Raw genomic sequence first — 72,089 nt, 5'->3', positions numbered from 1 at the left:
CTAAAGTACAATGTAAGAACAAGAGAAACAGGATGAAATAAATGCTGTCTTGGTCTTAGAAAGGCTCTGATGAAATGTCCGGCCAAGAGGATGGGGATGGGGATAAAGAGGTGAGGAGAAGATCAGGAATAGCTTCATAAAGAAAATGAAAAGGGCATTTCCCTGATTTGTAAGGTAAGCAGACCACTTAATTTACAGAGAAGAGGACAATCTAAATAGAGCCATTTCATTCTCTCATCACTATCATATTCTAGGGATGTGTTCTCTAGCTGTGTGGCGCACCCTCTGAAGGAATAATCTGGAAGGTTCTGCACACAGGCCCTAAACACCTACTTGAAATATTTGGAGTAGAAAATTCCAGGGACCCAATTACTTAGAGAATGGTATAGACCATGGGAAAGGGTCATAATGATTTTGTACCTTATCAAGAAGAATGGCTAAGGATGGCCAGTATGGGCCTTGATTTCCCTAAAGGGGGTATCTCTTTTATGTCTTTTACTGCGTTTTCATTGTTGCTGTTTTATTGGGTTTTTTTGGTTTGTTTGTTTGTGTTTTGGGGTTTTTTTGTTGGTGGTGGTGGTCGTGGGGTCTGAATTCTGAGCCTGGACGCTGTCCCTCAGCTCTTCAGCTCAAGGGTAGTGCTCTACCACTTGAGCCACAGTGCCACTTCCAGCTTTTTCTGCTTATGATAATGTTTTCCTGAGGAATCGAATCCAGGGCCTCATGCATGCAAGCCAAAGCACTCTACCACTGAGCCACCTACCTTCCCAGCCCCTTGTTTGTTTTTTTGAATACTCAAACTGGTAGCCTCATGTTCACTAGACAGGTGCTAAAACATGTTAACCAAGCCCCCAGCCCTTTTCTGCTTTAGTTCTTTTTTGAGTATGACCTTTCCCTGTTGGTCCAGGGCCAGTCTTATACTATGATCCTCCTACCTGCACTATGAGTCTCCTGTATAGGTGGGCTTACAAATGGATTGCATATGGCTTTTTTTCACATTAACTTCTTTCAGGGCCTCCAACCATGATCCTCCTAATCTCTACCTAGAAATACAGATAGGCTTCACAGTACCTGGCCAAGTACCATGGAATTCAACAGCTTTGAGATAGGAAGAAAGTATCAGGGGAAAGGAGAAATTTTTTTTAGGTTTGGGACTGGAACTCAAACTCTGGCAAGTAATCTAGCAACTGAGCCTCAGCTCCAGCCCTAAGGAGGACATCATTGCAGAGGGAGCTAAATAAGCAAAACATTAAGAAAGGAATATGAAAGGGAAAGTCTAAGAGTGACTTGCCTTAGTAGGGTTTCTCCTCCTTCTACCTGCAGTCTTAGTCTCCTAAAAGATCAGCTGGTATAAGCTGAGTTGTTTCCCCTTAAAATTTCTATATTGAAGTTTTAACCCCTACTGTTTATGTAGGAATTCAATTGTGAGATACAGAGAAGTCATATTTTGAGAGTGCAAAGTGGGAGTCTTATTAAAAAGCTGGCAGCTGAGAGTAGACACATGTCCTCAAAAAACATGCAGCCTCAAATGAACTTAATACTGTTAGAAAACTGAGCCATGAGGGTATAAAGAAAGAGCAGAGATGGGCGCTGGTGGCTCATGCCTGTAATCCTAGCTACTCAGGAGGCTGAGATTCTGAGGATCTTGGGGTAAAGCCAGCCTGGGCAGGAAATTCCATGAGACTCTTATCTTCAATTAACCATCAGAAAACCAGAAATGGCTCTGTGGCTCAAGTTGTACAGTGCTAACCTTAATCTGAAGAGCCCAGGCCCAGGCCCTGCATTCAAGCCCCACAACCGACAAAATAAAAAAAGAAAGAGCAGAAAAACAATCTCAACAAAATGGATCAACTCCAAAGGAGAGTTGAAGAGGGGGACCATGGTGACCGAAGGAGAATCAGGAGACAGAAGGCATGGTTCAATGGTGGCTGAGGTGATGGGGCCTAAATAGGGTCACCATCAAGGGACAGGAGCACAGGGATCTCAAGAGCTCAAGAGTCTTGCCAGTTCATGGTATAGGTCTGGCAGGTCGAGTAACCTATTATCCAAGTTCCTAACACTGCCTCTAAGAATTCAGGCATGCCATCACCTGGGGATGGGGTGAGATTTCACCTCTAAGATATTTCATTAAGTCCCTATCATCCACCAAGATGCCAAGATGGTGCCAGTTAGACCCAGTATCCATATTTCACTACTACTACTACATCAGAAAGTGACTGCCTTTGGAAATAGTGTCATTATATAAAATTAGATGGATGAAGATCATTCCAGAGAAAAATGAGCCCCTACTTCGGTATGGTTTTTCCACATAAAACACAGGATTCAGATACAGAGATATGCACCAAGACAGAACACTGTGAAAAAATAAAAGCAGAGAGGAAATGATGTGTCCACAAGCCAAGAAATGTCAAATTTGTCTAGCAGACCACCAGAAGCTGGGAGAGAGTCATGGAACACATTCTCCCTCACAGCCCTCAGAAGCCAACCTCACCAACATTCTGCTGCTCTTAGACTTGTAGTCTTCAGAACTGTTGAGACAATAAATTTCCATTTATAATGCACTCAACTTAAACCCACCCATCTTTTCCATGTTACCTTCTCCAGGAAATCTTTCTCTTACCACCCTTTTAACACCTTTGTTTTCAACTTTGGACTCTCAAAATACAGTATTTTGGTATTTTGTCCCCTTTACTCTTAGGATGGACAAGACATTCATTGTGCCACAGTCTTCTATCCCCTTTCTTCTCTATTTGGTAGACTAGAAGCTCAGATGATGGACGATGACTGAGTCAAGTTATAGTTTAGAAACCTGAGGTAGCACTTAACATATCATGGGCACTCAAAACATATTAGTTGATGTTGAAAGAGGTGACATTGATCAAGATATTTTATATTCATAAACTGCTTGGTTAAATGGCAACTCCTTTGTACGACTGCTTAAAGATGGTAATAAAAAGGGAAAAAATAGAAGTGGCATACAAGAGACCCATTGATAGGGAGAAGTCTTTCAGAATATGATCTCGATCAGTTCTATGTGAATATTATTTTGAAATATAGATACTGGGTCTAACTGGTACCATCTTGGCATCTTAGCACATGATAAGAGACTTCCCAAAAATGACTAGAGGTGAAATCTTTCTCCCTCATGCCCAGTTGATAGGTGTGCCAGAGTTCTTAGAGGCAATGGCAGGGACTTGGATAATAGGTTACTAGACCTGCCAGACCTATCCCATGAACCTGCAAGACTCTTGAATCTTGAACTCTTGAAATTCCTGTGACCCTGCCCCCTGACCATAACCCCGCTTAGGCCCCATCACCTACCATTGTGCCATGCCTCGTGTCTCCTGATTCTCCTCAGGTCATCATGGCGCCCCTCCATTAGCGTTGATCTGTTTTGTTGAGATTGTTTTTCTGCTCTTTCTTTGCTACCCTTATGGCTGTTTTCTAACAATATTAAATGCATTTGAGGCTGCAAGTTTTTAGAAGACATGTGTCTGCACTCAGTTGCTGATTTTCTAATAAAGACTCCCAATTTGCCCTCTCAAAATGTGGCTTTTCTGTATCTCACAATTGAATTCCCATATGGCAATTTCTCTTTGGATGCAGAGATACCTTGAGACTCAATTTTTGGCACTTGATTTTCTCTGGGGCAGGCACTATGATAGCCCTTAAAGATAGATGAATCTACCACAGCCCCTGAATTAGAAGAATCTGCAGCCTATTAAGAGAGATTTTTTGATAAACATCTCTAATACAATATGGTAAGTAGTAAGGTTTGAGCCTTTGTAAGGTTAATTCTATGGGAATCCTAAACAGGAAAAAGCTAACCCAAGAAAGAATTAGGATAAAGGTTGTGAATTAGGATAAAGGGTGTGGTCGGGAATAATGACCGACCTCAGACTGAGGTCAGAAAATCAAGCCTCTCTGTTTTAGAAGTGAACACTAACACTGATCCTAAGTTGTTGGTCTTTTGCTGGCCTGCAGTGTTTATTTGAGCAATTCAGCTTTCCCCCTTCCCGCCCTTTACTGAGCAGTCAGTGGCAGAGTTAGAAAAAATCACTATCTATAGTCAGTCGTTATCCCCGATCAAGGAAGAGATCCACAAAGACAGTTGGGGATGGAGTGGTTGTTATAATGAGTTTGCAAGAAATTGAAATGAAAGTCCATAAAGCACAAGTCTAAGGGGCAGGGGGCTGCCACTGTGAGCCATTTAACATGGTTCTTCAGAAAGAACTCCTGAGGACAAAGTTTTGACAGACGCTGATGCTCAGAGTAAACAACCCTCACACTTGGAAGCTGTTCAACTTTAGTTTGCAAGGAAGCTATGAGGCATGAAACCAAATATTCTTATTTGCTAGAGCTGCTATAACAATTTGTCAGAGACAGTGACTTAAAAAGCAGAAATTTCTTTTTCAACAAGTCTAGAGACCAGAAGCCTGAGATCAAGGTGTAAGAGGCTTGGTTTCTTCTGAGACCAAGAAGATACTGATCACTTTATTAGGAGTTTCTTCCTGTGGGTTTGCATGGTCTTCTCTATGTGTTTATGTCCTGATCTCTTCTTAAAACACACCTAACATTGCATTAGGGCAAAATGGCTTCTGTTGTGTATTAGGTTCTTTTATTAAAAGCCTCATCTCCAAATAAAATTTTATTATGAAATCCTGTAGGATAGGAGTTCAACATATGAGTTTGGAGAGAATATAATTCAACCCCAAACATTGAGAGTCAGTTCTGTGAAATGTAGCATTTTTGTCCCATGTTAGGCTAATCATTTGTATTTCACAACTGCTATAGTTTGAATATTAGTAGTGCTCTCCAGTGGCCCATATGCTAAGCTTTAGGTACCAACGTGGTGCCATATGGAAGTGATGTGGAAGAAGAGATGTGGCAGGTCATTGAGGATATAGTATCAAAGCGGATTTTAGAACCCCATCCATATTCTCTCTCTCAATCTCTTTCTTTCTCTCCTCTCTCTCTCTCTCTCTCTCTCTCTCTCTCTCTCTCTCTCTCTCTCTCTCTCTCTCTCTCTCTCTCTCTCTCTCTCTCTCTCTCTCTCTCTCTCTCTCTCAATGTGAACATTTTTTGCTCTGACACACAATCATCCCATGACACACCACCACCTGTTCCCCTCACCAGAATTGAACCAAGTCAGGCCCAGGTCTTCACACCTCAAAAACTGTAAACTAAAAAGAACTTTCACAGGAAGATCATTCCTAACACTAAGACAGGAAAGAATCAAAATGATAGGTTAAAAAAAAAGAATAGCATGTCTTCAAAATAATATTTTACAAAAGTTGTAATGAAATAAAGAGACATGTTGCAGGTGAAATTGTACCATAACATAAAACCCAGCTATTTCTTTATAGTTCTCTACAAAACATATGCAACAGATTCTTTCCTATTATTGAAAAATTCAACTACAAAATGGGGACAGATATCTTAACTGTCTGTTGATGTTCTAGGACCTAATTATTGCAATGACATCAAGGCAAAAGGGAACTTTTTCGAGGAGGAGAGGAGGTGGTAAAAGGAGGTGATGGGAAAGAAAATGTGATCAGAGTATGTCAAATGCATGGATGAGAACAGAATAATAAAACTCATTTATAATTGTAAAAAGTGGGATAAATTGTAAAAAAAATCAGAGGATAAGAAAAAGTAATAGAGCAGATGAATTTGATCAATGCACATTAAATGCTACATTATCTGCTCTGAATATTCATTACCCCAGTTCCAAGTGGGGGCCAAAACAATTGCATTAAGCAGGAACCAGTCCATCAAGCTAAAACTTGAGCTTTCTCATTCATAGGGACATTTAATTATTCATAATTAAGGATGCCAAAAAGAATGCAGTATATCCAGTCTTAAATTTCAAATAAACGATCTTCTTTTTTCTTCTATTGTGACCCTGTGCTGGAATTCCAATATGCTAAGAAAACTCTTTAATGTCAAGCTCACACAGGCTACTCTCAGCTTACAACATTTTTTTAATTATAAGTTTGTCTTTCACAAGTTTTGAGATGATAATGCAATAGTTGGAAAATTATTATACAAAGAAAGTTTTTCTTATGTGCCTGAAACGCCAACTTAACTAGCCATCCTTTATTTTCATTTGCTCAATCTGGCAACCCTATTCTTGTTGTCCTTTCCAAAAGCCACATTCTCTGCTCTGAATATCCATTACCCCAGTTCCAGCAGGGGCTAGAACAATTGAATTAAGCAGAAACCAGTTCATCAAGCTAAAACTAGAGCTTTCTGATTCAGAGGGAAACACTCCCAGGGAGGCTACTTAAGGAGACTACATGCTTGTAAAACTTACTGTGTTTACCACACTGTAATTGCCTTCCCAACCCTCTCCCTCTCCTCATCCCTGTTGCATAGTTCCAGATTAAATAAGAGCAGCAGGGAATCCAGGCGCCCTCATTTCCAACTAATCCTAAATGTATGGGAGTTCTGTCATTCTCCCACACTCTAAGAACAGCCCTAGATGCACCAGTGAACAAACAGAGTCAAGAGATATTAGGAATACATATTTCCAGAAAAAGGAAACAGGCAGAAATGCCATCTTTGTGAGTATCAATAAGGAGAGAGAATGAGAGACAGATGGCATCCAGAGGGCAGCCCAGGTAGAACATGGCAACTCCATTTTTCTTTGAGTCACTGTAGGACTAAGGGAAGCAGAAAAGCATGACATCATTTCTGTCATATTGGGATCACAATGGGTGCTATCTGAAGAGAAAAAGCAATGGGGGAAAAATAAAATTAAGACTCAGCAAGGCCACTGATAAAAGTTGATTGAAGTACGTCAACTGCAATAGAGAAAGTAAGTTTTGGTAGACTTCTGGGTATATTCTGGAGGTAGTGTTGACATAATTAGTGCAGGGGTTGTTAAGATGTGTAAATGAAATGAGTTGGAGTGATTGACTTGAGAGACTCGGTGACTAGAAGTATCATTTACTGATTTGAAGTGAGAGAAAGTGGAGAGTATGGTTAGAGATGGGTATTAGATACCAAAAATTCTATTTTAAGCTTGTCACATTTAAGATGCTAATCCAAAAATCTATGTATACATATGACAGAGGGTGATTTCTAAATCTGGAACAACAGATAGAGTTTAGGCATGGAGGTATATGGATGGCATCTAACTCTTAACCCATATTCATTCAGGGAGTGAATATACAAAAATAAGAGAACTTCTGGGAAAAAATTGTCATGAAAAGAGGAAAAGGGTCATGGAAAGGAGAGGCAAGAGGAACAGTCAATATTTGGGAAGAAATAAAGAGTAAATATACACAAAGTGAAGTGAAAACAGAAGAGACCTAAGAAAGGCCTGAACCTCTTTATAAAATGTTGCTAAGTAGAACCAGAAGAGGATGAGAATTGATTTATCAGCATGGTTCCCGCAGAGATGATTCCTCACGAAGTCTGACTATAACTTAACCTCACTCATTCAACAAATTTCCTTTGAAATGCGCTACAAGCTCATCATTACCCTAGAAACCAGGGATGTGGATCAGTGAGACAAATCCCATTCCAGCTAGGTTTTATAGTCTACTAGAGAGAGTGACAAGTTAATGGACAGAAGTTTAGTTGGCTCCTGCTGTTCCATCACAGAAAGAGCTTAAGAGCTGATAAATTGTACAAGTTTACCCGGCCACCATGCTGCTTACTTGTGTTCACAGAGTAAAGATAAATGTCATTGTCCAACAACTAAGTCTATGTTATCCCAGCAAACTAAAACATAACCCTCATTCTCTCTGCATTAACATTTTTGCAACAGCATTGGCTCTTAAAACCTTGCATATACAAGTATACATATTTGCATTTTGCTGCAAAACCCATGTTATCCTGGTGTGTTTTAACACGTATTTTAGCCCATCCTTTGCAATAACGCATATTTAGTTGTGTGAGACTTGTGTTAAGCAGCCATGAAAATCTTGTTTTCGGTCCTCTTCACCCAGGCTGGATTCCCAGTTGCATTTCTCTTGCTTATCTGGGCTGATTTTGCCTAAATGGATTGTTATGTGTCCATTCAACCTTCCCATACATAGCAAGACCCAATAAGCACAGAAATGACTTTTAGAAACAAAGATAAGTTCAATTCATATCTCTTCTACTTTTCTTTTACTACCAACTGCCAAAAAAGACGTGTTTTCACAAAGAACAACAAAACCCAACTGGTTTCAATCAAATTATTCAAGATATTGAGTACTTCTATTAACAGACTATCTCTGCTGAAAATCAAGTCTGTTCTGAGAAAGGCTAAAAAGTTCTGGGCTCTCCATTGACAAAGACACATACTAGTTTACACTTTTCTCCATGTAAGTGAAATGGGAAACTAGATAGACAGATAGATAGATGATGGATGGATGGATAGATAGATAGATAGATAGATAAATAGATAGATAGATAGATAGATAGAAATAACTTTGTTTTTATTTTCATATATTTATTTTCTTTTGAGACAGAAGACTCCTATGTAAACAAGGCTGGCCTCAAACTCATGATCCATGATCCACTTGCTTTAGCCTGCCAAATGTGGGATTACAGGTGTACACTACCATGTCTTGACAGAATTTTTTAATTTACCTTAGCCATCATTCTGCCTTGTGGCAAGAGAAGACAGTGCCTAAACTGACACTTATCAAGTTACTCTGACTTCACAGAACTCAGAACTTGATTAATATACTGCATATCTTCATCAAGATAGCAAAACTCCATTGTTGGGAGACTCCACTGCTGTGTTTCCTAAAAGAATCCCCTGTTGTCCTCAGCACTGCTCACAGTGCTAGGGTGGGGAGCAGTGAAGAGTGGGAAAGTCTGGTTGAGCCCAGGACAACCACTTAGTAGGACTGGAGAGGAATTTGGGGCAAGGGCTACTGGGAAACCAGTTTCCTCATTTGCAATGTAGAATGGAAACTAATCTATTCATTTCTATTTTCATTTTCCTGCCTCCTAGGCCTACTGTACAGAATGATTGAATGGGAGTGAAAACATAGTACAAACAATAATGACCCTAATAAAAGCAAGCTTATACCACTGTGAGCTCCAGCTAGGAAAAAGTATGGCTTGGGAAATCTTTCTGAAACCATAAGCAAAGATTATGATTTTTACAGTAATGTTTTTATTGTAATACAAGCAGTTTAACAATATCTATGGCACCAGACATGTGAGTCTGAAAAAAAAGATAGCACATTGGTATTTTCAGTTTGTTTATTTTATACTACTCCTAAGGAATGGCAAAGTTCCTCTCTCCATAAAAGCCTTTTCAAATCAATAATGTGTTTAGCTTCAACTTTAAGAAGGCATTTAAATTAGCACAGGATTCTCCAGTTCCTTTTTCCCAGAGAAGTCCCACAGAGTAACTTTCTAAATATTGCTTTTGTCTGGGCCAAATCAACTTGCCAGGCCAGAAAGACATTACTGCAAAGTTGCATTAGAAGACAGCACCATCATAACAAAATGGTGAAAACCAGAGCCGTTTTTATTAATAACAGCAGACCCTAATTTCGTTGGTTTTAATTTACCATTTTCACATTTTACTGTGACATTATCCAGATATAAATTGTTATGATGAGAAGCCATTCACTAGGGACCAAGGGGGGGGGCGAGTTATAGCTCTACTTTAAAAAAAAAAGACTTTGCATATATCAGTGAAGGACACACTAATAAAGATTGGTCTGGAATATGTCTCTTTATGACGACTGACTTATCAGCAATAGTCCCCACAGCAGAGATGGAAATTACATAATTGCCAGAAACTGTAGATATTTGACTTGGCAAGAGCCCTAGGTTTATCTGATTTATTTTTGTAAGAATTGGGCCCCGTGGATATTTAGAAATGTTTCATGAAAGAACAGTAGAATATAAATGAAACAAGCAAAAATCTCGTTTCAAAGGCCGCCTTTAACTCCATCGGCACTGTTGTGATAACACAAATAAACCCAAGAGAAACCTTTGGTGATGGTGTTGGATGAAACACTATGCTAAATTAAAACATTATGGGCTACTAACATCTGGATATTTTCTCCTTCTTCATAATGATTCTTGTCCATTCTCTGAGTACTATTTATCAGTGGACACTAAAGAGTGTGACACTGAGCCTTCCAACATATGCACAGCAAAAAGGCACACAAAATGTGAAGAGCTGCATTTATAGGCAGTCATGTCTTAACCTCTGAACGGAGACTATCTATTGTCTAGGGAGAGAGCAAGACCAGCGCAGTAATAAGATACACTTTTGTAATTTGTATTCCTATAAGGAAGAAGACCTGTAGTTTTTACATGTCTAAGTCTTGTTCTCCAAAACAGATATTATGTGCCAATCTACATTTCTCAGGAGCCTACAATTTAACTAGAAAAGAACAAAATCTTGTGTATATAGATTTTTAGTAATGGAGCTAAGTTAAAAAATATGTCCAATAATAAGAACATGCTGATATATCCTACAATCACAAGAATTTAATATGTCAGATTCTGTTCAAGGAGCATATGATACTAAAATACAGCCTCTGCCACTCATCAATATAGATTGGAGGCAGATGGTTGTGATATAGATCATTAAGTTGCATTAAGATATAATGCAGAAAGACGTAACAAAGGGATGAGATAACCAGAAGGAGACAATATTTATTCTTCCTGGAAAGCACAGGTAGGATCCACAGGGGTCCTCATAAGCAAGCTGTAAGGGAAGAAGGGATGAGTATGGTGCGAATGAAAAGCTAAGGTTGTGCAGGAAGCTAAATGTGAAGGAAAGAAGAATTATTTGTGTAGGGGGAAGAAAATGCAAAAATACAGGGACATTAAAAGGTGTCTGGATGGTTCAGGAATGGTGGGAATTCTGGTGTCTTTGAAGTACAGGCAAGAGGAAGGAAAAAAGAAAGTAATTGGTATTAATAAGACAAATTGGCATTCACTCACATGATGTGCTAAAAGGAGTATTTTAACAAGGAAGTTGTGGTGTCACGTTTTAAAAATTTGGTCTGCTAGGTATGTAGTGTTGAGAAACTGGGGCTAGGTGCTTTAGAAACAGGGAGATAAGGGAGAAAGTCCTTAGCTTGCTTAGCAAGTCCTGCACAGTTGGACTGAGATTGGAGACACCAGTATAAGCCTATGATTTTACTGCACATACAAGTAAGTAAATACCAATATATGGAAATAAATTGTATGTATGTGTATGTGTGTGTTTATCAGGATTCTAACCAATAAAAGGGCCCGGATACAGTTACATGTTACCTAAAGCAAGAAGCATAAATACCAGCTATTACTGGTTGCTAAATATTACTGTCCACTAGGAACAAATTGATCTTTGGAAAAATAGATAATTTTAGGGATGAAGGAGAAAAAGGGCAAGGTAAGTCTATAGAGTTGTGTTATTCAGGAACTAAGAACAAAGAGAACCATGGGGGAAATCCAAAAACACAGAACTCATTTTAAAAGATTTTGTAAAGGACAAATTTGGGACAAATTTGAGAATCAAAATAAATAATGATGAAATGAATTGTATCTATTTAATAAAGTTGGCATGCTAGTCCATGCTTAAAGAAGATAAACACATACTTTATTAAAGTGCAATGCTATTCTATTCTAGTTAATATAATTAATGAAGCTATAAAATCATCTGTGGTAGCTAAAAGTAGAAGTGAAACAAAAAGAACTGAACATTGATATAGGTTCTCACAATTCCATACTGCTTACATAGGGCAAACCAGTATCTTTGCCAAAAATGAATAACTAAATAAAAATACAGAGCCATTCATCAGACTAACAATATTTCTGTAACATTTACTGCTCCAAACATCTAACCTAAATCCAACTGAAGAAACTAGTAGATAAACTCAAAGTAAAGAACATTCTTCAAAATATTTGGAATCTAATTTTCAAACTGGCAAGGTCAAAAGACAAAGAAAGGCAGAAGAACTATGCCAGAGACAAAAGACTAAAATGACAACTAAATATCATTTATGATCCTAGGTTTGATGAAAAAGTAAAGAAAATAATAGCTATAAAGAACATATTTGGAGATAGTTGCCATATGTGAATATAGAGCTTGTATTAGGTTACAACAATGTTAAATTTCCTGTTTGTGATAGATATGCTGTGGTTTTTATAAGGGAATATCTTAGTTTGGTAAATATGTCCTGACATAGGGCTGAAGAGGCACAATGTCTCCAACCTATTCTCATCTTAATAGAACAATATCTATCTATCTACCTACCTATCTATCTATCTATCTATCTATCTATCTATCTATCTATCTATCTATCTATCTATCTATCATGCCAAATGATGGGATGCAGAATAAGGGATCTAGAGTAAATCCTGGATTGTAGCTGGACTATTTGGAGCATGGTAGTGTCATTCACAGAAACAAGGACACAGAAGAGGCCAGATTTAAAAATAATAATAATTTTATTACAGAGGAAGAAAAGAGAATAACTGAAAAAGAAAGGGAAGGCATTAAACTTCAAACCCAAACTTTCAAAGAACTGACCAGTATCACTAAAGTCAACTTTGACCATTTTCATCAAGAAAAAATACAGGATCCAAGTTAGACCAGACTCTAGCCTCTGCTCCAAGATGTGCTGCACTGGCCGCATTCATCACTGACCTACAGTCTGCAACAGTATCGAGAGACGTGGGAGGGGTCCTCCAGAAACAAGCTGCTTGCTCCTTAAATAGCAAACATATTTTCTCACCACCAGCAGGGCTGTCGCCAGGAAATCACACAGACCCAAAATAAAAAACAGGCCAAAGGAAAATAAAGAGACAAGGCTCTTAGTCTGTTGTCCGTGGGGCAGTAGAGTTCAGGGCAGGGCCCTCCCTAGGTGGTCATCAGGTCCAGAAAAAGATCTACTCACAGCCCTGAAATATGTTTATACAGGTGAGCAGAGGCAGGAGAGTGAGAAAAGGATGGTTACTAAAGTGCCTGTTCTGTGCCAAGCATTGTGCCTGATCCGTCCCTTACTCTGTGCCTGTTCTCCCCACGAAGTCTTGTTAGCATTCCTACTTTACAAATAAACAAGATGGAATGGGAAGTAACTTGTAGGACCTAGGTACCATTAGCCCATAAAGCCCAAAGAATAATGCTGTATCTCTCCTGGGCAATATATTGTCCATTACAAGCTGTTGAGAATGATATTGGGAGTTCCTGGGCCTAAGAAAGAGCCACCTCCATGCTGGAAATAACTTAGGGACAATGTAAGCATGTGCATGTGTCAAGGACTCAAACGCTACCTAGGAGAGAGAGTCTCTTCATAACTACGGTTCCTACTAGCAGCGGATAAAGTCCTGAAAGATTCTGGCCAGGAGGCCTTTCCCTATGTTCTCCTCAATGCTTGGCTCTGGACAACAGAAGCATCAAGGAATCATACAAAACCCTTTGGTTCAAACAGCCTCTCTCTATGAGACATACCTTTCCTCCTAGACACACAGGGTACCTCCAGGTGCAGCTGCTGGGGCAGCCTGGAGGGTGCGCACATAAAACCTACTTAGCACTTGTTCAACTGGCCAGTGCCAGGAGGAAACAGGGCCTCCCCCTAACTTTGAATGAGGTATAGCAAATTGATTAATGATGTGAGGCAGAATGGCCCAAGCAGGGGAACTCTACACGTTTCTCTTAAGAGAGCCAGGGCTGGTTTGGGGAAAGAAAGCTGTGCATTGTACAGAGGAGACGGCAGGCAGTATCTGGCTAATTAGAGCTTGGTGAAGGCTGGCGAGTGCTGAACATTCCTGCTAAGAGCTGTTACTAATGGGAGACATGGGATCATTTGTTAATTTTGCTTATGAGTGTAAGTGTTGAAGGCAGAATGGACGGACCGTGGAACGCAGGCAATTTTGGCTAAGTCAAATGAAAAGGGGAAAACACCCCTCATGAGTTTCTTAAAAAGAACAAGAAAGGAATTTTACACTGGCACCATGACCCTGGACTTTATGAGAAAGTGTTCACCAATTTGTACTTAGCCAGCCAGTTTTCAAACCCTTTGGCCTACTTCCATTTGACCCTTTCTCTCTGTTAATGTGCAGATGTTGTCCGGATGTATATGTTATTTTGGAGGTATATGTTATTAAGCATTTCTGTGTTTTGGGATGGAACTTAGCGATGAGTACTGGCCTAGCATGTGTAAGGCCCTAGGTATGATCCAGCCCTAATCTACACAGCAAGCAAGAGTCAATGTTCATTTTTAGGCATTCTATTTAGTAGAATATCTATATCTGAGGCCTCCTTTCTTGTTCTTCTCAGGTTAGCCTGCACAAGTAGAACATTAGTGCAACCAGAATCTGAGATAAGCCTGATATAGACACACTGGCTTCCAATAAGTATTTTGTACAAGAAATTTCTACTTATCAGCTTTTGGCAAGAATAATCTATGCACTGTGAACAAGTTTCATTTGAAAGGTTCCTCCTTAATTAGATTTTGTGTGTACACAGTCTCACAGGACAGAATTCATAGCTGGAAAACAAGAAAATTTATCATATCCAAATCTTTATGGTCTCCAACCCACTGTGTAAACTGCTGTTAATGTAGATAGAGAAGATGGATATTGATAGAACTCCAGGGCTACTAGAGAAAAGCAAGTAAAATTAAACATACGAACTATTGCCAATATTAAAGATATGCTGAGCCAGGTGTTAGCAACTCATGTCTATAATCCCAGCTACTCAGAAGGCTGAGATTTCAGGATCCCAGTTCAAAGCCAGTCTGGTCAGAAATGTCCCCATGAGACTCTTATCTCCAATTAACCACCAGAAAACCAGAAGTGGGGCTGTGGCTCAAGTGGTAGGGATCTACCCTTTAGCAAAAGAGCACAGAGACAGTGCCCGGGCCCTGCATTCAAGCCCTACCTCCACCAACAAAAACAACAAAAATGTAGAATGAAAGACTAATCCTGATTCTACTAGTTATCACTTGGTAACTATGGACATGTCCTATAGCTAAATACTGCTTGTTAGGTAAAAAGTAGGAAACAAAAGCTTTGACATAAGGTCCATTAGTATACAAACTGTGAGTACATGTGGGATTTTTTTTAATAACTAACTGAACTCTTCAAATTTTCTTGAAATAATTGTAGGCTCCCTGGAAATTCTAAAAAGACAACAGAAAATGGTCCTGTTATTCATTGCTCAACTTTCCTCAATGACAACATTTTGTAAAGCTTTAGTGCAAAATCACAGCCAGAATACTGCAAACTACAATTACTATTTTCCTCTCTGTTCTGTTTATGTGATACTGAAGAATTGAACCCCGGGCTTCATGCATGCTAGGCAAGCACTCTACCACTAAGCCTTCCTAGCCCCCAAATAAGCTTTTTATCCTCCTTCCTTTCCTTTTTCTTTGAGACAGGTATTCTAAAGAGAACAAGAAGATCAAATGACAATGGGCTCATCCACTGATGCTTTTAAGGACTGTAAATGCCAACACCTTGCCTAGGCACAGAGAAAGTGGTCTGTGCCACGGTCCTTGTCTTCAGCAGCAGTGGCAGAAACAGCATCCATTCTTACACTGCACCAAAGATAGCCTCAACCATGCATCTACCTAATGTTAACTAGATATGGAATCAACACAGTGATAAAGTCTGGAGGAGGTAACTTACACCTGAATGTTAGAGCTGCCTCACATTTGTCAGGCTATGGAAACAGAATGGGTTCTATTAAAAATTCGGATTGGCAATCAGGCTAACTGCACCATTAACCTAAACTGTGCAGTTGACCAGAGGCCCATACTTGGTCAAGTTTACAAGTCTTGATGAGGACATTCTTAGTCCATATACCTGGACCAGGAATGAAGGAGAGAGAGTGGTCTGATCAGAGATCAGAGACATCACCAGAAGTACTAATGACTTCATGTAAGCTTGTTTACATGCATTTGCAGAGCCAGAAAGGTTTTCAGTATGGTTCAACATACATTTCTAAAGGACTGCTCTTAAATGTATGAAAGATGTGTCAGCCAGCTGTTAAAATTGTTCAGGTAAGAAGTTGTTAGTGGCATTTGTGATGATGGGTGGCCAGGTTTGGATACATTTGGCACCTAGAACAAGCAGGATCTGCTGCAGGATAGATGTAGGATGTGAGGAATAAAAGACAGTCAAACAGGACTTCAAATTTTATAAGCAAAAAAAAAAAGTCACTTAGGTGTCATTTATTCAAGCAGTAAACAGTGAGTAGAAAACAGGTTAAAAGTAACCTGCTCAGCTGAGATAGGTGCTAGTGGTTCACATCTGTAATCTTAGCTATTTAGGAGGCTGAGATCTCAGGATAATGGTTGGAAGCTAGCCTGGACAGGAAAGTCTGTGAGACTCTTAACTCCAATTAACCAACAAAAAGCCAGAAGTGGAGCTGTAGCTCAAATGGTAGAGAATTAGCTAGCCTTGATGAAAACAAAAACAATACAAAATTCAGAGACATTGCCCAGGCCCTGGGTTCACACAATTTCCAATTCAAGCCCTAGAAACTAATAAAAAAAAAAAAAGAGTGCTGAGTTTAATATACTAATAAAGGCTATCCAACCCTATATCTATGACTGTTTGAATTACTAGTTAGAAGTTGTACTCTTGATAGAGAAATGTAATAGAAAAGAATTATTTATAATAGCAAAGAAATATATCAAAGATTCACTAATTGGAAAATGTTTATGCAAATTATTGTATACCTACTCTACAATGCTAAAGAATCATTGTAACATTATTTAAGGTGGGTAATAACATGAAAAACATGTTTAAAATTCTGAAAGAAAAGAAATTGTACATGCTCTAACAATATTTTATGAAGAAATTTGAACTTTAAAGCTGGGTGCTGGTTGCTCATACCTGTAATTCTAGCTTAGGAAGCTGAGATGGGAGGATCAGGGTTTGAAGCCAGACTGGGCAGGAAAGTCTATGAGACTTATCTTCAATTTAGCACTTGAAAATCAGAAATGGTGCTGTAGCTCAGAGTGGCAGAGAGCTAGCCTTGAATGAAAAAGCTCAAGGACAGCGCCCAGGCCTTGAGTGCAAGCCCTATGACAAAGACAGAGAGAAAGAGACAGAGAGACAGACAGCCAGACAGACAGAATTTGAATTTTAATGAATTTAAAAAAAGGAAAGGCTGAAGTTCTAAAGGTTGGTAGAATAGAGTTCAAAGATGCTTCTTATTTTCCTTCCTCTAAATTTTCCTGTTTATTTTTGAACCTATCTGTCCAAGTATATATAACCCTAAAAAACTACTATTGTTGACATTATAGTTTTTAAATTGTTTATAACTTTGGATTCAATTGGCAGTATAGAATCAAGGAAGAAAAACTGTGAAGGCAATAGAGACACTACCCACAGTATTTATTTCTTCTAAGGATTAGGATATAACAGAGTGGTAGTAGTGGAGAAAAAGGTCCTTTGCGTTCTCCACCAAAGAGTACTGACACTGGTACTTATAATGGTTGCATCTTATATTTGGTAAAGCTCCAAGCTAAAGAGGTGTCTATTAGCATCTCCTTAAGTTCTGAATATCATTATTCCCTACAAAAGTAAGAATTAAGATTAAGATGGCCATGAAAAACTATGTCCGAGAAATAATTCTGAAAGAATTTGCTCAGCACTAACAAGAGAATGGCTGCATCCTCTCAGAAACCATGGAAAAAAAGTAAAAAGTACTTGGTAAAAATAAATGAAGAATTCTTATTTAGACCTCATATATTTGTAATTTTTCTAACCTATCTTCCAAATCCTTTTGTGAAGATCTTTTAATAATCACTCGTTACTAGGACTGACAATAATATTCTTTTCTTAAAAACAGTTCCTGGTGATTTTGCCAGGCCACAGAACAACATCATAATGATGTAGCACACTGAGTAATAATTATCACCATTATGGGTAATAACCAAGGTTGAACTCTTCAAGGAAAGAGGCAAGATGATACAGCATAGATGTGTAGTTTCCCTGCTTACTAACAAAGCTAAAAGATAGAACCTAATAATAAAAAAAAATAAATGAAGACATCTGAAAGGAAAGCATACTTTCAATTTTACACTCAATAAACAATTATGAAGATCTCATATTCTGCACATATCTCATATATTTGCATATATGATAAGGAAAAAGGATCAATAATCAAGGAACCTATTAAACATATGAATGCTGCTAGGTAGGAGGAGTTATAGAAGAGACCAAGTGATTTGAGGGTTAAAGACTAAACAGACATCAGAGGAAAAAAAGACAGCACAGGCAACATTACACAGCAGGAGGAATGAGCTTTGACAGCGATTTCCTCAACAGGCTTTGCCATTGTGAAAAAAAAACAAAACACTAAAGCTAAGATCAGATCTAAACTCTTCATCTAGAACAAAATCTCAGCCACCAAAAAAGTCTTCAAAACTACTGAAAGCATGCCAAAGCCTGGCAGGATGAACAATGGTTGAGGCCACAAATGAGTCTGCCATTCCTTTTGACAGTACAAGGAAATGTACAGCCCTAAGTGGAATCAATATGATGAATGACAGAGTAACTTTAAAAGAGTTTAAAAAGAAGGAAGTAGGTTAATTGGTATCATTACCTATTAAACACTTGAACAACAGGTAGATAAGAAACCCTAAAAATGCAGTAGTTATAGAAATACAATTACTCTGTCTTAAAAAAAAGGCAGAATTACATATACACAGGGTCAGTTTGTTACTATGGAATCACATGTGATGTAATACATTTAACATTCTAAATGCAGAACTAGACAGAGCAAGCAAGCAATGGGAAATGGAGCTGGGTAGAGGAAAACCTGCGTAACAGCAAGAGAATTACAATAATTAAAGACATGAGTCAAACATCGTTGAAACAGAAAAGGAAGGTGAGTGAGGTAAATATCCTACATTCTTACTGGGGAGCTTGGGAAATGTAAATATTAGTCCATTACTTCCCTGTGGGAATGTTCTTCTAAAACCAAATAATTTCAGATAATGGCTACATGCAGAGGAAAATGGAGGGAGGAGATGAAAAGGAAATGGAGTGGGAAAGAATAGATTAAAGCATATGGTATAAGTCAGTCTAATAAATCAGCATTTACTGAGCATGCCCATATGTTAATGGTAAGAAGTAAAAACACAATGTTTGTCTTTGAAGAATGCCAGTGCAGGAGGACCAAGTATACATAAACACAGTACAGTTCAGTGCTCAGTAAAAGGCACAGGAAAAACAGAGGGATGTTTAACTCTGAGAACTGCCCCCAGGTTACAGTGAGCTGAGTTTTGAGAAACTATTAACAGACAGTTACAAGGAAATATTCAGGATGATATAAAGGCAAATAAGGCACAAAAGACAGAGCAGTGGGCCTTCAGGTTGGAGGCAGAGAGAAGTTCATCATGAAGTTCTGTCTAACCAAGTGAATAAAATGAGTAAGATTAATGAGATTTGCACTTCATAATGAGGGGGACGGATTTGAAGTAAGGAGAATGTGAAGCCATGAAACACATTTTGAAGGCTTTATTCCAACCCACAGGTAGAAAGGAAGTAGAAGTGGGAGGATCACTGTCCAAGACCCACCAGGGCAAAATTCAAAGCCCTACCTGAAAAATAACAGAAAAGGTGAAAAAGAGCCGGAGATGTGGCTCAAAGCCGCAGAGTTCTTGGCCTAGCAAGTTAGGGCACCTGAGTTTAAAAAGATCAATACATTCAAACCCAGTACTGGCCCACCCCAAAATCCATTCCCAATGACCTCACGCCCAGCACAAAACAATAAAAAAGGAATTGGGTTTAAAATACGTTGAACTTAGAAATGGCATGATATTATAGTGACTGGAAATGAGGGGAGGATATTGTCAGAAAGATTTTAAAATCCATTCAAGAACCATGAAAATCACATTTCTCATCACATTTTCTTCTAATCTGGATGTCATCCTTCCTAGTGCGAGATCTAGCATGTAAATACATAAATGAATGCATGAATGCTTACATAAAGGCCCAATAATTATCTCTTGAAGTTGAAAACATCAGTGTTTGAATAGGTTTCCATAAAGTTATCCTCTTGTCTTCGTGCAGCTTGCCCTATTAGCAAAAAAACCCTTTCAGCCCTACATGCTGAAAGTAATTCCATGATAAGACCAGAAGACGTGCTTACCAATACCTCTGAATAAGATTGAGATCTATGCTTTTAAAAGCCAGACTAATACTGCTAAGGCTCAGCTACAGGTATTAAGAAATCAAAACAGCTGGGTGTGATGATACAGGCCTATAAAATCAGAACTTGAGAGGTGGAATGACTGAAGCAGGAGGGTTTTGAGCTCATCAGCCTAAGATTTGTAGTTTGATTAAGGTTAGCTTGGAACATTCAATTAAATCCTGTCTCAAAACCCTTCCCAGAGTGATATCTATCTAGTAAAAGGCATTGTACTTATACATGGATTTGTTGAATGGTGACCCATTTGTACCAGTAGTTAAATAAATCCCTTCCTCCAACCACCCTTCAAAAAAGAAAAGAAAGCAAAAATGAATGTTAATTCTACATGGATGAAAAATAAAAGTTATTCTGCCTAAGCAATGTCACATTTAAAGGCAATGTTTACTGACCCTCGGAAAATTCTCCCATAGCATTCCTCACGTTTTCATTTTTAAGAGATAAGGGCTTCATTTCTCCAATGTGTGAACCAACAAATTTATGTGAACAAATGTTCAGATGAATTGTGATTTATGAAATGTGGGATTTATGCTTCTTTGAATGGGGGGAAACAAAGTCACAGACTTATTAGAACTTGGCAAAGTAACCGATTCTAGGCTTTACTTATCCCTTTATTCCTAAACCCAAGGTTTCTAAGCCCCCAGAGATGAAAAATTAATAAGCATTCTTTGTTTCCATGTTAAGAATGAGACCGGAATGCGATACTCAAAAGACAGTCTAGATGCAGATAAAAGAAAGGAATCTGATAAACCGGGACCTGATAAATCAGCTCGACTGAGCACACAGGTGAGCTGAGCTCTGTCTGCAGAATTGGTAAGAAAATGAAACTGCACAAAGCCCAATGGAAAACACCAAGGGGACAGGAGAGTTCTGGGAGAGTGAGCCATTCAAATCTGTACTAGGGGACAGCTAACGTCCTCATGAGAAGGTTAACGACAACTCCAGGAGAAGCTGGCCCCCGCCCTCCCTCTAGTCCACCTTCATCTCATGTTCCTACAAGTATGCGTGTACAGATGCCACAGCCTCCTCCACTCGGCCAGTGAGAGGAGGAGACTGGTCTTTGTTCAGATCCGGGAGGGAGGGGGAGTGTGGCTATCACATTGACCATTTTCCGCACAATCTTTCAGATGAGGCGTGCAGTCAATCCGAATCACATGCTGAGATGTTGCCCCATGCGGTGTCACCAGTCGTGTAGACGCTGCCTTTGTGCAGTTGAGGGAACTAGCCCCTGCCACACTATGCGTATTTATATTCACATGTGCCTGTTGTGGGAGCAGGGCCGGCAGATCACCATGATCAGGGTGAGCAGACTGAAATGCGAGGGGGGAGATTCAGGCAATCTGGGTAGGGGAAGGATGTGGGGAAGAGCACTCTTCCACTTATGTCCTCTGGCATCTTTCTGAAAGGAAAGGCAGTATGCTCTGGTACATAGCTACCTCCGAGCTCCGCTGCAACCTTGGTTAGGCACCAGCTGCCCTTATGTTTGTAGTATGGCAGATGTGACAGATAGGTCATTTTAAAACCTCTTACTAGGCTTTTCCTGAAGTGAGCAAGGTGGGGGAAAGGGAGGGAAGACAGGCAACCTCTACTAAGTTCTCTCTATAGAAGTCACAGGTGAAACACTGTGAGCTATCATATCTGTTTCTTGATTTTTGGATGTTCTTCTGGGTGGATTTCTACTTTTGTTGCTTCACACAGAGTTTAGCATTGAGCCAGAGTCACATAGATTTAGGGTAAAAGAATGAAGGGTCAGAGTCCAGAGTCCTTTCTGAATACTAATTTAGCCTGACGTGGCTATCTTGTAGGTACACTGAAGAAGTGGGTGGTAGGTTACACCCCTGGGTCTCCTCTCCTTAACAGGGCTCCCAAGAATTATCAATGCCAAAGACAGAGTCTGGAGGGTACCACGTGCGCAATCAATGGTCCCGATCACCACGGAGCCCATCCAACGGGGCTCCAGTAGATGATCCCAGAAGCAGGAACAACAATACTAAGGTACAGCTAGATGAAAGGGAGATGTGGATGATAATGAATAATGCTTTGCATCTATTGAGGCATTCTATGTGCCACACATGTCCTCTAGACTTCCATTGTTTTCGTTCTAATTTGCCCTCTGCAAATCAGAACTCCCTGTTGTGGAGAAAAATCAAAGCCCAGAGGTTTAATAAGTGGTAGAATTCAGATTTATAAAAACAAAAAACAAAAAACAAAACCCAGGCTCTCTTAGGGCTGGAGGCTGTACTCTTTCCTTCCTTCCTTCCTTTCTTCGTCTATTCAACAAATAGGTACTGAGGAACCATGGCTCCCCAGAAATTGGCTGGAAGGGTCAACAAAAGGGACAATGTTACATAGTATTCGATAATGTATAGCTAGGGCTGCCCCGCCCTCCACCACAAGAGAAATGATATATAGTTCTAAGATTATTTTCGGATGCAGAGAAAATAAGACAGACCCAGCGAGAGAATATGTATTCAGATCCCATCCATCATCTGTCATGTTTGATTCAATAATCTCGCCAAGGCTCTCCCTTTTGAATTACGGGCGAAACAATCATTAAAAGTGAAATCATAATCTATGGAGGCTTAAGAATATCTTCACACTTGAATGCAGGGCTCCTTTGGTGGAAAGGATTTCTTCCTAAAGCTTAATCTTGTGTTACTGCGCTGGCATGTAAAGCTGATTCCCCCCCCCCCCCTACACACACACACAATCATTGTATTCTTTACCAGGCCAAGGGGTGAAATCAACCCCTCCCCACCCCCACCCCTCCTCCTCCTGAGCTACAAGAATGTCCTGGGCATCGGACAGTCTGTCCACACAGTGAACAAGACACTGGGTACACAAGGAATACTGCTCAAGGGCCCCCCCTTCTTGCCCCCCCCCCGCCCCAACCTGTCTGGAAGCTTCCGACTGGGCAGGTGTGTGCCAGGCAGGCGAGGGTCAGATCCCTGCAGACTCTGTTCCCTCTGCCTAAGAGTAAGGAGAACCTGTGTGCTATTTACTCAAAACCAAAAAGAAGGAGGTGCTGCGAGCGGGGCGGGGTTCACCTGCGGGATGCTGAGCTGAAAAATGGGGGGGGGGAGACAAGGTGGGGAGCGGGGACACACTCAAAGTAGACACAGGTACTCGACACCAATGTCACAGAAAAGATCGCGTTTCTGGCGCCGAGAAACGCCTGCCTCTCGGAAGCTCTGTGGTTGAAAAGGAGCCAGGATGACACCCAGGATCCAGACCCGCGCGCGGGGGTGTGGGGCGAGCTCCCCCCGGTGGGAGATGGGGGGGTCCCCCTTGGATTGAAGAGGCCCCGCTCTCTTGCTCTAGCTCCCCACCAGCTCCGCCGCCTCCTCCCGGACCTCGTCAGCCTCCGCCAGCCAGCATGAATCGCCTCCGCAACACCTGTCCACGCAACCCTCGCCGTCGCACCAGCCACCGCAGCAGCCGCCGCCGCCGCAGCCGCCGGCGCCGCAGCCGCCGCAGCAGCCGCCGTCGTCGCCCACTCCGCTGTCGCGGCCCATCACGCCGCAGGACTCGCGGCCCCCGACGCCGCCCGAGCCCGAGCCAGCCTCGCGGAAGAGCACCAAGATGTACGACAACAACAGCTCCGAGTCCTGGCCCCACAGCACGGGGCGCGGCGAGGCCCGCGATCTGCGCGAGCCGCGAGAGCCGCGCGAGGCCCGCGAGCTGCGCGAGCCGCGCGATCCGCGCGAAGCCCGCGAGGCCCGAGAGGCCCGCGAGGCCCGCGACTATGCGCACAGCTGCGACTCCCGCGACTCGCAGCCTCAGCCGCGCGAGTACCAGCACCAGCACCAGCACCAACACCAGCACCCGCACCAGCACCAGCACCAGCACCCCTCGCCCGTGACCACCGAGTGGAAGTCCTACGCCCAGCGCCGCCTGCTCTACCCCTCCGTGGACATCGACCGCGACTGCCTGTCCGACCTGCAGCAGCAGCAGCGCCGCCAGCAGCAGCGCGAGGAGGAGGAGGAGGACGAGGCCTACTGGGCCTCGGTGAGGAGTCAGTACGAGAAGACTCCCAGCTGCTCACGACCCCGACCGGTGAGCCTCCTCCTCCTTGTCCTCCCTCCCTTAGCCCTGGCCCGGAAGGACCCTGAGCACCTTCCTGCTGCTCCTCCCCGCCCCGCAAGGCAGGGGCCCCTGCGACCTGGGGAAGCCCTGTCTCCTTCTCCCCCTTCCCCCCCCCCCATCCTGGCCTGGATGAGGCTGGGGGTCGGGGGGAGGACTTGTCCCGCTCCGTCTGTTGTGTGACTGTCCCTGTGGGTCTCCTTGCCTGTCTCTGCAGCCCAAACCCAAGCATGCCATCACCATCGCCGTGTCCTCCCGGGCGCTCTTCAACATGGTGGACGACCGGAGAATCTATGAGGAGGAAGGGCTGGAGAAGTACATGGAGCACCAGCTTACTAACGAGAACGTCGTGCTGACCCCGGGGCCCGCGTTTCGCTTCGTCAAGGTATTCGTCGGCCTCCCATCAACACAATGGGTGGGCTTGGAAGAGATTGGGGCCAAAGCTTGGGCAGCTCCTCCCGGTTCCCTAATCACCACCGGACATGCTTAGCCCCTTCCCGGGGACGGGGTCTGCTTGTGCTTTCACAAAAGTTCTTGTAACCAGTGAGGAAGGGGGTTTAGTAGGGAAGCCAGCTTGGGGTCTTGGCTTCCGTGAGTGGCACCCTAGTCCTTTGACCTGTGATGGCCGCTTTTGCTTCTTTCCCTAGAGAACGTTTTAGGAAGCAAACGGCCTTCACAGTTCTGAGGAGCAGAAATGAAACGTTAGCATGAGATGGGATAATTCGTTTTCGCTTATTCCAGAGTATATAAGGAAACTCAGGAGACTCTTGGCACTTAAGGGACATGGTTGTATACTGAAATGTGCAGCAATCATAACTGATTCCCTATGTCACATAGGCAATTATTACATAATAACATAACCATCCCCAAACAAAATGACACCTCTACAACTTGTGCCCTGGCTGTACTTATGGGTCATGGCAGAAGTTTGGGAGGAAACCACAAACATAAAGACCCATGTTTAACGTATGGTCAGAGTTTCCTTCAGAGTTTCCTGCACATATGCCGATCAAAACTGGAACACTGCAGAGATGATCAGTCTGACCTCCGTGCAGGGTGCCCTGTCTACCCCCAATCATTCCATGTTTTTCACAATTAAAACAAAACAGCCATTAGATGATCAATAAGGAAAAATTTTACAAACCAAGAAATAAACGGACAACACAGAAAAGAGCTAACCTGATGCCAGACTGTACCTACCCCAGAGATAATTCTGGTAACCTTGATGATGTCATCATTATCAATATATCTGCAGCGAATAGTAACTGAGGTTCCCCGCCCCCATGGATGGGAGGCAGAAAATACAGAACTTTGTTACGTAACTGTGCCTTGAATGAATCAGGCTGTCTCAGTGAGGACCCTGCTGAGCTTGAATCTGACCCAGATGAAGTGATTTTTCTCTACAGCCCCACCCCTTCCCTCCCCCAAGTTCCCACCTTGCCTGCCCTTCTTCACACATACCTATGTCTCTAACCTGCAGGCATTACAACATGTCAACTCAAGGCTCCGTGATCTGTATCCTAATGAACAGGACTTATTTGATATTGTGCTGATGACTAATAACCATGCCCAAGTGGGAGTGCGGCTTATAAACAGTGTCAATCACTACGGTAAGTCAAATAAATACCATGTGGGAGACTTAGCCCACAGCTCGGGAAGAGAGAGGCCATGTTATTTTGCTAACTGTGGCCTAAGCAGTGCAATGTCTTTGATACCAACACCCCCTTCTGCGTGAGGAATGTTTATTTGCCTATGTCAGAACAAGAAAGGCCATATTCATTTTTAACTTCAGCACAGAGTTGGGCTCAAAGCTCTGGACTTAACTTGTCAAGTGTGAATTTCAAAGTCTTAATCCCAGGTCCTGCAATCTATTTCTCTGTTTTATGTTTTTCACTTCTGAACTTGACTTCAAGGAACCGTCAAACTAAAGGCTTTCTCCATGTGATCAAACCTCTTGTTCACTGTAGATCCATGTAAGGGTTTAATAAAGGTTTTCACTTCACCTTTCCACTCTAAAAATTTGGTTTTCCCAGAAGCTCATGCTCTCTCACTCACACACACACACATATAAAACCATACTTATGTCAGCAAAATCATCTTTATTCCTTTACATGGAAAATCTGATTGGCTCTAGTCTCCACAGCATTTCCATCAATGTGTCACTTTCTCTTAAAGTTTCCATTTTTCCTGCTATAAAACTACCTGACTTCCAGTTTGAGCCACCATTACCCTGTTTTCTAAGGAGCTGACCCAGGCTTCTGTAAGTGTCAAGTAAAACTCAGGCTTAAATCATGCACATTTAAATTCTAGGTTTAAATTGGGCATATTTACAAACAATCGAGACATATTACAAGTTGACTTTACATTATCTCAATTATGAGGTTGGTATCTTACTAAGACTTACTTTAAAAAATTACCTTTTGGAAGTGGTGCTGTGGCTCAAGTGGTAGAGCACTAGCCTTGAGCTGAAGAGCTCAGGGACAGCGCTCAAGCCCAGAGTTCAAGCCCCATGACCAACAACAACAAACAAAAACAAAAACAAAATAATACCTTTTAAAATGCAGCCTTCATAGTGTTGAACACAGTGGTTGAACATAGATGAATGGTATATGATAATAATTGAAAATTATTTTTGTTTGTAATTTTTGAGACATGGTTTTGTTATGTAACCTCAACTGTCCTCAAACTGGAGAACCTCCCACCTCAGCTTCTAGACTGCTGGGATTATAAGTATGAACCATCACACTGCACTCCGACAATTGTTATTTCTAAGTCACACAATCTTATTTGATGTAGTTGGCAATAACATATCATCCTATTGGTCCCTGTCTTGAACTCCATGGGAGCCTAAGAAATTGTGGTTCCTACAAATTCTGGTGATGAACCAATTAAGCATAACAGTCTTATGAAGCCTTATTCATCACTTTTACCTCGATGAACCATGTCTATTCCCTAGGTTCTGAAGACAATCTATATCTCTCTGTTCTGTGGTCCTTATTATATCATAATTAATGTTTACATGCTTGACTCCACAGTACACTGCAATTCCCATCAGAAGACGCATATGTTTTCATCATTCTAGAAGTCCTAGCTTTACCACGCATTTTCTTAATTGTCACATTAATATTGACTAAAGACTCACAGAATCTATTTTTGTGTCACTTAAAGCCACCATTAGCTTAAGGGAAGAAATAAGAGTATTTTATTAACACCAAAGCAGATACTTCCACCTCCACAATTGACAACTTAGCCTGATCCTTTGGTCCGTACAAAGTCAAATATTGAACTGGACTTGATATTTTCTTTTATATCCTGTACAGCTATCAAGTTTATCATATAACTGAAAAAGACATTGGTTGGGTACATAGTATTTTATTGTGTGAGGTGCTCACATTGGTAGACATGTTTTCTTTCCATAAATACCCCAGAGTTAGAACTTTGCTATGTAAAATCTTTAGCAAAATTTCAAATTATATTCTTAAGAAAAATATCTGAATAAAAGAAATCGTAAGCATAAACATATAAAAGCTTGTGATAATAGTGTCAAATTACATGCAGATACAAATTATTCTTTAGATGTGGATGGGTTTTTACAAAGTTCTTATTTTATATTATTAATTACAAAGACATTTGATAGCACTTTAATTGTTGAGTCTGCTAATAATAGTGTTAAAATTTTCAAGGTAGGAAGGAATGACAACTTCAGATGTTTTACTGAAGTTAGAAAATAACATACCTCTTAGCTATACTTGTGAATGCTATTATACTGTTACTGAAGAAATACAGAACTAATACTTAAAGCAGAGCCTCACCTTAGAGAGCCCTAACCACAAATAAGGAGGTTGTAGTTTAAGGAACAAATTACTACAGTCTAGAAAGGAGGTTTGTGTTTATTCCGTGCTAGTCAACAAGTTGGTTACACAAATCTTCCTGACTCTTATTCTTTAATAAAAATAATACCTACCATGAAATTGTGACAGTAAATTGGAATGATCTATATAAATATACTTCATGAAGAAAATGCACCAAGTATACTCCCTAGAATATATCACCCAAGAAGCTTTTCAATAATGGTGAAATAATTTAAAACCTTCAATTATTTTTACAATAACTTCCATAAAATTTACAAATTCACATAGACTTACAAATAAACTCAGTCGTTCCTAAGATAACTTTACTCGGATTTCTGATGCTTTGTCTTTAATCTCTGCCATAACCAAGTCTTTCTTACTTCTTATAGGTTTACTTATTGACCGCTTCTGTTTGACTGGTGGAAAAAGCCCCATTGGCTATTTGAAGGCATATCTTACCAACTTGTATCTTTCTGCAGATTCTGAAAAAGTACAAGAAGCAATCCAAGAAGGTAGTAGTCTGCTTTTTTCCTTCTAGCTAATGAGGTCTAAACTAATGGTCAGTTACTTTGAGATTGCATAGGATTAGGTGTTTATACTCTTGAATCTTCTGCTAAGCTGTTTTTACATGTGTCAGCCGTTTTGTTTGCACTTTACAGTTTTGACCTTCTTGAGTTGCACATGCTCTGTGATTGTCCTATAGCCTATTTTAAACTTCCTGTCCATGTAGGAACAGAGGCAGTATGTAGATTACTGTACTGGGATGTTTGATTGTAAACAGGAGTGGTTGCTATCAAATAACAGATGAAATATGAGTTCTGGGAAGAATTTCTTCTTAATGGGAAAATCTAAAACTCACAGCTCTGAGAAGAGTATTAATCAGTCCAAATGACCTGCCAGGTATTGCCTCTGCAACAATGTTTGATGGAGCCAAAGACGTGGCTTATTGTGATACACAGCTCCGTGTGGCCTTTGACGGGGATGCCGTCCTCTTCTCTGATGAGTCTGAATATATTGCCAAGGAGCATGGGCTGGACAAATTCTTTCAACATGAAACACTATTCGAGAACAAGCCTCTTGCTCAGGTAAGTTCAATGACTTAATTTTCATGTACTTATTTTCCAACATACAAATTTAAATATTTTAAAGTATTTGGTTCATTGTGAAGGCAGGCCTCTCCTCAGTACCTTCATGGTTTTCTTTCTTTGATTTGTGAATTCTTACTTTTGAAGCATCTACTGATCACAACTTTTCATTTAAATACTAACTCTCCATTCTTTAGGGGAATGTTTTTTTTTTTTTTTTTTTTTTTTTTGGTCCAGTCATGGGGCCTGAATGGGCCTGGGCGCTGTCCCTCAGCTCTTCAGCTCAAGGCTAGCGCTCTACCACTTAAGCCACAGCACCACTTCCGGCTGTTTTTCTTTTTGCTTATGTGGTGCTGGGGAATCGAACCCAGGGCCTCATGCATGCAAGGCAAGCGCTCTACCACTGAGCTACCTTCCCAGTCCCTAGGGGAATGATTTTATGATCTTCCCATGATAATGAGTTTCCCTCCTCCAAGATATGAGTAAAAGATGTGATACAGCTTCCCAATAAACCATTTCAAAATAATAGGTTCTCAAAATAGTGGTGATGTTTTCTATTGCTTAGCATTTTATGTTGATCTCTATGCACCTTGACTCCAAACTCAAGACAGCATTGGTTAATTGAGAAATTCTTCAAGATTCATAGCCCAAATCTAGTCATCTAATCAGCCTCAAATAAGAGCAAACTATGAACACTTTATCAATATGAATGCAAATATTTAGGTTTTTGTAATTCATACACGAGCTAAAGTATTAAAATCAAGGTCTGAAATGAGTAAAACTGATGTAACTTTAGTACCAAAGAAAATGTTAACCAAAATGAATTTGAAGTGATGGGCCCTTCAATTTTGTTATATGAAGAACTCATTTCTCAGTTCTTTATGAACCTTAATAAACTTACTTTTGCTTACTTTTATAAAAGTATAAATGGACTTACTGAAATTTAGCAGACTTTGCCATTTTGTCACCTAATAATATGCAAGTGATATTTAAATTTTGGGTTAAATTTATTGGTTTTTTTAATCATGTGATTTATGATTTTAATGTGATAGCTAAGAAATAATTGCCTAACCTAAGGATCCAAGATCATAAAGATTTTATCCCATATGGTTATATAAAATTCTCATAGTTTCAGGTTTTTATTGTTAGTATTATGATCAAGTATTATATTTGAATAAAAATTTAATGTGGTTAAATTTGTCTGCTTATGGAATACTAATTGTTCTAGCAGTATTGTTGAAAGGCTGAGTTTCTGCTTTGTTCTTTTAATATAGGTATCAGTCTTTTTATAACTATAATAATATTATCATTATAGATTTATAGTAGGCTTTAGGTTTAAGTGTTATGATTTTTCTGATTTACTTTCAAACTATTTACAAATTCACATTTCATTTTTATATAGATTTAATCTTCACATTGACTATTTCTAGTGAAAAAATCTTGCAGCAATCTTATTGCAGTTGCATTGAATTTATAGCTAAATATAAGAAAAATAGGTATCATAGTAGCTGTTTTATTCCATGAATGTGGTGTATCTCTCTACTTACTCAAATATTTTAAAAAAATTTTATGAGTGCTTCATATGAAGTAAAAGAATTTTTTACTTTGTTATCATAAGCAGATTTCAAATATTTAAAATCACAAAGCTCCTCAAAGAAGTATTTTAATGACTCTTACTAACATATCTGTATTTTATCAATAAATTACATCCTTTTGCTAATATACAAATAAAACTGGCCCCAAAATCCAAGTAAAAGAGGTTAGTATGGTCTCCTGGTTTAAATATTGTAATAAAAATTAATTCCATATTCCTCATTTCTTCCTTTTGGAAAGTTCACAAATGCCACAAAAACTAAGTCTCTCTATGTTTTAAAGACAAAGAGTGACCAAGTGGCACCTACCAGCATTTGCTGCATGTATTTTGTTGTTGTTAAAAAAAGAAAGAGGTTACAAGTTGCTCATGTATATGTATGCCTCTCCCTTTCAATAGAATAGGCATGCTTTTTTTCCAAGAAAGCAGAATGAAACAAATGTTATCATGTAAGTCATAGTTCTAGAAAAGTTTGTTCTCATGGTAGCAGAGAATAATACAATCTGAAAGTCAGTCTTCCAATACTACCCACAACTCCCCAGAAACTGACAATTATCCCAAGGAAACCAACCTACTTCAATAGAAGTACTAGAAAGGAATCTAGTTCAATATAATAGAAAAAGATTATAAAACATATTTAAAATTGCTAAGAGAAAAAGGCAGGGAAAAAAAAGATATAACGAAATTTGACAATAGATGAAGAACCCTTACCAGAAAAAAATTGCCACAGTACTGAACATATGAATTTTAAAAACTCAATAAAACATGGTCATAAATTGTAACGATAATACTCAGGGAAGAGATGATAAAATCTGAAGTAGTAGATTGTTGAAAATGAATAGAATTGAAAATAATGTCTCAGATAGAAAAATAACTAAAACTAAAATAGATCACAGGCAAAAGAATTACAACATATGTACAAGTGGAATTCCTGAAGAATAGTATTGAAATTTTGTTCAGTGAGGTATGGCTAACTAAAAATGTTTTGTAAAATTATATAAAAAATATATCAAGAAAACATCTTGAATTATTAGAATACGTTAATAAATTAATAAATCCTTAGAGATAAAGATCCACACTGTCTGAATAATTATGTCTGAAACATGCTTCAGTGAAATTACTTGGCTTCAAAGATAAGTAATTTTTATGTCTTCCTGTTCATAAAGACCGGTCATCGTATAGTGTGGATAGGTGAGGAGTTGGGATCAGTCAGGCTGCCCCAAGCTTCTCAATAACTCACTTCATGGTAAACGACTACCTGAAAGACATTACAGGCAGAAAATATAAATGACTGGATCTATATCTAGCAGGAAGTTCATTCAGGTCAAAATTAAACAGCCGTGTGGTTGAAAAAAAACTAAATTCTCAGAGATTATTTCCATAAGATTTGTTTTTGAGAACACAAGCACTCTGGGATTGAGTTTGGCCAGTATGTGGGTAACTGGATTCACTAAAGCACAAATGATCATGTAATACTTTTAACTATGGATTTAGAACTAAGACAGTATGTGATGCTAGATGGGGGGAAAGAGTAAATATTATGAGTCTTAATAATGTAGTCATTATATAGCTAATGATAAAGAGAAAACCCTCTGGGGAAAAAAATTCTACAGAGTTAAAGTAAGTCTGCTGATAACTTCAGTTTCAATGGCCAATCAGAGCATAAAATTAAGTTGGTTAAAAAAAATAGAATATATAACAAGGCAAACAAACGTAGAGGAAGTATAAATAGGTGACTACCATAACATTATGGAGAAAAAGGATATAATGAGAGAAATGTTGCTAAACACCTTCATGTCATTTCTCTTTGTAAACTGGGGCTTGGCAGTACATGGTAGTAATCCCATAACTTTGCATGGCTAAGGCAGGAGAATCTCAAGTCTGATGCCATCCTGGGCTATATAGCAAAAATTTGTGTCAAAGATACCAAAAAAATTGTTAAAGATTATAGTTATTAAGTTCCTTTGTAGTGCAAACTAATATAAAGTTTCTCAAGTCATAAGAACTGCATATGCGCTTATTCACTTAGTGAATAAGCTTTCACCATACTTCATCTTGGAAAATCCAATGAAAACACAAAACACATACAATATGAAGTATATTTGTAATAGGAATAATTTTAAGTCCACTAGAACTCAACTACTGTTTTAAAACATAAGGCTTTCAGGTTGTATCCCATGGCAAAATCCAATCCCTTAGTCTATACACTAGAGAAACAACTAAAACAATGTTCAGAAAAATTGAAAATGAAAATGAAAGAAAATATGAAGATATACAAAGCAGCTATAAATATATAATGATTGGGGGGGGGAATGCAGTAGATCAAAAAGAGTACACTTTTAATGTTAAAACTGTGCTATTCATTTTTTTAAAAACCCTAACTTTAGAAAGTGGTGTCAATATGAGAATTTGAACTGAACCATCTCTAGTCCAGTTTTTTGCTAGTTATTTTGGAGATGGAGTCTTGCCAACTTTCCTGCCTGGGCTGGCTTCAAACTATAATCCTCCAGGTCTCAGCCTTCAGAATAGCTGGGATTACAGATGTGAGTCACTAGTTCCCAGCCCTCCCCACCAAAAAATAGTGCTTTTGATGACCACCAGAGTTTATTTGGAGTGGCCATCTATCTTGTTTACTAGATCTCATCTAATATGAATAGTTTATGCTCATTGTAACTTGTTTATTTACAGAACATTCTTTTACACTTCACGTATGTTGGTTTAGATGATAAATTATATGCCCAACCTAGGTTTGTTTCATAAATTTAAGGTGACTGCATTGTCAGGTCACACATTCACACATTCTGGTCAACCCAGAAACTGTATGTAATGTGAGGTCTTTTCTAAACTCATTCAAGCCTCTACCATGCCTTTCAGCTCCTCAGTTATAGCTGTGATGTGTGTTTCTTTCACAGGGTCCTTTGAAAGGCTTTCTGGAAGATTTAGGCAGACTGCAAAAGAAGTTTTATGCCAAAGACGAGCGGTTACTTTGTCCTATTAGGACCTACCTGGTTACAGCCAGAAGCGCAGCCAGTTCAGGCGCCCGTGTGCTGAAGACCCTTCGACGCTGGGGTCTTGAAATAGACGAAGCCCTTTTCCTTGCTGGAGCTCCAAAAGGTCCCATTTTGGTGAAGATCCGGCCTCACATCTTCTTTGATGACCAAATGTTTCACATTGAATCAGCCCAGAAGTTCGGCACCATCTCGGCTCATGTACCTTACGGCATTAGTCAAAAATACAACTGTTAGCGACTGGAAGAAGAAATAAAGCAGTGACAGGCTGGTATTACCAGTGGTACATCTTTTGGATGTCAAGAATAATTAGGTGTCAGAAGATTGGACCTCATAACTTAGATCCTCTGTAAAGCTTTTCTCTTCATTTATTTGAAAACATTTTGAATTGACAAGTTACCACCAAGCTCCTTTTCTAAAAACCAACAATGCTAAATGCATGCCATTGCACTTGCTTCTGTGTAAGTCATAACAGTGACTCTTTAGAATAAGTTCAAAATGACCGTGATGAAGAGGCTTTCAGAAGCTTATTTCATAAAATGTTGCTCATTTTTGGATGTTGCCTTTGATGAGTGATCATCAGAGATGGAATGAGTTCTGAAAACAAGAGCTTTTCATTCTGTTGCCTCTTTGACCAGCATTTTGCCTCATTCGAAATGAGAATGTCATTCGACCTGCAGGCATATACCAACTTTCCTCATTTCGAAATAAATCAACTGGTTGTTTCAACTGAGTGCTTTCTAAAATGAATTCTAAGAATAAGCTTCCTAAAAAAATTTTGAAAGTTTCTGGGGGATATGAACCACATGTAGACCACAGATACTGAAATGTCTAGCTTTAGGCCTGGCAAATTGGACCAATATTTGCAATAAAAGAAAAAAGGTTGACCATCACTTCAAAATGTAATAGACAGTGTGGTGGCCTTTGTCATTGTTGTGATTTGTATTTTCAACAAAACAAGATTGGCTATTAACCGTAGTATCTGCTAGGCACAGTGAGCTGGTCATTTTTGTGTCACCTCAGCCTCTCATCAAATCAAATATTTGAGACATAGTATTATTCTTCGTACTTTCAGTGTGAATCTGAACATTTGAAAATATTAGGTTGTCTAAGGATTAGGCCTACTGTGTACCTAATAAGTGATAAGACAAGGGTAAAAATTTAGATCTTCCCTCAAAAGTAGTATGGTGTCTCTTTTCCCTCTTCAACAACCTATCAAATAGTTAATTCTCTAGTATCTGAACTCATTTGGAGAGGAGTAATTTAGGAGAAGAGTAATTTATTCCGTTTAGCTCTGTGTAAACCAAGCCGGCAATTACACAGCAAATCTAAGGATTCTTTTCTTTCTTTTATCCTTTTATTCTCTCTGGCTTTCTCTACTTCTATCTCCTAAGTCACCTACACAGATATAGTCTCCCTAAGAGACTATATCTTCCTAGGGAGATTTGATATAAACCAGACTAAAATGTATCAGTTGTGACACTGAGTATTTTGTATCCATTATTCCATGTAAAGACCACAAGAGAAACTCAAAATTCCATCCTTTGGGATATTTAAAACTTTAACCCAAACTTAACCTCCAAAAATAAAATGTCCCAACTCATAGCTAACACTTGAAGGCTGCTTGCTTTTGTGCCAATGATGTTCTCATGTGAGCCTGAGGAAGCACACCATCAAAGGCTGGAAGTGGTCAGAAAAGACACCATTTTGAAATGAAGTTTGAAAGAATGGAAAAACTGGTGATTCAGGGTCACAATAAAGTGTGAATCCATTGGTCTATTCTCATTCCAACTGATTCCTGTTGTTAAAATTTAAAGCCAAAACTAGGAAAAGGGGGAGCTAAAGTGGGTTCATTTAACAGAAGGTAAAAGTAAATTGAAATGAGTTTACAAGACCCAGAAGCCCTTAAAGGAAAGCACACACAACACCCGGAGGATTTGTTACCTTATTATGGATAACTACATTTGGCCTGTACACAGTTGTGTAAACTCAAAGCAGCATTCTTCAGGCGTGGCTGCAGTTGAGACAACCACCACTCTGGGATTTCAGTGGGTATGGTCCTAAGCCTGAATCCCAGAGCATAGGCTAGGCCTTCCAAGATCAGGCTGGAGGCAGGTTCCCAGGAGGGCACCAAACTCTCCCAATCATCGGATCGGTGTTCCTCAGGACCGGAACTACAAGTCCCAGGATGCTTCGCGCGAAACGCCCAGAGACGACCGACCGCGCCCCTAGTCCTTCGCGCGCTGATGACAGCCCAGACGCCGGAACTCTCGCTCTGGGCCCGACAAACCCTCCGCCCGGAAGGCTATGGCCGTGGCCACCGCGGCGGCACTACTGGCCGCGCTGGGCGGGGCGCTGTGGCTAGTGTCCCGGCGGTTCGTGGGCTCCAGGGCCCAGCGGCTGCACGAACACGGGGACCCCGGCCTCATGCACGGGAAGACCGTGCTGATCACCGGGGCCAACAGCGGCTTGGGCCGCGCTACGGCCGCCGAGCTGCTGCGTTTAGGGGCGCGGGTTATCATGGGCTGCCGGGACCGCGCGCGCGCCGAGGAGGCGGCGGGGCAGCTCCGCCGCGAGCTCGCGCAGGCCGCGGGGCCCGCGCCCGACGCCGGCTGGGCCGGCGAGCTGATCGTCAAGGAGCTGGACCTCGCCTCGCTGCGCTCGGTGCGCGCCTTCTGCCAGGAGCTGCTCCAGGTGTGGGTCTGGCCACGCTGAGCGGCCCTCGGGTGGGTGGGGGGCGCCGGGGCTCGGAGCAGGGGCGGGGCCTGGGCGGGGGCGGGGGCGGGGGCGGGGCCCGTCCAGGCTCTGACCTTGGGAATGGGCTGACTTTGGAGACCCAGTACGTGATCTCAGCAGGCCCGGGAGGAAGGAGGGCTGACCCAGGCAGATGTGGAGAACGGTAAATTAGCTCGTGTTTGAACATTTCATTTTGTTACAAGAGCACGACCCGGGATTTGGTCCCTGGTCTCTTGAATTCGTTTGCCCCTTATCCGAATTGAATGTAGGCCAACTTACTAAGCCTTCTCTCATCGGGTCTGGGAGAGAGTGGTTAATCAAGAATTGTCAGTCAATTAACTGCTTTAAACATGCCTATTCCAGTTTTTTGCCTTTTTCTTCCTTTTTCCCCCACCTCCTTTTTTCCCTTCCCTTTCTCTTTCTCTACTTCCTCTTTTTCTCTTCTTTTTCCTTTTCTGCAGAAGTAGGGAGTATCACTTCTCACCATCCTAACACAACCTCTGTCTGGCCTGATATCCAAATGGATTTTAGATCCTAAGGATCACTGTTCAAATGGACAGGGATAAAAATAATGCAGTGCATAATTAACGTTATTGAAAAAAATTAAGGGAATTTAAAATATGTATCTTTTGTCATTAAACCTTAATAACCATCAGAAGTGGGCATTATTATCTCCATCTTTTGCAACACAAGCCAACAGGCCTAGGAAGGTCAGGTAACTTACCAATGGTCTGTCTTCAGAGCCCTTGCTTTAAAACCCTTACTCTATACTCCCCTGGCACAGGGATGTGAAAATTTCTTTGAGCAGATGGTAAGTAATCCACTAAAGTGGAGGCCCCGTGTTGAGACTCTTAGAAGGCCTTCTTCCAAAGGTGACTTGTCAGAGAGACATCTAAAACTAGCTGGCCCAGAAAAGACACCTGTAAGAAATGGAAGCTCTTGAGGCTAAAGCAGTAGTTTCCAAATTTTCTCAGTAATTTTTTTCAAGATGCCCTTGTGCTAAAAAAAAGTATCTACAGGTTTGTTTGGTATGTAGTTAGTTCTAAGCAACCTAAGAAGTATTTATGTCCTAACAATTCAGTTTGAAAAAAATAATACACATAATTCAAAGAAAAAAGTGATTTTTATTTTATTTTTTTGTGCCAGTCCTGGAGCTTGCACTCTGGACCTGGGCACTGTCCCCTGTCCCTGAGCTCCTGAACTTGAGCCACGGTGCCACTTTCAGCTTTTTGTAGTTAATTGGAGATTCAAAACAAAACAAAACAACAACTCATGGACTTTCCTGACCCCACTGCCTTTGAACCACATCCTCAGATCTCAGCCTCCTGAGTAGGTTGGATTACAAGCTGAGCCACCAGCACCCAGCCCTGATCTTAAAATAGGCATAATTACTAATGGGATGTGTGCCTGTTGGTCGTTGTATTATTTCCAGCTGATTGGACAAACTACCTTGTTTCCTATCTTGTGAATTCTTTAGCTTTGTACTTGCTTTTTACAGCAGTTATTAATAACTGCTAAAATGCAGTTCACAAACAAATGCCTTCATCAAAGGAGATTATCTTAGTGTCATGTTGAAGGGATGAACCACCTGAATTTAGTAGTTTGAAGTATTGAATAGAGTATCACTGTTTCCTCGGGAATTTTTAAGTATTTCATAGCACCTTCCATAGCTGCTGCCTTGCTCCTAATTGCCGTTTAGACACTTGGCAGGTCAAGGGAGCTGGGGTTTTGATATCGCTGGTATTTTATTATATAGCAGGTTAAGAAGCAATACTTTGGAATTTGGAAGTTTTTGGAAGCCCTAGAAAATGTATATTCCTGTTTTGTGTTAAAATATAAATGGGGCTGGGTATGCTTCTTGTTCCTGATCCCTTGGTTTGTTAACTTGAAGCAGAACCAAGGAAAAAGTAAGGACCTGAAGAAATACCTAAGTTGTCACTGCTTCTGAGGATTTAAGTCCTTCCTGGCTCTAGAGTTCAGTAACTAATTAGAAAAAAAAATGGAAAAAAAGGCTTTGCACAGGTTGGTATATTTGGCATTTATGTCATTTATCTCCTAGGATAAAAAAATAGTAAATGATAAAGTCTTAAAATAACACAAGCTCAGCGAAGATTGGTGGCTCTGAAATGATTAATTCAAGAAGCCCTTCCAAAGGATTAGTGAAAAAGAGCACTCCTTTCTTTCCTTCATCATTCAACTCTTGCCTTCTTTTTGAAGTTGGGTACTAGAAACCTAAAAGGGTCTTAAACAGGGAAGAATGAGAAATGGTTCATCCTCCAACAGGTAGGTTTTGATAGCAGTTGTAAATGACACATTTTTCATTTCATTTACATTTGGCAAAAGTTAAATGCTGACATAGAATCAATTTAATCATGAGTCACCAACTGTGTCTTTACACCTGGAGCATGTTGGGCATTATTTTTATCCATCCAAAAAAAAGCTAGGGGGAAAAAAAAAAGGCAACTTATAGCCAGGCACTGAGGGCTCACGCCTGTAATCCTAGCTACTCAGGAGGCTGAGATCTGAGGATCTCGTTTCAAAGCCAGCCTGGGTAGGAAAGTCCATGAGACTCTTATCTCCAATTAACTATCAGAAAACTGGAAGTGGCACTGTGGCTCAAGTGGTAGAGTGCTTGCCTAGAACTGAAGAGCTCAGGGACAGTGCCTAGGTCTAGAGTTCAGGTCCCATGACCGACAAAAAAAACAAAAACAAGTATATATTCTACTAGACTAGTTTCTAAGCCCAGGAAAACCATGTCTCTATTGCCTCCTAATTAACCTCATGCCTACCTAGCGCAGTGCTGAGATCAAATTTGGTGAATGAATGACAAGAGTTGGGAGTGGCACTGTGGCTCACGTGGTAGAGCGCTTGCCTTGAGATGAAGAGCTCAGGGACTGCACCCAGGCCCAGAGTTCAAGCCCCATGACCAACAAAAAAACAAAAAAAGAAAGAAAAAAGAAAAACTTATATAACTTACATACTATGAGCAAAATAAATTTTAGCACTTTAATTTGGTTAGAGTACAATATATAATCCAAATACAAAATTCTGTCTCTGTAGACAGACAAGACAGACGATCGATCAATCGATAGATAGATAGATAGATAGATAGATAGATAGATAGATAGATAGATAGATAGAAGATCTCCTTTGTTGAGGGCATCTGGAAGTTCAAAGGAGGATTTCATATAGGGAAAAACACATTGAGTTCTACAGTCAGGGGTCAAAGGTGTTTGAGCTTATCCCTCTCAGACTAGTTTAGGTCTCACTTATGAATCGCTCTTCCTAATGTGCTTACGCTACCTACTCTTTCTTTCCTTTTGGCGTCTCTGAGCCATGCTCCAACCACAATGTTTTGGTGTTTTGTTTTGGTTTGGGTTTTTTTTTTGGTCATAGGGTTTGAACTCTGGGCCTGGGTCCTGTCTTTGAGCTTTTCAGCTCTAGGCAAGCACTCTACCACTTGAGCCACAGCACCACTTGGTTAACTGGAGATAAGAGTCTCATGGACCTTCCTGCCCAAACTGGCTTTGAACTGTGTAGCTCAGCCTCCTGAGTAGCTAGGATCACAGGCGTGAACCACTTGTGCCAGCTCCAGCCACATTGCCTGTCCAGGTACATTCCTAGACTGCTATCTGCCTATTTTGGCCTCCTGTATTTGTTGGGATCATTGGCATATACCACAGTGTATATACCTAGACAGAGGTGGAGACTTAGTGGACTTTTCTACCCAGGCTGACCTGGAGCCACAGTCCTCCCATTCTCAACCTCCCATTTATCTTAGAATGATAGGTGCCCAGCGACTTGAAGTTTAAAAGAGGTCTCAAGAACTTTTCTGCCCAGGGTGATCTCGAAGCTCCATCTCCCATTCTCAGCTTCTCAAGTAACTATAGACAAGTTCTAGCACCCAGCTCTTATTTTGTTTTAAAATACTTTATTCATGTTTTCTCATCTGAAGTTCACATGTCTGACCATTTTTATTCCTTCTCTCAATTTTAAGGAAATGCCTTGAAGTCATTCTCATGGCACTCTTGGAGGAATATGGGATAAACCAATCTTACACTCACCTTTGTAAGGTGTTGATATTAGTAGGTCTGGGTATACACAGTGCTGGCTCTTCTTCTGTGTGTGTGCTCACTGAGGCTCTGGCTCTTTTGTAATTAGAAACCCAAACTAGCTTGCTAATTAAGAGAAGGGACATTGGTGTGTAATGATTTCATCTTCATGTCTGATTCATTGCTTTACCTGATGGGACAAGTGAGACCCTAGCTTCTGCTTCTGCTTCTGCTTCTTATAAAGTTATTGGGAATAGATCAGGTCTGTGTTAAACATGCATAAGTTTGTTTCCATTTGTCTAAGTTTGTTTCCATTTGTCTCTGTTGGAAGTTCACAGAAGCATTTTGTATCTTAGTATACTGAAAATACTTGTTAAAATTTTAGGGACATGTATTGTGATTTTGATATGGTCTCAGCATCAGCGTGACTCTCAAATTGACATTTTCCTCACTCAGCTAAAATGAAGGGAAGAAATGTGGAATCATAAGTGACTGATCCACATGACATTCACTTCTGTTTTATGAAAGGTCTCAGGACTGACCAAATAATCAACTTTGTACTACAATTCCTAAGTATGCATATTGGCAAACATTAAGTTGCAAAAGCATAAGACTAGAAAGTTAAGTTTTAGGTTGGATTTCTTCTGTATCTCTTCCTTGCAGATTACTGTGGAGAAGTACATTCATATTTTAATAAATAGGAAGGAACTGTTGAGTGAGCTTGCAAATATCAGTATTTGAAGAACATCCTGTAAAGGAATCCCTAACCTCATTCATTAAGAATACCATTGACAGTGTTTCAAATAGTTGTCTGGCCATAGGCTAAAAGCTGAAATTAAACACTTCTAGTCTCAAATTCTCCATCCCCCCTTTTTGTTTATTAACGTGTGTATCATGAACCGGAAGAGCAATTAAGACCTATCCTCATAATTCTGTGTTGTCCTTTTGATGTTTATAAAGGAGGAGCCTAGGTTGGATGTCTTGATCAACAATGCAGGCATCTTCCAATGCCCCTACATGAAGACAGAAGATGGCTTTGAGATGCAGTTTGGAGTGAACCACTTGGGCCACTTCCTCCTCACCCATCTTCTGCTGGGACTCCTCAAAAGTTCAGCCCCTAGCAGGATTGTGGTTGTTTCTTCCAAACTTTATAAATATGGAGACATCAACTTTGAAGATTTGAACAGCGAACAAAGCTATAATAAAAGCTTCTGTTACAGTCGAAGCAAACTGGCTAACATTCTTTTCACCAGAGAACTAGCCCGCCGCTTAGAAGGCACCAATGTGACTGTCAATGTATTACATCCGGGTGTTGTTCGGACGAATCTTGGGAGGCATATACATATTCCTCTGCTGGCAAGACCACTTTTCAGTTTGGTGTCATGGGCTTTCTTCAAAAGCCCATTAGAAGGTGCCCAGACATCCATCTATTTGGCCTCTTCTCCTGAGGTAGAAGGTGTGTCAGGAAGGTACTTTGGGGATTGTAAAGAGGAAGAACTACTGCCCAAAGCAATGGATGAATCTGTAGCAAGAAAACTCTGGGATATCAGTGAGGTGATGGTTGGCATATTAAAATAGGAATGAAAAGTGAGAGATCACAGTTATATCTGTGGTCAGGAATGGTGTAGTTTGAGCCTTATACTTGAAAACACAATTTTGGTTTTGTAATAGCAATGCTAAGAGTATAAATGGATATGTCAAAGTTATTAAAAAGTTATTTCTGGATAATAGAATTTCAGCAAAGATTTTTAAATATGTCAAATGTGATGGGCAAAAACATTTTAATTGGGCAAACATAGATTTACAAGTATTAAAGAATTTGAATACATTTTCTGATACTTTTGTGTTATTAAAATGTTTAGATTTCTTAATACATTGCCATTTTTTGTTTGTGTGGAAATGATCTGCCTGGTGAATCTTATTTCTAATAAATTTGCTGATGCCAAGCCTTCATTGTGCTTTCCTTTACAACTTGAAGTGCAGTCCTTTCTCAAGTCCTCCCTGCCCTCTCCTGGGCTTGCTGTTCCCAGTCTTCCCACATCTTTCAAATGGCTGACACTGCTGATCATTCTACTACATGAGGCACTTCCCCAAACTAATGTGAAAGTCCGAAATAGCCCAGGCTGGTTGTAATAAATATTTTTAATTTCTTTTAATTGAAATTGTTTAAGAAAAAAAAAGTCTTAAATGTAGAAGTTGCATGGGTAAACAATTTATAGCAATACTATAGGTCTGGAGTTCTGCCAAAGCTATCCCTAAAGGGATTTAGTAGAGCATAACAATAGTTTATAAGTATTCTACCTAACATTTATGCTCTTTAATGTACATCTGAGACCCTCCAGGAACTGGTGATAGGCTTACTGTGAACTCATTCCATGTTGTCTGATGGAAGCTTCTGCAGTAATGGAAAGAATTCTACCATACAAACCTGTATGGTAGACTGAATAAGTGTTGATACTGAGTATGTGAAATGTGTTTCAGAACTGAATGTCTAATCTTAATGTTTGTTTAAATTTTAAGCAGGCACAGGTCTAAGTGACTAGCTTCACAACAGTGCCTCTCTAGTCTTTCAATGGGATTGTGTGACAAAGGAGTCCAGAATATAGAATCTGCCACTCCCTAGCCACTGGGCTTTGTTTGTGTTTTTTCTTTAGACCAGAATTACTCCTTTTTTTCTTGAAGATTGTTCCTTCCTTACACTTGTTCCTTTCTCTTGTCCCTGAGGACACAAAGAATTCCCTCTTCCTGTCTTTCCTTTGGTCTTTTTTTTTTTTTGTAGCTCTGTTTAAAATTCATTAATTATTCATTTACAGATCTAGTTAAACGATTAGAATAACAATTCTCCAAGGAAAAGATACTTAGTTTTTGTTTCTCCTTGAATCAAAGTATATGTAATACCTGAGACACAGTAGAAGAAAAGGAACAGTGTGCATAAAAATAATTGAGTGCATATAGGTATACTATATGCATCTGTGTTAATAGCATCATAATGTCTATTTATTATTTTTTGCCAGGCTCCAATGGCTCACACTTGTAATCCTAGCTACTTAGGAGGCTGAGAACCAAAGATTGCAGTTGTAAGCCAGCCTGAGCAGACAAATCTGATAGCCTTATCTCCAGTTAGCCAACAAAGCAAACAAACAAAAAAACAGAAGAAGTAGAGATGTGGCTCCAGGAGTAGAGCCATAAAAAATACTGTTAGTTATCTTGCCATCACTTAATACTGAAGAGTAGAATTGTGATAACAAAGTTCAGCAACTGTGTTTAATTTTTAGCCATTTAGGTCAGGAATAACTCCTTTTTTGTGCTTGAACTCAAGGCCTCACACTATTGTTTGCGTTTGCACTCAAGCATGGTGCTTTACACTAACACTTCCAAGGCAAACTCTTGATCAGCTATTATTTTTAAGACCTTTGTTAGTAGCCATTCACTAATGTCAGTTCATTTTGAGAATGATGAAATCATGTAGAAAGTCTCTTTTCTGTTAGATCATTGGGTTGATATTGAAGTAAGAAAGGTTCTGCCCACATGTGTCTGTGCAGGTATAGTACATACAGCAGCAGCATGATCTTTCAAACATTGCAGTTTTAAAAGTAATCCTACAAAAAGACCTGCTGAACTTGGAAATGCAGGCACCCAGGAAATATACCAGAATGCAACTTGGAAAAATGGAAGCTAATAAATCTGTCCTAAACTTTGACTTCATTAAAAAAGATCTCCCCCTGGCCTTTTTTTTTTTTTTTTTCATTTAATACCATCTTTTTTTTTTTACTTTAAGACTTACTTGGGGTTTTTTTTGTACATTTTCTATTGTAAAAATGTTGTACAGAGGGGTTACAGTTACATGAGCAAGGTAGTGAGTACATTTTCTATCAAGCATTGTTGCCTCCTTTGTTTTCCCCCTACCATCCCTTTCCTGCCACCTTCACAACTACCCACCCCCCACCCCACCGAAGTTGTAAAGTTAGTTTTCAACATAGTGTTTGTACATCTCATTGTTACAATGGGTCAGCCTGTATTCTTATTTAAGCATTTTGTTTTTCCTTCCCCTCCCTGAATTAGAGAGGTATATATACAAGATGCAGGGCACCAACATCAAATACAGTGAAAATAGAGGTTATACTATGGGGAAGGAACATACAAAGCAACAAAAAAAAAATCACATGGTACATTATAAATATGTTAGAAACAATAGCAAGAAAGAACAAAGATATTTGTGTCCCTATCTTGGTGTTCATTTTGCTTAACATCATCTTACATGGTCATATGTACATGGCTTTTGTCCTTTTCTGCTTGACCTACACATATACTAGTTAATGCAAATAAGGGAAACCATGGGACCTATGTTTCATTGGTCCTGGAAAGACATCCTCTTCAGTAAATGGTGCTGGCAAAATTGGTTATTCACCTGTAGAAAACTAAAGCTAGATACTTATATATAACCCTGCACCAGAATCCACTCCAAATGGATCAAAGATCTTGCTCGGAGTCAAAGCAGACACTCTGAAAACATTACAGGATGTAATAGGAGAAACCCTAGGTCTCCTTGGCACAGGCCGGAATTTTTTTAATAGAGGCCCAGAAACACAACAGATCAAAGAAAGGTTGGACAAATGGGATTGCATGAAGCTGCAGAGCTTCTGTATGGCAAAGGACATAGCAAGATCAATAGAAAGCCCACAGCTTTGGAGAAGATCTTCACTAGCCATACAATAGACAAGGGCCTCACATCTAAAATGTACTTGGAACTCAAAAAATTAATACCATCTTTTCTGGCTGCATTTTGATACCTGATGCTTTTCAGGGGATTTGGACCTTTTGGGCCTTTCATAATGCTTGTTTGTGGCACTACAGTAAAATAGGATATATTGATATATCATGATGGAAAACAAGAACTGTATCTGGAAACACCAACTATTAAGAAAAAATGAGCTGCCACTTGGAGGATCTTTTTTCTACAACTGTGGCTGATGGAATCAAGGACAATATCACCAGTCTGACTTTTAAAAGGTTTTGCAAATGGTTTCCATGCTCTGCCTTCTGTGCATTTTCCCTGACATAGATTCACTTCTAAACATTTCACTGGACAAAAGAATAAGGGGAACACAATTCCATTATTGTGATATGTAAATGCTCATCCTCTGACAAATACCATATCATGACCAGTAGTACCAGTTAACCCATTCTCCATGCTGATTCTTGCTTCATTTTTTAAAAAATTTCTATTTCAAGTAACTTGTTCCAAGAAGTTGTGAGGTCGCTGGACCTTCTGCCTCAACTTCACTTAGAATAACTATTTTATAAAGTGGGCTTCTTAGTACCACATAATTGGAAAAGGGTCTCACTTCTTACACATGTCACCATTTTGAATTTAACTTACTGCTCTCCATATTAATTCCCCTTTAGTTAATTAACCTTTCTGGGCTGTAAACTGTAGAAGATTTGTCAATGAGTAATAGTGACAGACAAGTACGTAGCAAAAGTACTTGGAACATATGGGCACTCACCCATTTCTCCATCCCCTATGTATCTAACCATTACTATGAATAATATATTAGTACCTATGGTGAAAACATCTTGAAAAAGTAGGAATCGATAAGCTTTTTTGTTTGGGAAAAAATATTGTAACTGATTAAAGCTTGGTAGGCTAGATACATTCCTTGTTTCATAAACTAACACAGTCATCCTTACAATATTTTAACAATATAAAAATCATTTTTAGCTAGTCCAGGCAATACTAGTGTACTCAGACAATTACTCTGGTCTTCTGAGCCCAGTGTACAATGTCTTTAGGACATTGTATATGGCAGCATTTCTCATGAACCCTACAAGTCCTTTTACTCTATAGGCCATTCTTGTTTTTCCCTATCATTCATAATCTTGCAGGACAATTTGATTGTGGACCCAGGAAGTCTAGTGAATGTACTTTTAATCTATCTTCAGCTATAGATTCTGGTGGGGGGAATAGCAGTTATCTGCCTCCAACTCTTTCCCTTGATAAACTTGCTGGGTTTGGCTAGAGATCTGAGAAAATCTATATTTAAATATTTAATTGATTCCAAATGTCCTGAGGAATACTGAAAAAGAACATGTTGCTAATCACCCTTCGGGAGCCTGGCCGCACAGACTGCCTTCAGATGTTTCAAAAACCTATGGACAATGGGAAGTTAAATTAGTTACAGGTTAACTTGGAGAAAGGTAGTTAAATCCTAGAGGAAAGTTGGAAGGCATGCTCAGTTTTCTGCAGACAGTAAGGGAGAGATTTTTTCCAGGCCAGCTTAATGCAACCACCAATGGACTTAGCTCTAATAATTGATGCTCCATTCTTTCTGAAAAATGTATTGCTGGGTGCTTATAACATGAAATTTCTAGGCTATTGACCTCCTTTCTAGTACACTGCAGTGCATTTGCTCTCATTCTATTATGCTCTTAGGAAGAATGAATTGTATACTATTTATTCATTCACTCATTCATTTAGCAAAAATTTATTAAGTATTTTTTTTTTTTTTTTGGTGGTTGTGGGGCTTGAACTCTGAGCCTGGGTGCTGTCCCTCAGCTCTTCAGCTCAAGGCGAGCGCTCTACCACTTGAGCTACAGCGCTACTTCCGGTTTTCTAGTGGTTTATTGGAGATAGGAGTCTCACGGTCTCTCCTGCCTGGGCTGGCTTTGAACCGTGATCCTCAGATCTCAGCCTCCTGAGTAGCTAGGATTACAGGCGTGAGCTACCGGCGCCCAGCTTTATTAAGTATGTACTAGGTATCAGTATCAATTTTCCTGATGTGTAGAGATGCAAGAGGAAACATAGCCCAGCCTAATTTGTGTGTGTGTATGTCTTCTGTGCTTGCTCACTGTTTGCTTGTTTATTAATACAAGTTCATTGTGCTTATAAATAATACAAGGTAACAATCATAATACAAACCAGTGAGATGTGAGTTCAAAGAGAAAGAAAATTGCCATGAAAATTAGGCTGAGGGTTTGTATAATAATAAAGGCAAATCACTAGAAATTACTGTTGAATTAGGCTTCAAACATCTATCATACACTAAAAATAAATAGTTTAAACATTTAAGAGATGTCTATATTTTGGTCCTTTACAAGTGACTTTAAATACTGAAGCCACAAAAGCTGGAAATCATAAACTGTACTATTGAACTGAGTATAATGTAAGAAGATGGAATTCTGGGTAAATCTATGCTCTAAAGCCAACAAATGTGGCAATTAAACTCTTAGCCTTAGATCAGAAGGTAAACAAATGAATGAACTGCTGTATGTTTTAAGATGAAGTAAGAGTTTTATGGTACATATGATTTATCCTTATTATTTCTTTCTTTAATCAACTCTTCCATATCTCTTACCAAGTTCATGTATGTGAGCTTTTATTGAATAAAAAAAAGCTAGCACTGACATTTCAGATGTTTCAGCTTCATACAACTTGCAATAACTGTTTTCTGGGGGTAGTGAATTTTATTTTTCCAAAATTTTGAGATTATTCTTTAAATTCTACCAGCATGCTGAATTGATTGATGGATGTACTGTTTGTGCAGCTGCACCTTAAGATTTAATTTCATTATCTCACTTAAAAAGCTTCTACTAATTATGTTGAATAATTAAGTTCCTTCCTATTAGGAGTTGTTTTCAGCATGTCATTTTGTCTTTATGTTATAGGCTAATCTCTCCTAAATTGTAGGTATTTGAGTCTAAATCCTTCCAATATCCCCTCCCCCTTTTTTACTACTATGAAAGTAGTAAGGTGAGTAAGTCAAATTTTAAGTTGTAAACAAAGAATTTCAAAGATCCATGCAGACTTCACTCATGCTGGTATTTGAGGTATGTCTGGAAGCCATACACATGATATGAGGAAATGCTGAGCCCTGAGAAAAATAAAATCATTATTAATTTGTGAGAAAAGCAAAGCAAGTTTCTGCCACCAACCCATGAAAGCACAGGAAATGGCTTCATGTAGTAAGTGTCCCAAGTCTAAGCAATCTGTTGACAGAAGCGGCTTCTACCCAGGGGTTTTGTGTTAATGTAATCAAACACTTCAGAGCTGCGGGCCCAGCAAGCTCAAGTCCACCCACCTCAGAGTTTATCTTTAGCTCATCTGGAAGAGTTTATTTTAAACATTGAACATTGTTTGCTGCTGTTGAAATGAAAGTGAGAGAGTTACAAGCTTTCTTCCACTGCCATCTGGCAGATTTACTGATGAATCGGGTTCTTTAATCCATGTAACCCCATGTGTGGGAGCCATTGTCTTTGTGCTGATCAAGCAGCTGGCTTGGCTGAACTTGAAAAAGCTCACACAAAGCAATCAAGAGCCATCCTATAGATACATGAAGTTAGGGATGTTGTAAAAGTCACAGAGGCCTTTCTGGAGAAGGCATGGATGTATATGGTTTTATTCTTCTTTGAATGCTTACTTTTAACTTCATGGTTAAAAAGTATATTTGGATATTTTGGAAGAAATAATTCAAACTATACAAAGAGCAACACAAACGTAATAAGAAAAGCCTGTAGCAGAGTAGGAAGGGAAGGAATCTGGGGTCAAAGGAAAATTGGGATGTGGAAAGTCAAGCAAGTGTGAGCTTCTTTGTAGTAGGGGTTTGCTTTTCGATTTCCTCATCTGACATATGTAAAGGGTTTGTTCAACAATATGTATATTGCCTACTTAACCACTAGTTGTTTCATACTAATACATCGAACCTTAAAGGGAACTTCACATGAAGTACAATTAAGTCTAGGGCACAGTTTTCACTATATCTGCAAACATATGTACACATGTACATTAGGAAATTATATGTAAATAATAAGGGAGACAGACTAGCATAAATTTAAGTTTATAGAGCTATTAAAACAAAGAAGATGTGAATCGTTTGGCTATGGATTGTTGGCATTTTATTTTCTTTTTTATCTAAAAAGATCCTATTATCTCAGATATGGTAGACTTAAAAAAAAAAAAAAAAAGCAAGTTAGGCACAGTGACTTACACCTGTAATCCTACCTATTCAGGAGGCTGATCTTTGGCTCTGGCCAGCCTGGGCAAAAACATTTGTGATTTGGTAGCATAAAAGGTAAGACTTGCATTAGACAAGCCATATGTTCTGGAAGTGGCTTGGAATTGGGCCTTGTAAAGATGTAGTTAGTTGTGCTGACTACTGCCCTCTCCTTAACATTTACTTTTTGTTAAAATGTGTATCTATCATTTATATATTGTTATTTTTGTCTCTACCTCAAGAAATATTTTGTCTCTATCTCACAGAGACATAGAAATAGTCCAGTGAACTAGCCACGTTCAAATACAGGTAGGAATAGTGACTATATTATTCATAGTTGAAAAGACTTCTGATGAAAGAGTATCTATTTGAGGATCTCTGCTAATGTGAATTTTCTGGTGAACTGCTTAATTTATCACAGCTGCTTTCCATTTAGAGACAAAATGTAGTAAATTCTAAGCTTCCTTTAGCAGGCAATGTGATAAAGACTAAGGAATGACTTGTGTGGATGACCATAAATGTTTTGGGTAGTGAATAGATTAGAAAACTGTTCATAACAAAATGCCTGGGTACCTTTAGAATATTTATCTATATTTCTCAGCTGCAAATCAAATTAAAGAAGTACAGGTAAGCAGGGAGTATAAGGCTAGCTCTAAGTTTCCAAGTGCCAGATTAGAGGTGCCCTGAAGGTAGTAGTGTAACACAAACCTTTCTACATTCAAATAACTAGCCTGGAGCTGTAATATATCAATTATCCACAAGATATTAGATTAACTAATTAGTTAACTAATGACCTGAAAGCTAAAAATACCTACAACCATGGATGGTCAGGGTAGATGAAGCTGATTTAAACTGTTCCGAGAGATTACGTCACACCCAGGAGATGTACTCAGCAGTCACTTGGAGAAGAGAGCCCTTCTGGCTGGTACAGGCACAGCTGGGTTTTACAGTCTACTGTATTCAACAGTAGACATCAGAAGCCTGATACAAGTGTAAGGCTATGGTCTGCCTAATATGAGCCCAAGGACTCATAGGGCAAAGCCTTTAATAGTCATGTTATTTTGGGATGTTTGAAAATTTTTGAACAGCCCAGCTGAAAGAAATAGGTCACTGGGGCAGGTCGATGTGGAGGGGGGGCGGGAATCTTGTACCAGATCACGCCTGTTTCCCCATCTCTGCTTTCTGTCTGAAATGAGGTGAACCTCTCTCCACCACATACTCCCACCACCATGATTTTTGCCCACGTTTTCTCTACAAATCATACAAACTTAGTTTCCTTCCTTCCTTCCTTCCTTCCTTCCTTTCTTCCTTCCTTTCTTCCTTCCTTCCTTCCTTCCTTCCTTCCTTCCTTCCTTCCTTCCTTCCTTCCTTCCTTTCTTTCTTTCTTTCTTTCTTTCTTTCTTTCTTTCTTTCTTTCTTTCTTTCTTTCTTTCTTTTTGTCTTGCAACAAATTGCTCTGAATTCTGAAAGTACAAATTATTGACCCTACCTTCTAGTTCCTTTTAGAGAGTCTGAGTATTACAGTAATCAGTCTGCCCTCTGTTGATTAACTAGGACTTGCTAAAGCCAGCATAATAATTTCTATAATAACCAGGATGTCCTCATTACTAAAATCCCCTTAATGAATTTTAAGGTTAGTTTATATATCTGAACACACTTAAGAAGCCTTCTGACATATTCTGGTGAATATGTCAGACCACAGATCACTAACCAATAGTATGAAATAGAAGATGTGATTAAAATCTTCCTCACATAAGAACTAGTATATGAGGGCTGGGAAGGTGGCTCAGTGGCAGAGTGCTTGCCTTACATGCATGAGGCCCTGGGTTCGATTCCTCAGCACCACATAAGCAGAAAAAAAAAGCCAGGAAGTGGCATTGTGGCTCAAGTGGTAGAGCGCTAGCCTTGAGCTGAAGAGCTGAGGGACAGCACCCAGGCCCAGAGTTCAGGCCCACGACCGGACCCCCCCCCAAAAAATAAAAGAACTAGTATATGAAATATTTTACTGTACTACATCTGTTCCTTGTAGCAGTACTGCACATGAAGTATTTTCATTCCTACATTATAAATAAGAGAAATGGGCTATCTAACAACGGAAGGCCCAATGATTGAAAGGAAAATCTTTCAAGATTTAGTCTTTTGGTGTTGTCATTATACAGCAACCTGCTTCATTCAGTGCGTTTTACAGTGACCATTAAAGAGTTAACTTCAGCCAGGCCTGGGTAGCTCAAACCTGTAATCTTAGCTACTCAGGAGGCTGAGATCTGAGGACCACAGTTTGAAATCAGCCCAGGCAGGAAAGTGCATGAGACTCATCTCCAATTAACTGCCAAAAAACCCCCAAAAAACTTGAAGTGGAGGTGTGGCTCAAGTCATAGAATAATAGAATACTAGTCTTAAGCAAAAAAGCTTAGGGACAGAGCCCAGGCCCTGAGTTCAAGCCTAATACCAGCACACACATACAAAAAAGGTTAACATAACTCTAAAATCAAAATGATAGTATACATTTCATTCTCATGTGTAGAATTACTATTTGCAGTCTTTTTCTTAAGTATATTCATCTGCTAAAGTAGATATTATTCTAAATAAGAACATTTTCTGCCTGATAGGTCAAGAATGTGTTAACTTTTTCCTCACTGGCTGTACTATATTTAGGTTTTTTTTTTTCTGTCAACACAAGTTAATTGAAAAGGTTTCTGCATAATATCCCCAAGTGTAAATTATTTATCAGGGTGGTTAAATAAGCCAGTGCCCAACTTAGAGTGCTGGTTTCCTGCCAGAGGGCTATATATCATCTTTCATGGGTTTGGAGAAAATGCACAAACAATGAAGATGTCTGAGTTAAATCATAATACAATGATCAAAAGAACAGTATAACAGTACTTATAGTGAATATATCCTTTTCTCTTGAAATTCAATAGTTTTAACTCTCCAACATCTGCTGAGAATTCACAAAGATGTGATGAATCTTGTTAATGAAAAATCCCACGAATTATGACTCCAAATATTTAGAATAATTTTCCTACTATGCAACTGATAAAACATTTGGTATATCAATATTATTTCATTTAAACTTTTCTAAATGAAGTGAGAGATGATAGAGAAAAGACTTTTATAAAAAGTTTTGAAAGATCAATGGCTGTTGAACACAACAGCTGAAGTTTCTTAGACTAATTCTTATTTTAGGACAAATACAAATGCTGGATAAAATTTAAAGGTTAGCAGTCATCAGTGGTTCATGCCTGTAATCCTAGCTACTCAGGAGGCTGAGATCTGATGATTGTGGTTCAAAGCCAGCCCCTGCAGCAAAGTCCGTGAGATTCTTATCTCCAGTAAACCAGCAGAAAACTCGAGTGGCACTGTGGTGCAAGTAGTAGGGTGCTAGCCTTGAGCTGAAGAGCTGAGGGACAGCGTCCAGGCCCAAAGTTCAAGCCCCATGACCGACAAAAATAAATAAACAAAATAAATGTTTATTATATATATATATGATGAAAGCTGATGTGAAATATTAAAATCAAAGTCAGCCTGACATGAAGTTGAGAACTCTACAAACTCAGAAAGAATGCCCAGGTATTTCTGTCCAAAGGTAATTTGCCTGTGAGGGAGAAACAAGAATAGATGTGAACTTCCTTGGCTCTCTGCCGAATACCTAATAGCTGCCTAGAACCTGAAGAACAGTAGAAGTGAAAAATCTACATAATCACATAGCAAGCCTTGACTGACACCAATTCATACCAAGCTGGATTCTGAAGAGCTCCACACTCAACAGAAGGGTGTGCATTAATTAGCATTATTATTTCCAAACCTCCATCAGACTAGGGAGTTGGAGCAGAAGAGAGACACATAAAAAAGTAAAAGGAAAAGTATCCTTGGAAAATGATACACTAATCACTAGCCCTGAAACAAAAGTGCAAATTGACTTTACCAGGGCAATCCACACAACACTGCTCTTGAGTTCGAGTGCCAACCACCAGGAGTGGATCTCCAGGTGACTCACACTGTGTCTTTCTTAGTTACAAGCTGGATAGTCCCACAACTGCTATTCAGGTTACTAAAGCAGCTCACAGAACTCGGGGAGCACTTTCCTCCCTAGAACTGTATAATGAAGGTTATAAAAGGCAAACAACAACGTAAAGAGGTACAGGTGAAGTCTAGAAGAGTCCCTTGTACAGAAACTTCTGTCCCTGTGGAACTCGGGGTGTACCACTTTGCCAGAACACATGCCATCCTCAACCCAGAGGTGCTCTGCATTCATCCATGTTGGCTTTTCTTGTTAGTTTTATTTTATGAACATAATGGATTCATCAACATGGTCTGTTGCTGATCGCATTCAAGGTCCAGTCCCTCTTGCCTCCACACTCTCCGGAGTTTGGAGCGAGGGGCTCAAAGTTGCAACTCTGTATCCATATTCACTGGCTGTTTTTCTGGCACCCATTCCGTCCACCTCCCACCCCAGTATCCACCCAATTAGCATAGACTTATTAAAACGGCCTATTAAGAGTAACAAAAGATATTCTTCTCCTTTTAACCAGAAATTCACATAGGATTTAGAACCTCTGTGTCAGGAAGGAGGGATAAAGACCAAGTATGTATTCCTTGTTACCAAAATACCAGAAAAAGATCAGAGCAAATATTTATGCAATGGAAAATAACAGGCAATGGAGATTCGAAGAATCAATGTTGACTCTTTGAAAAGGCTTACGAAATCAAGCTAGCTTTTGTACAGAAAGCACAAATAGGTAGTGCCACTCACTGCTCTTCAAGCCCTCACTGATGGTCCCGATCTCTCCTGCTTTCACTAATTCCCCTCGAGGCCCTTCCAGCTTCTACTTGCTATCTAGTCACACTTTTTATTTCTGTCATTCCACTTCAGAGTACCAAATTTTATTCTGCTCCTCTATGGCTATGAAGCAAAGCACTCCCGTACTTAGATGCTTAAAAATAGCATCAGCCTTGTGTCTTGCTTTATGAATTGGCAAACTGGGGTTTGCATATATGGTTCCCTTCTTTTCCTCATGGCACTAGCTGGGCCCCAGCTTGGTTTAGAGGGGCCCAATCTGTGTGAATGTTTTAATTCTCTAAGGTTTCTGTTTTCAAATTCTTAATTGTTTCAAATTCTTAATTTGTGCTGTGTCACGCAGAGTCTGATGGGAGGAAGGAATATGCAATGAGATTCTTGGAGCCCAGCTGCATGTTTTCTCTAGCTATCTTCTGCTTCCGCCTCCCCTAAAATGGGTTCATACCTACCTGATCTCTGCCCCACCAGGGACCACCTCACCCTCCTTACCAGAGCTTCTTCCTCTGACTCCTCAGTCACCTGAGCCTCTGAGCATAAGGATGACACGAAACTAGTATGAACACATTCGAAACTGAATTGTCAAGTAATTTTTTATGTTTGTTGAGTGCTTGATCGTATGAATGAACGCGTAAATGAATGAAATGAAAGAACGCAATCTCTAATCTCAGTGAGTCTCAGTGTTGATTAGGCTTAAGGTTATTATCACTGTGTTAAATCATAAAGTAAAATACTAAGAAAAGAAAAGAATTTTTTTTTCTTAGAATGAAGATATAAATGGGAATTTTGTTATTTATAGTTAGCTGGGACCAACCCTTCTTAATATCTTGTTCAATTTAAATACATTTGACACTCATAGTCATTTGAGGACCATATCCTGTTTTCATGACCAGGATCTACATCACCTTGGTGAAGTAGCTACCTTTCTCTAGATGAGGAAAATGAGGCTTAGATAATGATTGAGCAGAGGCTTACTCACAAGCTCACTCAATTACTTTCCATCTACCACCTCCTTAGGCTTTTAGGGTTTGTCCTACCCAACTGCCATCAATCTTTGTGAACTTGATCCAGTAAGTCCTAGATGAGACCCCAAACCTTCCAAGTACCTTCCAGAACCTTCCAAGTAATTTTAATTTTGTAGTTCTTTAAAGACTGGGGAGAATGGTTTCTTCTGGTAGAACTTCAAGAAGTATAGAATTCAACTGTAGGTAGTCTCCCCTGAATCCTAGTTATCAAAGAAAGATGATTTTGTATAGGAGAGCAAGGCTCAACAACTTCTGAGTCGTGGGAGATCCTTTACAGATGATCACCATCACCTTATGGGGGCTTCCAGAACTGAACAATAGCTCCAGAATTAAATAAATTACATGTGTGCTTATGAGCAAGCTAAGCACTTATTTATCCACATCATTAGTCATTGAAAGTCTTGTAGGGAGTAACAGCCCAGCCCCACAGGTCAGCCACTTCATGTTTCCTTAACACTTCCACTGTTTTTTAAACACCCGTTTCTTGATTTATGACTGTACTGTGGCCTCAGGCTGGGCCTAATAACGCAGCACGTACCACCCCAGATCATCGTGATACACACATTCCCCTCACCAGTGTAAGTTATCCCATATGTGGGCTCTCGCTTTCTATTCTGCTATCTCAAAGTTCATGAAAACAGGTGACTGGGGTTGCAAGCCAAGGGCCCGTAACTTCAACGTGAAGACTGTCAGCGCGTGATTCTTACATCTCAGCTAACTTCAGCCACCTGATATTCTCAAGGGTTTTTGGGTTTGTTTGTTTGTTCCGCTCCTCCTCCTTGTTTTCCTCCAGTTGAGCCATTTACCTCCATCAGAATAATTTCCCTTGTCTTTTTTTTTAAGTTCCTTTATGAAATTGCTACCCAGGTAATGAGCACCAGACCACTGCAGGAAGTCCTCTCCCCAATAACTCGTGAGGCTTTGTCAGCTCCTGCAGGTTAAGACTGTATTATCTCTAGGTCACTGTATTATCTCTAGGTCACATGACTCTATGCCTGACATGGAGGCTACACATAATAGAGGAAAATACCAAGTGAAGACCAAGTAGGGACCTGGCAAGAAGATAGCTAAACAAGCCTCCAGGAGGCCAAGATCTCTTGTTCAAACCACACAGTCTGTGCTAGCTCATGATGGCAGCCTTAGCACATGAGTACAACAGCTAATTACGACGCCTGGTAATTAATGAGTTTGGAAGAGTGGAAATCACAAGGCCCAAGGAGAATAGTCCCTGGGACATCCAGGGGACAGACATCCTGTAAATGAGGCTCGGAGGATGAGCAGGAATTTGGCAAGCTGTAATGAATGGAAGGATGATATCTCCACTTGAGGACTTTCTTTCTCTGGATCCTCAATTAATTTCTGCATATTACTCTTCTGGCCCACATTAGGATCTGGCTTAGGATCTGCCTCCAGCCATCTTGGTTAGTCCCTATTAACAGAAAGAACCAGGCCTATCTTGTCTTAAAGCTTGAGCCATGTAGACCTGAGGATGTGAGTTCCTCTAGGTGGTTTTCTTTCCAAAGCACCTCATCTAACCTCATGGATCCACCCCACTGTGTCTGTCAGAGAACCACCATCTTTGTTGATGTGGCATTTTCTGATTGGTCAGGCAAGCATGCTTGACAATAGCAACTCTGTGGACTTCAGAACCAGATAGAAAGGATTTAGAAAAGGAGAGTTCAGTGATTAAATGTAGAAAAATATAACAAGTAGGCAAAGGAAGCAGCTATTCATTGAGACATCCATTTTATTCCCATCTAGAGGAGAAAAGGCTTGAAGAGGAAGTGACTTCCAAGCATCATTCATTCATTCATTCATTCAGCATATTTGTTAGGTACCTACAATATGTGGAGCACTGTGATTCTTGGAATCCACTAATGAGTTAAAAAAAAAAAAAGTACTTACAGCCATAGAAAACCTGAATTCTAATACAAAATGACATCAAGGAAGAATAAAATTAATAAAGTAATTAAGCATCCGGAAGAAAGAATGGAAGGGGGGTCAGGTAGAGATAGAGACTAACAGGTGAGTTTCACTAAGAAACTCGTCAGCCAGGCCAGAGCAGGAGCTGTCTTCCCTCCTGCCTGGCTCCTCATCACCCACACTGTGTGGGGAAGCTCAGTGGCTTTGGACTTGGGAGCTCACATGACTAGAGGTAAAAACAAATTCAGAGCTGCTTTTCCTAGCTGAGTTCCCTGGATCTAGTTATTTTACCTCACTAAACTTATCCCAATGGGGCAATATGGAAAAGCACTTAGATAGGGCTAAATATTAACCATGTTTGTGTTCTTTGAGATGCAAAACACCTGAATTCCAGCCTAGTCCTGTCCCTTCTCATCTTCCAGAGCTTGGGAAATTTACTTTTCTCTCTGACTCATGTGAGGAAAGGGGTGAGCAATCCTGGACAATCTTCCAGCCTTAGGCTGGAGACAGCCTGACATCTCAGATACACAAGTACCTAGCAGTGTAAATCGTTATATGAATACACAGGATTTTTCTTCTCTTTTTTATTTTTTTAATTGCCAGTTGTGGGGCCTGAACTCTGGGCCTGGGCACTGTCCCTCAGCTCTTCAGCTCAAGGCTAGCACTCTACCACTCGAACCACAGTGCCACTTCTGGCTTTTTCTGTTTATGTGGTACTGAGGAATCAAACCCAGGGCCTCATGCATTCAAGGCAAGCGCTCTACCACTGAGCCACCTTCCCAGCCACCACCAGATTTTTTAAAATAGTTACAAAGCAGTTAATCTGGAGGAAGCTTTGAACTTTCAGAAAATCTCTTCTGGATATATTGACAGGGCACAATTATGCTTTGTAGACTTGACAGAGTTGGGGCAGAAGTTCTCCTAGCCATTGTGAGTCTGGGGCCCATGAGTAGAAAGGTCCTGTCTGGAAGGACATGCCCTAGGACCCTTGTCACCTTTGTGCCAGTAAGGGGTGGGCTTCTGTGTGTCCCCTGAGACCCCTTTATACCTCCGGAACAGGAACCCCTCTTATGGTCACTCCACTGCTTGCCATCAGGACACACTGACTGCCGATGAGGCAAAGGTTATGGTGAGGGACTCCATATAGCAAATGGGCAGAAAGTAAGAGGAGAAAATGAACATGCGTACCAGAGGATTCCTGAAAATGGAGGAGTACTGACCACATGTGGAATCTCATCAGCTGTGGAGTGTTGCACTACAGTGGAAGAAAATATACACACACACACACACACAACCCAAAGCTCATTTTGATTGCTTTTTGGTTTTTGAGACACAGTACCCTAGAACTCATTATCCTCCTGCTTTTGCTTCACAAGTGTTGCAATTGCAGACCTGCATTCCCATGCCTCATTTAAAAATATCTGATATATATATATATATATATGTAAAATTTAGTTATTATTAGGTCCAGCATTCTGCTACAGGTGCAAATGTATTATCTTGTTGAATCTTCACGATCGTCTCAGGAGGTTATTTCTATCTTCATTTTGCACACGAGAAAATGAGCTTAGAGAGGCTGCAATTGGCTTCCTCAGGGTCTCACACGGTAGGGCAAACCCTATTTTACAGGAATAAAATGAAGCACAGAGTGTTTGGAGAGCTTGCTCAGGAACTTACAGGAACAGAATGATAGAGGGTAGGACAGCCTATCTCTCTATCCCTTTCTCCTGTTGTACTTTTCTGATGTTTCTGGCAATCTAATATTACTTTCCTAACTTTGAATTTGCTCTTGATAAACTTTAGCCTTCCTGCACTAGAATAAGTGCCTCATAGAAATAGAGATTCCATTTTCTCCTCCATGATGCTCATGCTACACACAGTCAGCACTCAATAAATGCTTGTGGACTGCCCACATAAATAGAAGGATTTAAAAAAGCATAATAAAAAAGTAAACTGGAGACAAGAATAGGTCCTTGAAGCCTGAGGGCTCCACTAGTGGTGGTAATAAGGAGAAATGCACCATTTCTCCTTGATGACCAAAAACTAAATTGTGATGAGCGGGATGCTAGTGGCCTGCACTGTCATCACAGCTATTCAGGAGGCTGAGAGCTGAGGATCACAGTTCAAAGCCAATCCACGCAGACAAATCTCTAAGTAACAAAAAGCCAGACGTGGATGTATGGCTCAAGAGGTAGAGCTTCACTCTGGAGCAGAAAAAAAAAAAAACTAAGCAAGAGTCCAAGGCCCTTGAGTTCCATTCCCAGTACTGGCACTGAAGACGAGATTAAATCGTTGTGCAAGCAAACATTATCACAGCTGGCATAAACAAAAGCACTTATTCACTTCTAGTAAAAAAATGTACAATGGCTCGTTCACTTTGGAAAGTGATTTGGCAATACATAACAAAATATGTTTTAAAAAAAGATCATTCTTTATAGATCTGCACTTCTACTTCCAGATGCTTCTTATAGAAGAATTCTCAAAGATGTGCACAAGAAATCTATGTGGCAGTGTTCATTACAGCATGGTTTTTAACAGTTAAGAGGTTGGAAAACTCCCAATTGTCCATCTATAAATACATTGAGATATATATGTATATATAATATATATTCATTCTATGCAGCTGTTTATAAAAAGAATGACCTGGCTCTCTCAACACAAATCTCAAAAACATATGTGGCTTCCATTTCTGGCTAGGATGTAGTTCTCATAGCAAACCACTCTCCTAGCTTAGCACAGTAAGCAAAGCCCTGGAAATATAAAGAATATAAAGAATATAAAGAATATAAAGAATATAAAGAATCTTCTTGAAGGCAGTCAGAAGCTCCTGCTCTGCCAAGATGGATGAGTACCTGCCTTTCTGAATAACTACACATCGATCTCCTCACAGACCAATCAGTCATTTGCATGGGAGAGGACTGAGAAGGCTGGCAGAGTGCAGTTGTTCAGGGACGGTCTTGACACAGGTAAGAATAAACAGGAATAGTTTGGAAGTGCCAAAGCAGCCAGGCTGCAAGGGATTGTGACTGCAGGGGGCCAGAGACTCAGGACAGTGGTACAAATACATGATGGGCATCCAAATAGTAAGATGCTCACATTTTGATGGTGTATAAGAATCAAATACAAATGAGTGTGCTTAGCAAAATGCCTTCTTGGCAACGTGTCTTTTTTTCCCAGCAGGAGGCAAGAAAAATCAAATGCACCAAGACCACAACAATGGTGTAGGCTAAGTAGTCCTACAGGAAATTATCCTGAAGCATCAGTTGTGAGCCGAAATCCTGATTCTAATCTTCTCCCTTCCCTCTTCTTAGCGTCTATATGATTTTTATGTACCATACAGTCTGGGAAAATATCGTGTAAAGTTAGAAGTTGGATATAAAACTTGAAGTAACCAAAGTCTTCAGAATCTATTAAATTGAATACAAATCAAATAATGGCCAGTGGGGCTGAATTCACTGTAAATGTTCACTATTGCTGTATGACAATGCTGAGTGTGTTGCATTCACAAATCCCTCACTGTTCATTCCATTTTTTTCCTCAAAGAAATGAAGGTGAGAGGCAGTCATTCTTGCTGTAATTCCTTTACGGCTCAGGGGATTCTTTTACATCAGTAGATTCTTCTGTGTTTTATGTCAGTGTATTCCAGGGGGTCATATACAAAAAGAATACTTCTGCTAAAAAAAAAAGACCTGAAAACAAAAATACTACAAAACAGGGTTCAAAATATTTGCCACGATAATCCAAGTAGTTGGTTTAGGAAAATATTAATCTCCAGGAAGCAACAAAAAGCAGCATTCAACAGATATCTCTTGACTTTCCCCCAAAGTTTGATTTTTCAGTAAATTTCTTACACGTGCACAAATCTCCATCATGCATCCTTTCCTTCTTTACCTTTATACTCCTAAGAGCATGAATTTTTGAATCCTTCAAATTTTTGTAATTATTTGGTTTCCAGCAAATCATGACTTGCATGCAAAGAGTCTATCCTGGCCAGGTATCAGTGACTCATGCCTGTCATCTGAGCTACTCAGGAAGCTGAGACCTAGAGGATCATGTTTCAAAGCCAGTGAAGGTAGAAAAGTCCACAAGATTATGTCCAATTGACCAGCCCAAAGCTGGGCTGAAGGTATGGTTCAAGTGGTCACACATCAGCAGTGAGCAAGAAAGAACTCTTGTACTTTCTCAGAACGTCCTGTAGTTCATGCCTACACCTGACACGGACAAACTGTCTTCCCACTTGGAAAAACAGCTCAGTGTAGGGAGTAGGGCGTAAGGCTGCTCCCAGTTGGAGAGGATTCCAGAGCAGCCTGCCCTCAGTCATTTGTTGGATCTCTTTTGGGTAGCCTTGTTCCCAGACCTCCCAGAATCCTCACTTGGGCCTGGGAGACAGACTTGAGATTGCAAGACTTCTGATGAGGCCTGGCTTAAAGCTTGAATAGCTCAAGGATAGGAACTCCATAAGGCAGTGGAAGCTACATGCAAACAATGCTGCATTCCAAACCCTGGTCATTTCAAGACACTTCTCTACTGCACACAGGGGGCTGGACTCCAGGGAGGCCCTGGAGGAGAGGCTGCATTCCCTTGAAGGCACCTCTGTCCATCCGCCCACAAGCCCGACATACAGCTCCCAGCGGCTTTTCTCCTGTGGCATCTTCTGCTTGGAATGTCCTCAGTCCTGCAACCTTCCCCAGGCTTTCTCCTCCCGGACTCTATCCATCCCCCCGGAGGGCCACAGGCATCAGCCCTTGGCCCACTCGATTTGGACTGCTTATTTTTGGCATCCATCATGTATTACTTGGTGTTGTTACAGCTCTATGGTGGTGTTTCCTGCTCATCTCTATGCAGGAACTACAAGAGATGAGCAGAAGGAATGTGTTTGTGATGGGGCCCAAAGAACAGAAGGTTCAAAGTCAGGAGCCTCTGGTTCCTGCCCTCTGCCAACTGTGCCTGCACAGCCCTGTGCTGACCAAGAGTTCTCTTCTCCTTTTCTTTCCTTTGTTCTCTCCTCTTCTCTTACCTTTCTTTCTTTCTTTCTTTCTTTCTTTCTTTCTTTCTTTCTTCCTTCCTTCCTTCCTTTCTCCCTCCCTCCCTCCCTTTCCTTCCTTCCTCCCTCCCTCCCTCCCTCTCCCATTCCTCCCACCCTCCCTCTCTCCTTCCTTCCTTCCTTCCTTTCATCTGAACTGAGATTTGAATTAGGGAGCCTCATGCTTCCTAGGTAGGTGTTCTAACACTTCAGTCATACTACCCAGCCCTTTTGGCTTTTGTTAATTTTTCAATAGTGTCTTACTCTTAAGTCCTATCCCAGACTATAATCCTCCTATTTATGTTTCCTATATTGCTAGAATGATATATGCCACTACCTCTGTTTGTTTGTTTGGTCTTGTCGTGGGGCTTGAACTCTGGGCCTGGGTGCTGTCTCTCAGCTCTTCAGCTCAAGGCTAGCGCTCTACAACTTGAGCCACAGTGCCACTTCCAGCTTTTTTCTTTTTGCTTATGTGGTGCTGAGGAATCGAACCCAGGGCCTTAGGCATGCAAGGCAAGCGCTCTACCACTGAGCCACCTTCCCAGCCCTGTTTGTTTGTTTTAATTGAAATGGAGTCTTGTGAACTTTTAGCTTAGACTGGCTTGAAACTTTATCCTCTCAATCTCATCTTCCACAGTGGGTTGGGTTATAGGTGTGAGCCACCATGCTGGGTTTGAGCACCTAGCTTCAGGCTACCTGTCAAAGTAGATCATCTACACTAAAGCCCCAAACTGGATTATCAGGGTAAATCATGACTCAAAATGTAACTTCTCAACCCATCCTAAATGCAAGGGAATCCCCACACTTATAAACAAGCATTAGAACAAGAGGATGAGCAAAGGAAATGCAACTAAAATTTGATCAGATATGCAAAAATGGAGAGATCCAAGGGATAGTTAAGGCTGGCAGGGGAGACAGAGAAATCATGGGGGAGGAGGGTTGAGGTGTTAGGGCAAAGACAACAGCATCTGGGGCTGGGAAGGTGGCTCAGTGGTAGAGTGCTTGGCTTGCATGCATGAGGCCCTGGGTTTGATTCCTCAGCACCACATAAGCAGAAAAAGCCAGATGTGGTGTGCTAGGCTTGAGCTGAAGAGCTGAGGGACAGCGCCCAGACCCAGAGATCAAGCCCTATGACCACAGCATCTCTTTTCCCCTTCCAGGTTCAGATCAATTCTACATGAGGACTTGACTCATCTGGAGGAAGCTGAGGCCATCAGCTGCTCACTCTGGATGGGAGACTAGGCCCCACCCCCTTGCCCTGTGGTGGGAACATTCAGATGGCGCTCCTGAGGGCAAAACCAGGACCCCCAGGCCTGCAATGTTCCCTCATGTACTACACAGACCATCTGTGCCACATGCAAGTCATGTCTTATGGTCAGACAGAAGCACTGCAGAGAAGGGGGTGATTGGGGCTCAGCCAAGACTGCTTAGGCTCTGGCCTCCATCACTCCTCTCCCCTTAAGAGGGAGAGATAGATGGAGAGGATCACTGGTAATGCTGCTCCCGGAGAGGGTAGGGCAGCTCCATCACGCCCTTCCCCCTTGCTGTTTCCCAACAAAATGGTCCTTAATGTAGTGGGCCAAACAAGAACCAAATTCCAGCGGAAGGATTTCTATGCATGAAGGTTGGATGAGTGACAATGGGAGGTGTACTCTGAGGATCTCACTGGGGTGCTGGAAGCCTGGCTGCACATAGGAGTGGAGGAGGGAGAAAGGCAGAAAGGTATTGCCAGATTTGGAGGGCCTTGAATTCCAGGCTTAGGAGTTTGGCTTTGATCCCCGGGCATTGCAAATCCACACTTCTTATTGGAAACCTAACACTAAACATCTGCCTCTCCCAGAGCCGCAGGCAGGGCTGGGCTTCGTCAGGGAGGGCCGCCACCCCCCTCCACTTGGGAGCCATCCTAGGTGGACTCCCCTCGGCTGTGGATGCCACCGTGTTGTCTGTGAACCAAACACACCATATAGTGAATCCTCAGTGGAAGATGGGTGAAGGATCCATTCAGGACAGAGCCAACAAGCTGCAAACTGAGCAGGGGACCAAGGGGTGGGGATTCGGTAGGAACCGAGAAGGCAGTGGAAAGTCCGTGAAGTGTCTGGCTCCAAGGATCACGTGATTATAGGGACAGGACCAAGGCACAGGTGAGCACAGAGTACAAGTCAGAGGTAAGACACAAACACACAAGTTGGATTCCTTATTCTGTGAGAGATCACATGAGAGACAATGGGGAGGAGCATGCAGAGCAGAATCTTACTTAACCAGTAAGAGAACCATACCAGATAAAACAAGCGTTCAAGGGATATAATGAACCAGTCAGAGAAGACTTCCTCCAAGTGCTGGCTACAAACTGAACAGTATATATAATCTCTGCTCAGCCCAGCACAATTTACAACGTCCTCCATGGGGCATTTCTTTTGGTGCACACAAATAGTTGTGTGAAGTGTGAAGGCGGAGGACTGGGGCAGTGTAATGCCGGGTGGGTAGCAGAGACAAAGTGCAGTGCTGTTGGTAAAATAGGGGCAACCTTCCCTCAAGTGTCATCATCGCCCCACAATTTGGTGAAGGGGCCTCTGTGGTTGAGGATGGTATTGGAGTCCAGCAGAGCTGCAGTGGACAGTGCACAGTGCTTCACTATGCTCCATGGGAGCTAATCACACAAACCATGTTCAGATCAACAGGAATCAACTCACTGAAAATCCACAAGTACAAGCAGAAAAAAAATCCCTGGGGCTGGGAAGGTGGCTCAGTGGTAGAGCGCTTGCCTTGCATGCCTGAGGCCCTGGGTTCAATTTCTCAGCACCACATAAGCAAAAAGAAAAAAGCTGGAAGTGGCGCTGTGGCTCAAGTGGTAGAGCGCTAGCCTTGAACTAAAGAGCTGAGGGACAGCACCCAGGCCCAGAGTTCAGACCCCACGACCGGACCCCCCCCAAAAAAATCCTTGTGTTTCTGAACAAAGACAAGATGTTAAAATCAAGGTTACCTGAGCAGATTTGGAATCTGGTAAACTACCATATATAATACATCTATATTATATATATATAATATATATATATATATACTTCTTTACTTCTTTATTTTCTTTTCTTTTTGGTCATGTAAATGTTCCTGAAGTACACAAAAGTGGATAAGGCAATGCAAATGAGCAGCTACTTATATATGTCTTTTCATTCTTACCTTTTTTTTGGGGGGGGGTCAGTCATGGGGCTTGAACTCTGGGCCTGGGTGCTGTTCCTCAGCTCTTCAGCTCAAGGCTAGTGCTCTGCCACTTGAGCCACAGTGTCACTTCTGATTTTCTGGTGGTTTATTGGAGGTAAGTGTCTCACGGACTTTCCTGCCCAGGCTGGTTTTGAACAGCGATCCTCAGATCTTAGCCTCCTGAGTAGCTTACAGGCATGAGCTACTGGCACCTGGCTAATTCTTATCTTTTAAGTGGCATAAAGTATATAAAAGTAGACACAGAGATAGAAATTTTTAGCTCAAAAGGCAGGAGATATTTAAACCATTGTTTTTAAAAGCATTTATTTAAAAATCAAAGATTTGATATGGTCCCCCATTTCCTATTGTCTCATAGAAGACACACTGTTGTTTGTCTACTCTGAGACAAATGTATCTCACAATTCCCTTCCCTCCATGTCCCTTCCTTTCTCCATCCCTCCCTCCCTCACTTCCTTCTTCCTTCCTTCCTTCCTTCTTTCCTTTCTCCCCCCCCCCCATCTTCTTTCTGTGTTGGTACTAGGATTTGAAAACAGGGCCTGAGCAATTTCCCTTAGCTTCTTCCACTCAAGGCTCTATCACTTGAGCCATTCTGACTTTTTGCTGGTTAATTGAAGATAAGAGTCTCACTGACTTTTGGCCTGGTTTTGAACTGTGATCCTCAGGTCTCAGTGGCCTGATTAGCAAGAACAAGAGGCATGAGCCACTTGCATCTGGCATAATTACATTTTTCATTCCTGCCTGCATCTGCAGACATTTGAACAAATGACCTCCACCCTAAAGTAAGACCAGATGAGATGGAAGCCAATGTGTGACTAATGATCCTTAATTCATCTAGTGTAACCCCTACTCGTTGACGTCTGCATAGTTATGAATGGGAGGTTGTAACAAATGTCCACCAAGCATCTCCAGATATTGGCTTTTCTGAAGACTCAGCCACCTCTCTTAGCACATCCCCAAGGTCAAAGGCAAATGGTGGGCAGTGTTCTTTCCAAAGCTCTACCAGGTGTCTGAAGCCGGGAAGGGTTCAGGGACTTGCCCAAGGTCGCAAAGGTAGAAGGAAGGCCTCCCCCCTGAAGGCCTGGTCCTCTTGACTCAAAGCCCAGAACCAGATCCCCAGCCCCTGAGGAGCTTTGGTTTCAGACCCTGCCTGAGAGAACAAAAGAGATTTCAGTTGTCACATCTCCGAAGCCCTGAGCAGCTCTGTTTTCTAACTTGGCTGGCTTTCCCTCTGAGCTGTTTCACATCAAATACCTCCTCCCCCCTTTCCCTTAGATGATTGGTTGAAATTAAATATCCTGAAATTACATCGAAAGGAAAGAAAAAATAGCTAATACAAAATTTTAATCAAAATACAAGCTTAACAGTTCCCAGCCTTTGAAACGTGAAGCAGACACGGGTCCGTGGGGATGGCCCGGACATTGCTCAGGTGTGAAGTTAGCCAACCAAGGGGCCCCTGCCCTTAAATTACAAGCAAGTTCAGAATTTCCAAAAGCAAGCCAGACCATCACTGCCTTTCCACAGTGAGTATAAAACTTACAGAGGTCTCCTGGGAAAGGAGTCTGGACGTGTTTCCCCATCCCCACCCTGCTGGAGTCTCTAAACAGGCGTCCAAGGCCTCAGGCTTAACGTGGGAAGAAAGACCAACCAAGCCACTTGGAGGAGACCCCCAAACCCCTGAGCCATCCTGAGCCATCGTGGCCCAATGAGGTGGGCATTGGCGCCCTCTAGTGGCAGAGTGTCCACCAGCCAGCAAGAAAAGGATTTCTTCTCGGATTAACTATAAATAGACAGATGATTTATTAAACAGATTTGAGGCTCATTTGAGACGCTGGGCCATGATTGCTTCGGGGCTCCAATGAGGGAGTGCTTGGGACCCTGCTTCTTCTGCAGGCACCTGGATTTACTTAGCGACTCTCTAGCATGATCTACATTACAAGTGCATCGGACACTGTTGGCTCAGCCTCTCCCAGCCAGGAGATGCCAAATTCCTTATATATAAAAGGAGCTTTAGTAACTCAAGCAAAATAAGCACACTTTTCCCCCCACTACCTTCCCAGAGACTGAGGCCGCAGGGTTTCTGGGAGGATACACAATACCTTGTTACAAACCATGTAATGTTTTAAAAAGTATCTATCTGACAGCCTTGGCTAAAGCCAGATCTTCTATCTCGATTACTTCAATATGTCACATCCATATCGCTTCACAACCATCCAGGCTTTCTGAGCCAAGGCCTCTCTGTCTTGTCCAACCTTCCCATCTGGAAGCAATGAGCTTAATATTCTGGCTCTCCCCCCACCCTACACGCCCCCCCCATAAAAGCTATGTCACAGAAAAGTAGCAGCTTGTGAACTGTTTTATCCCCCCAAGACATCCTGGGGCTCCCCATTCCCTGCATGCTCTATTCAGTTACATTTAAAGACATCCCAACCCCCACCCCACCCCGTAAGTCCCAAACAGGCAGTAATAGCACAATACTAGGGGGACAGGAGTGCACTGACAATCATTTACACTTTAATCCCACTTATGACATTTTGAGGGATGCAGCTTAAAAGGTAGTGGAGGCTTAGGGACTCCCTCTGGACGAATGTGTTTGCTAGACAAGAGAGATCACTTTGCAAGAATCCTACTGTTTTCTGGTGGTCTGCTGGAGACCCCACTTTGGAGCCTGTCTTGTACTGCTTCTTTACTCGCCTTAATTTCTCATGTGTTGCTTGCAGAGTTCTCTCTGAAATTGTGTTTGGGAAATTCATGACCATAATGACCTTCTCTATAAGATGTTCCTTAATCATTCATTGATACAGTTACTCTCCACTTTTTGTTTGAATACTTGGCTTGCTCGCGCCTTCCTTCCTTCCTTCCTTCCTTCCTTCCTTCCTTCCTTCCTTCCTTCCTTCCTTCCTTCCTTCGTTCCTTCCTTCCTTCCTTCCTTCCTTCCTTCCTTCCTTCTTTCCTTCTTTCCTTCCTCCCTTCCTCCCTCTATCCCCTGCATCCCTACCTCTCTTTCTTCCTTCCTTGCTTCTTTCCTACCAGTAGTGGCTCTAAAATGGGTGGCTTCACATATCTTGGCTTTTCTGCTTAATCTTGGAACTCTACCACTTGAGCTACACTTTCACTTCCAGCATTTTGCTGGTTAATTGGAGATAAGAGGTCTGGCTTTGAACCACAACATCAGATCTCAGCTTCCTTAGTAGTTTAGGATTACAGGTGTGATTTTCTTTGTTATTTATTTTATTGTATACTTTATATGAGCATGAGATAGGATTTATAGGTAAAGGTGATTGTGCTGATGGAGGGCATGGGTTGGTGTGGTATAGCACAGTGGAGGCTCATGAGCGCTAGGATCACCATGATCCAGAGGACCACGACTCAGGATATATGTGGTTGCACAGCAATCAGGATAAGGTGCCTTTAAGCTCTCCTGACTTCAAACTCATCTTCATTCAACTTGGTGAAGTCCCAGGATCTTTTGGAAGCCAGGGAACTTGAAGCTGGCCTTGCATGGGGCTCTAAGCACATCATCTTGATTCTGCACCTTGGTGTAGAAGGCAGCCTGTCCCGTTCATGCACTCTTCTACATTATGATGTCAGTTGGACCCCTGGCTTTCAGGACCCTGAATCTGTGAGGAAGGCCAGCTCTTTCCAGTTCCACAACAGACAGATCAGTGCTTTCCAAAGATGGTGGCTGCGTGGAATCCGGTGGCTGGTCCAGCATGCCTCTTCCTTAGCCCCAGCTCAGATTTAAAACCATTGGTAGGAATGTGCATGGATAATAATTCCCCAAGAATGTCACGGCCATGTGTATGACCATCAGAAGACCCACAGAGGGAGCTCAGATGATGAGGTGCAGAATAGGAGAAGAAATGACATGGGCTGAAGAGTCCTAGGCCCTGGTGTGCAAATGGTATACCACAGGCTCATCTTCCAGTCCCAGAGTTCTGAGACTGGGAATTACCCTCCGCTGAGCTCTCCAAACTTTGGGGACTTTATTGTTCTCCTTCAGGTAGAATCTTCTGAGATCAGCCAGCAGCCTTCCAGTGTTGAGTCTTCGGGGAAGGGCATCTGCATGGTGAAAAAGCAGCTCATCTCCACTTGTTTTCTCAGAAGGATCTCTAGCACACGGTCGCGCCGCCGCATCTCTTTATGTGTGCTAATTCGGGAGACATCCACATCTGGGTATAAGCCAAGGCCATGCGTGTTCCAGCCCATATGAGCTAGTGTCCTTAAAACATTGCCCGTTCACTGGCTGCCAGTAAAACCTTTTAAAGAGTGCTCATCCATGAGAAAGCCAATGTACAGCCTGGGCCTCCAGTGGCCCAGCCTCACAGGCCATCCGCACACAACCTGTTTCCTGAACCACTGTCTTGCTCCACCGGAATTAACCTCTTTTTGCAGTAAATTAGTTCATGACCTGGGAACAGTTAAAATGCAACCGTAGGCCCATCAAGAGGAGGTTATTTGTGTTCTGTCTTGTTTTAGACTTGAGTCCCTTGATGTGTTTATTTGGAAGCTTGGCTCACGCAGTCTACCCTGCTACTTACAGTTAATCCTGTGTTTTCTTTGAGCTACCTTTAAATCCGTGTCGAATGAAAAAATACTGCCTGATTTTGAAGTGCAGGATAGTAGAAAAGAATCCCAAGGTTTATGGCCTCGGATTTATTGTCAAATGTATTTACTTTTCATTTTTCTTTCTTTACTTCTTCTTCCTCGACCCTCCCCCCTTACCCCTCCACCACTAGGCTCAAGTTCGCCTAGAAGTTTTTATTGTGAGTCATGAAGGAACAAAGATACTTTGCTAGGGTTCTCTGGGGAACTCTTGCTCCTACTAAAGAGATACTCATGGAGTTCTTTTCAGCTACAGCCACCTGAGAAGCGCAGGACTATGTCTGAATCACCTCTCTAGCTTGTCTCTGACCCTGTGCAGGGGTATTCATTTGATGCTGTCCCTGTCTCTCAGCTCTGAGTCTTTTATGATCTCTAAAGGGATATGGTTAGAAGGTGTGTCAAGCATGGAAGGAAAAAGAAGCATCGGAGTCTTGCTCGCATTCTTCTCTTCCAGCCCCTGACACCACACAGCCTAGAACAAGGTAAAATCGGAGGAGACAATAAATGCTTTCCTGTGCTGAAAAAGTTGCCTATGCAGATAGCAGCTGAATCCCCTATATTGACTCTGTCATGGTGTCTCATGATCAGGAAGAAGAGTATTGATCATCCTAGATGATCCATGTCTGTGCTACATCTCTGGACATAGGTCGAATCATTTCGTTCATTTATTTCCTGTGAGTCTATCTCAGTTCCCGCTCAGACAGAGCCAACCTGCAGAAACAAAATATGTCTTATTCTTACTGCCCATCTATCTGAGTGGTGAGCATAGCACCGGTGGTTCTTAAATGTCCACTAAGTACAAGAGATCCCTCCACACTCTGCCCACTACCTTCTGGCAAATACTCCCCAGATTATTCCAGAAAGGAGAGGACCAAAATACTTTGAAAGAGTTAAACTGGCTTTGGGAAGCTGCAGAAGCAGGTCACAAATTGACTTCTGAACTGGTTATAAATTTTCATGTAATGGTTAAATCCTTCCTCCCCTGCTCCCTACCCCCTGGCCCCAAATTTCATGGAAATGCTGATAGACTATATCACATAAAATATATAGAATTTATAAGAATATATTAACATACTTAGAACATGGAAGAATCATAAGATAAATAGCTTGCATGTTTTGTGTTCTCCAAACCCTGCCTTTCTAGGGCTGTCAGGGTCAAGTCAACCCTCTTTCAAAGAAGGCTAAACAAGCGTGTATTCCAGCCTTTCAGCTAGAGACACGCATGTTCTTGGTCCTCAGCATTTCCCCATGTATCTTTCCTGTCCCAGCCGTCCCCCAGACATTAACGTGATGGAGCCACACCACAAATGTCCCCTGTGCCATGAATATCCTGGAATAAGAACCTCCGACACATCCTGAGATTGCAAGTAGCTAGGAAAAGTTGATACATTTAGACTTGGTTAGTGGTACTTCCATAAAGTTTGATGGAACTATCTCTGGCTCGATCAGTGAAGCTTTCTATTTTTGTTTTTAATTTTCCTGGTCCTGGGGCTTGAACTCTGGGCCTGGGCTCTGTCCCCTGAGCTTCTTTTGTTCAAGGCTAGCCCTCTACCACTTGAGCACCACTTCGGGCTTTTTCAGCATAGTTTATTGAAGATAAGAGTCTCTTATAATTTCCTGTCCAGGGTTGGCTTTGAACTGGGATCCTCACATTCCAGCCTCCTGAGTAGCTAGGATTACAGGTGTGAGCCACTGGTGTCCAGCTCAGAGATTCATTCGTAATGGCAGGTGGGGAAAGTCTAAGATGGTGTGTTATTCCCTTATGGCAATTCTGGGGTGAGTGGAGCGCAGTGCTCTCCATGTCATCTACAGTGGCCCTCTGAGGGGCCCCAGCAGCAAAGCCTGGCTGGTGGCTACTGTTCTTCTTTAGACATCTTTGCAACAGACCCATCAGGATGAAGAAGAGTTGCTCTCATCTTCCAGGAAGAGATCATGGTGCAGTGGCAGAGCCTCCTGTGCTATTCCCGGATTCCAAACACTG

The 72,089-nt window shown here is 41.0% G+C and overlaps 2 protein-coding genes across 6 annotated transcripts; both read left to right on the top strand.

Moving 5' to 3' along the window:
- The first annotated feature begins 18,685 nt into the window (after positions 1–18,685).
- Positions 18,686–34,475, top strand: Nt5c1b (5'-nucleotidase, cytosolic IB). Of its 5 annotated transcripts, none has more exons than XM_070025038.1 (10): positions 18,686–18,805; positions 20,813–20,914; positions 21,256–21,429; positions 21,989–22,123; positions 23,450–24,184; positions 24,429–24,596; positions 25,692–25,821; positions 28,452–28,574; positions 28,963–29,147; positions 33,651–34,475. In XM_070025038.1, the coding sequence occupies exons 1-10, from the start codon at positions 18,773–18,775 to the stop codon at positions 33,981–33,983; spliced, it is 2,118 nt and encodes a 705-aa protein (XP_069881139.1). In that variant the 5' UTR covers positions 18,686–18,772; the 3' UTR covers positions 33,984–34,475. The 5 variants fall into 5 exon arrangements, with proteins under 5 accessions (XP_069881139.1, XP_069881138.1, XP_069881141.1 ...); XM_070025037.1 differs by having other exon boundaries at positions 18,686–18,814; XM_070025040.1 differs by lacking the exon at positions 21,256–21,429.
- A 1,502-nt stretch (positions 34,476–35,977) lies between these two features.
- On the top strand, positions 35,978–42,469 carry Rdh14 (retinol dehydrogenase 14). The gene is made up of 2 exons (XM_070025043.1): positions 35,978–36,440; positions 41,495–42,469. The coding sequence occupies exons 1-2, from the start codon at positions 36,054–36,056 to the stop codon at positions 42,110–42,112; spliced, it is 1,005 nt and encodes a 334-aa protein (XP_069881144.1). The 5' UTR covers positions 35,978–36,053; the 3' UTR covers positions 42,113–42,469.
- Positions 42,470–72,089: the final 29,620 nt, after the last annotated feature.

This window comes from Dipodomys merriami, unplaced genomic scaffold (assembly GCF_024711535.1).
Source record: "Dipodomys merriami isolate MVZ:Mamm:240054 unplaced genomic scaffold, mDipMer1.0.p SCAF_17, whole genome shotgun sequence".
In the NCBI taxonomy this organism is placed as follows: Eukaryota; Metazoa; Chordata; class Mammalia; order Rodentia; family Heteromyidae; genus Dipodomys; species Dipodomys merriami.
Note: the sequence above shows the minus strand (reverse complement) of the source record. Positions and strands in the feature narration are given on the sequence as shown.

Coding starts and splice junctions, on each gene's coding strand:
- Nt5c1b (XM_070025037.1), top strand. CDS start 18,773: ATGAGTCAAACATCGTTGAAACAGAAAAGGAAGGTGAGTGAG. Junction 20,915..21,255: donor CAGCTCGACTGAGCACACAG/GTGAGCTGAGCT, acceptor ACAATCTTTCAG/ATGAGGCGTGCAGTCAATCC. Junction 22,124..23,449: donor GCAGGAACAACAATACTAAG/GTACAGCTAGAT, acceptor CTCTTGCTCTAG/CTCCCCACCAGCTCCGCCGC.
- Rdh14 (XM_070025043.1), top strand. CDS start 36,054: ATGGCCGTGGCCACCGCGGCGGCACTACTGGCCGCGCTGGGCGGGGCG. Junction 36,441..41,494: donor TCTGCCAGGAGCTGCTCCAG/GTGTGGGTCTGG, acceptor ATGTTTATAAAG/GAGGAGCCTAGGTTGGATGT.